We start from the raw sequence: 72089 nt of genomic DNA on the forward strand, positions 1-72089 counted from the left end.
CGACAAATACCATTTCTTACAGAGGCTTTTCCTGATTTAACAATCGTCTTCCCTGTTTCAAGAGAAACTAAAGACACAAATAGTTTATCCCACCCTTTTGGTACCTGCCATTCAGAAGAGCAGTATACACCAAAGATATATCAATAACAGAACAAAAAACTGCATAATGCAGCGAGTAACTGAGCTTGTCTTAATGTGAAATCAGAACCATATTAAACAATCAATCAACTTACAGGAGACAAGTCTACAGCACAATTCAGTAAAAATAATAAAACCAAATAAATAAAACCACCCAAAATCGTTCAGTTATTCACATTGAATTTACAAGGGTTTCTTGTTTATTGATAAGAAATTCAACAGTAATCTTATAAATTAACATAGAAGAAAAGCAAGATGTGAACAATTTATAGCACAAAGAAAACATTACAGTATAATAGAAGCAGACAATGTCCTTTTTACGACTATTTTTAGCATCATAGTCGACACTTGACTTCAAACTTTCCAACCTTGTCAAATGGCTCAAATCACATGAAAACACAAAAAAAGGAGCATATCATGGGTGTTATATCATGCTTAGGAGCCCTCAGATCATGAATTGACACATTGGAAAAGTTCCAATAAATTGTGCAAGACTCTCCTTATTCAGAAGTACCATAATACTTGCAACATTATCTTTTTATAAGAAATTATCATAATGCATGCACCCTTAATTTGCTTGTGGGCTATCTTTATTTCTCTCCTCATCAAATGTGACCCATATACTACTTGCAAACGATCTCAATCACGAGATACTTAATATTTGTAACCCTCCCCAAGGTTGAATGTGATCTTACTACAAAGCCCAAGGTGAAGTTTCATCCTAAAGTGAACTCCACAGGTATACCTAGCTTTGGTACCCGTTCAACAAATGGAGGACAAATAAGAGAGAACCCTCCAATACATCCTCTCCCACCACCCGTGATCCTCACATACAGAAGACGCCACAGAAAACAGCAGGAACAGAACACCAACAACAACAACCCATGGCAGCAACAAGGGAAAGCAGGGGACCGTTGAGCAGACAAGTTACTTTAAGCTATTTGTTTGTAATGTCCTAAAGTAGAAAATAGACAATAGTAGTACTTGTTGTAATTAAGGCTTTATTGCCATTTCGAGTATAGTAGTAGAAGTTCAAATTACAACCTTCCGACCGAATTACTTCTGTCATTCACGCTTAGTCCGATACAGTTACCAGACACTGACACCGGAGAGGGTGGCGAACCTCGAGAAAAGAGTGGAAGAAATTTTTGAGAACCTAGGCGACGGGGAGGGCTCCCTTGACCCTGTTGAAGAGCCAGGAAGTGGCAATCTACGATGCCAGGCAGGTTCTGGAGGGTCGGATTGACCGCTCTCGCAACGACCAAACTCAGCAGAATGCCTTAATGACTAGCAAACAAGACAAGTTTATGGAAGAAATTTGAAGCGCCATCAAAGCCTTGGGCAAACAGCCTATTCAGACCATTCTGGTGGACGACGAGGTAGAGCAGCCGCGGCCACAAGGTGGGTTCGACGGCCACTGGTGGAGGAGGGCACAATGAAACCCCTCGGAGGGCTTTAATGGTCTTCAACTCGGCACTTGGGAACCGGGGGTCGGTGGGCAGTACCGACACCATGGCGAGGGCAACGACAACCGAGGTAACTGGAAATATTGGAAGCTCGACATGCCCATTTTCGATGTATCTGACCCAGACGGATGGATACTCCGGAGCGAGCAGTATTTTCAATTTTACGAACTGATGGAAGTGGAGAAGATATAGGCCGCGGTGGTGGCTTTGAACGGTGACGCCCTGAGGTGGTACCAATGGGAAAGCCGGCGGCGATCACTCTGGGAGGATATGAAGGGACGAGTGCTAAACCAATTCTGACCGGTTAATTCAGGGACATTGCACGCGCAATGGTTGGCAGTGGTACAAACCACATCGGTGGTTGAAAATCGGAGGGTGTTTATCGAGAAGGCGTCGCCACTAATAGACATACCCGAAAGACTGATGAAGGGTCAATTTATCAACGGTTTAAAGGAAGAGATGAGGGCTGAGATCCGAATGTCAATCCAATGACCCTGGAAGATGCCATGAATCTGGCAATTCGGGTCGAAGAAAGAAACCGAGTTAGTAACCCGAGGAAGACGGGTGGGGTTTTTTCCCGACCCGGACCCTATTCATATTTCAACAAGAGCCCTGTTTCAACATTGCTAGTTACTGGCTAGCCCAAACCGTGAACACACACCCCCACTCAAATAGCCCAAACATAAACATATCCCACAAACCCAAACACGACCCCTTACAACCCAAATTGAACTTACTAACATTCGAACCCAGCCACACCAGCCCAATCCTCAGTAGCTTCAGCGAGCCAACCATCCCACAACTATCCTAACCGGAGCAGCTCGAGCACCACCAGGTTCCAAGGGGAGGTGCGGCGACTGACCTAAAGGGAGATTGCCGATAAGAAGGCAAGAGGCCTTTGCTTTAGGTGGGATAGCCGGTGGACCAGTCCTAACCATGTGTGCACCGCCAAGGGGCTAAGTGTTCAGTTAGTTGATGATGAAGAAAAGGAGGAGGCAGGGAATTCGTGGCAAAAGAGGCGCCGGAGGAAGAGGAGGTTCCGACCTCCGTATCAATAAACTCCATTGTTGGTCAAACCAACCCGAAGACGATGAAATTAACGGGAACGATCAATGGCACTCCGGTGGTCGTGATGATAGACCCGGGCGCTTCACACAATTTTATCTCAATAGAGACTGTAGAGAAGCTTGGCATTCCTGTCACTGGAACGAATTCATTTGGGGTGTCTCTAGGCAACGGGGCAGCGGTTAAGGGCCGAGGCTCATGTCAGGGAGTTCGAGTGAAACTGAAAAAGGATTTGGAAGTGGAAGAGGACTTCCTACCACTTCAATTGGGTAACTCAGATTTGATTTTGGGTGTTTAGTGGTTAGAGAAATTGGGAGAAATCATGACTAATTGGAAATTACAGAGAATGAGCTTTGTTATTGGAGGGGAAAATGTAACAATCCATGGGGACCCGAGCCTAGCTCGTACGGGAATTACCTTTAAGGCGATGATGAGAACATTGAGGAAGGAGCATGGAGGGGTGTTAGTTGGAATGAAAAGCATGGAGGATGAAGGAAATGGGCAGGAGGGTGAGGAAATTCAAGATTTTCTGAGAGGAGTGATTAAGGAACACAAAGAGGTATTTGCGGACCCCAAGGGGCTGCCACCAACCCGGGGGCACGAACACTCCATTGTCCTCGGGGAGGGAAGTAACCCCGTAAGTGTCCGGCCGTACCGATATCCCCAATGTCAAAAGGATGAGATTGAAAAGCTCGTCGGAGAGATGCTTGAAGCGGAAATCATTACACCCTCAACTAGTCCTTTCTCGAATCCCGTTCTTTTGGTCAAGAAGTAAGATGGCTCGTGGCGGTTTTGTGTTCATTATCGGGCCTTGAACAAGGAAACGGTGCCGGATAAATACCCGATACCGGTATTCGACGAGTTACTGGATGAGTTACATGGAGCCCAAGTGTTCTCTAAATTGGACCTCAAATTATCACCAAATCTTGGTTCGACCGGAGGACACTCATAAAACGACATTCCGCACTCAAGAGGGGCACTATGAGTTCTTTGTCATGCTTTTCAACATCACTAATGCACCGGCAACGTTCCAATCTCTCATAAACGAGGTATTTCGCCCTTACATGCGTAAATTTGTACTTGTTTTCTTTGATGACATACTTGTGTATAGTGCTAGTGAACAAGATCATGTGATGCATTTGAAATTAGTGCTTGCTACGTTGAAGAAACATGTGTTATTTGCAAATTATAAAAACTGCGAGTTTGGCAAAGCAAAAGTGGCCTACTTGGGCCATATTATCTCTGAGGGGGTAGCCGTTGACCAAGACAAAGTGGGCTCCATGCTCAAGTGGCCCACTCCCAAATCCTTGAGAAAGTTAAGAGGTTTTCTGGGATTCACAGGGTACTATCGAAAATTTATACACCACTACACCCACATTGCTCGGCCACTCACGAATCAGTTGAAGAAGGATAGCTTTGGGTGGTCGGAGGCGACGGCGGAAGCTTTCCGGGCATTGAAAAAGGCCATGGTCACGACCCTAGTTCTTATAATGCCGAATTTTTCCAAGGTATTCATAGTCGAGTCCGACGCATCGAGGTTCGGACTCGGTGCAATCTTGATGCAAGAAGGGAGGCCCGTGGCTTTCTTTAGCAAGGTTCTCGGCGGAGTAAATCAATCTATAAGAAAGAGCTCATGGTCGTGTGCTTAGCGGTGGAGAAGTGGAAGCATTATCTATTAGGGAGGAGATTTGTGATACGGAGTAACCAACAAAGTCTCAAATATATCACTCAAAAACGAGAAATTGGCATGGAGGTTCGCAAACTTATTGGGTTCAATTTTGAACTACAATACAAACCCGGGGTGGCCAATAGGCTCTGTCACGGAGGGGCAAAGATGAAGGGGAGGTGGAGTTTGGAGCGTTGGTCACCACTCAAGGAGTGGATCGAGAATTACTAAGGACTGAGATCGCAAAGGATCTGGAGATTCAACGGCTGAAAACAGAGGTGGAAAAGGGAAGCGGACCCCGAGGATACACTGTAGAGAACAACCGCTTACTGTACAAGGGTCGAGCAATGCTTCCGTGAAACTCCAAAAAGGGCGCTACTTCAAATTATCATGACTCACCTAAAGGTGGTCATACAGGGGAAACCAAGACTTATTTAAAGATGGGGTTGATTGCTTTTGGGTCGGCTTGAGACGCGAGGAGGCTGACAATGTGCGGGCCTGCTCGGTTTGCCAAAGAAATAAGCATTCCCAACAATCGCCGGCTGGTTTACTCTAACCTTTGTCGATTCCAGAGAGAATTTGGGAGGAGATAAGTATGGACTTCATCGAAGGGTTGCCAAGATCGAAGGGGGTTGACACAATATTAGCCGTGGTGGACAGATTGTCGAAGTATACCAACTTTATTGGGCTAAAACACCCATTCACGGCTTATGTGGTAGCGCAGAATTTTGTTAGGGAAGTGGTCAGGCTTCATACAGTGCCGGCAGGTATTGTCTCGGATAGGGATCGAATATTTTTTAGTATATTCTGGCGGGAGCTTTTTCGGATGCAAGGCACAAAGCTAAAGAGAAGTACCTCCTACCACCCTCAAACGAACGAACGGGCAGTCCGAGGTGGTTAACAAGCAATTAGAAACTTACCTTCGCTGTTTCGCGGGGGAGCAGCCAAAGACGCAGACCAAGTGGCTCCCATGGGCCGAATATTCCTACAATACGACCCCCCCAATCATCGACCCAAGTCACTCCATTTCTGGCAGTCTACGGAAGAGAACCACCTAAGTTAATTAGGGTGGAGGCAGGACTGACGGCAGTAAACACCGTGGATGAGCTATTATAGGAGAGGGATATGATGCTCGATGAGTTAAAGAGTAAGTTGTTTCGGGCGCAACAGATCATGAAACAGAATGCTGATTTGAAGCGCAAAGACGAAGAGTTTCAAGTGAGAGATTTTGTGTTCCTAAAACTTCGGCAGAGGTCCTTGGCAAAACGACCCTTCGAGAAATTGGCGGCTCGTTTCTATGGGCCTTTTGAAGTGGTGCAACGCGTGGGAAAGGTGGCATACAAACTTCAATTACCTGATCATTGTTGTATTCACCCTGTTTTTCATATTTCACAATTGAAGCACGCCATTAGAGATGTCCCTAGCTACCCTACTATACCACATCAACTCACACCGGAGCTCGAATTGGTGATTGAGCCAGAAAGCGGTTGTTGAGCTGCGGCAGAAAGCGGGGTCCCATGGTAGGCAGGAGGTGTTGATCAAATGGCTAGGGGTCCCTTATTTTGAGTCCACTTGGGAGGATGCCGAAACCATCAAAGGTCGATTCCCGGGCATCCACCTTGAGGACAAGGTGGCTCTTTTGGGGGGCGGTATTGCAATACATCCTCTCCACCACCCGTGATCCTCACATACAGAAGACGCCACAGAAAACAGCAAGAACAGAACACCAACAACAACAACCCATGGCAGCAACAAGGGGAAGCAGGGGACCGTTGAGAGACATAGCAAACAAGTTACTTTAAGCTATTTGTTTGTAATGTCCTTAAGAAGAAAATAGACAATAGTAGTACTTGTTGTAATTAAGGCTTTATTGCCATTTCGAGTTTAGTAGTAGAAGTATAAATAGTGACTGTCTAGGAGAGGGGAAGGTATCCAGAAATATTTTGTATTGAACCTTGGAGAGTCATGGCCTAAAGCCATGTTTACGTTCGTAAGCTTAAGATAATCAAATTACAACCTTCCGACCGAATTACTTCTGTCATCCACGCTTAGTCCGTTGCGAACCCACAAATAGAGTCCATAGTGAGTTTCTGTCCTAGAAAGACTCTATCTCCATGTCCGTTTCTCGCTGGGTCATGCTGGCACATGACTTCCTTCATTAGGATTATGATACATTAAAGATTTCAATATCAGGTTCTCATATCTAAAATATGAGATTTTATGACATGAAACTCCCTGATTACCAACCATTATATTCATAACCACCAGCTTTAATAGAATATACAACATTAAACCCTTGATATACATAGATTTTAAGTTTATATTATGATATTCAATTACACAATTGATTTGTTTTAGTTCAAACAATATATTTTGTAATGAACCAGCTACCTGTGGTCCTCATGTATGTCAGATGGAAGAAGAAAATGGGCACCAATACAGCAGCAGGCCGTGAGTATTGGGCAAGGGAATGAGTGAGAGCACATAGGGACAAAAGAGCAGAGCATGTGAAGATAAAATGCCATCATCAGCCACCAAATCAGTTTGGGAACTTGTATTAGAGCTATATCGGAGTGTTGTGGGCTAAACCCACTATTTGAGAGTTGTAGGCTAAAGCTACAATCGTTGAGAGTTGTCGGCTAAACCTACTAGTATTTGTTCTTCATTTTGCTGCCATTGTTGAATTTAATCACACTAGGAGCTTTCTCCTTCATTTGTTCTGTTTTTCTCTGTTTTGATAGTACAATAGTTTCTCTCTATGTGTGCGCGCGCACGCGAGCGCTAAAAGAATCAGTCTCAGTATTACTTGTTATCAACAAAAAAGCTTGATGAGCTAAGCCATTAAAATCTAAGAGCTAACTACAAGCCACTAACATGTCCTGATGTCCAGATTCTCCAGATCATCAGCAAACAGACCAATTAAAATCTAAGCGCTAACTACAAGCCACTAACATGTCCTGATGTCCAGATTCTCCAGATCGTCAGCAAACATACCAAAACTCTACAATTCTTCTTGTCAAGCTTTTTTGAGAGTACTGAAAGAAAGTACTCTTCTTCAACTAAGATATTTACACAGAACTATGTTGGCATGTTATACCCATCCCTTATCATAAAGGACTAAGACTCTTCAAGGACTTCAAAAATCTTTATGTTAGCTGCATACTCCTTTTGTTGCTCATCCACAACAGCATAAATGCCATAAACATACCCAGAAGGATGGCTATAATCCCCATTGCGCAGAAGTAACAGAACACAAACAGCTTTAGAGACCATCAAGATTTTCAGGAAATTGTCAAAATTTTCCTCTGAATAACTCCTACCATTGCCTTTTTATGCAAGATATAATAGACAGATTAGCATTCATGTTGGGTTCTAGGAAGCTCAAGATATGCATAGCTTTATCTATAACCAGTCTAACATGTTTTAGTTAGAAGAGAAAATATTCGCTATAAGGAAAGATAAATAATGCAACAGTATTGGACCCTCTTTACAATTTATAGAAGCTAATAGGAATAAAAAATAATAGTGTCAACTATGTTCAGCATCACTCAATGCCAAGCTGCAACAAAAACCTTGCAAAAAGGCACCAAAGAAATGCAAGAAAAAGGCCTATCTATTGAAATATATACAGAAAAACCCCATACTGAATGGCTCTCACACATTAAAAAAAAAAGGGACAGATATGATGAGGCCTCCTGAATTTAGAAGATCTGTAAAATCCGAGTATACAGATAACAAGTCGCAGCTAACAACCTTTAAATTTTGCATCACAGCTTACACTTTATTGTAGTCTCTGACCAAGCAAGCATCTTACAAAATGAGCTAAACACAGCAAGTAACAGATTGGGTTAAGTAAAGTACCCCGGGGAGATGGAGGAATATCAAGTTGTTCGAAAGTAATAAAAACTTTTTGAAAAAAATAAGCTTGTGGCTAACACAATATGTTCAAATTCATAAGTTTGTTACAGTGAAAGATGACTGAAACATGACCATTAGGCTAGCCATGCTCTCTATGGTTGAACAAAACAAATTTCTTTGACAGTCCAAAACTACCAGAAGGCCTTTAGTTACTATGAAGTATAATTTACTTTATAAATGAAATACAAGAATGTTAACAGCTTGATCCCCAATCAAAACCAATGAATCCATCTATGTATGAGATAGAAAATAAAGAAGCTGCATAGTGGAGAATGACAGCTAAAATAATTCAAAAGAGCGCCTAAGTGGATAGCTTTGTGACAGTTCGAGACAATAATCAATGATTAAAAACATATCAAAACCGAGTGGCATGAAAACTCTACTGTCAAGGTGCAGTCTAGCAAGCAGATATTAGCAAGCTCAAAGAGATTACGCTCATCATAATTCAAATTTACAAATACATCAAAACCAAGTAGCATGAGAATCAAATCTTCACGTTGCTAATGTCTCATATAATACTCTATAGTCTACACTATTTCGCAATTTTTCATTGTTCACTAGTTCAGAGATTCAAATCTAAAATATAGAGACTATATTTGTCACACTTCATACGATCCTGAGTCCAAGTATTATGTAAAATTTGATTTTCAGAGATATTGCATTAACATTTGTCACCAACATACATGTCTTAAAGCGACTAATTAGGTAATTAAGCTCTAATAATAATAATAATAATAATTGACTAAATTATGTAGCCAGTTGTTCCATAACCAATTTCTTCAACTACAGTGTTGCCTACTAATCACTACTGAATACACGAAATCCACCAATCACATACCCAGTTCAAACAAAATCCCAAGAAATTTCAAAATTTTGACCAATTTACATCAGTTAAGCAAAAGGAAAAAAAATATATAAATATAAATAAAAAAATCAAGAACATTAACCACATTTGACAACCTTAATTTTTTAAAAAAAAAAATTAGAAATTAAGAGTCCAGAATACTAATACGGTAATACCCATCAATTTTCAATGAATGCTGATAATATAAAAATTAATAAAATAATGTTCAAACAAAATTCCAAGAAATTTCAAAATTTTGACAAATTTACACGAGTTAAACAAAAGAAAAAAAAATTAAGAGTCCAGAATTAATATGCTAGCAAAATACAAATACCCATCAATTCTTAGTGAATGCATAATAAAAAATTAAAAAAATAAAATAAAAAAATTCGATCGAAGTCATATTAGATATTAGCAATGAAATTTGGGCGAGAAAACAACGAAATTAGACAAACCTTGATTGCCTGAAAATCGGTAAACTGAAAATCAAATTTCTCTCCACCTTTACCGGTCTTATGCTTATGCAATTTGAACATTTTCTATCGCATTTGAGATAAATTATGAAAGATGGTACAATGTGAAGGAGGAGAGAGAAAATGTGAAGGAAGAGTGAGCGTTGTTGGCTGGTGTTGAAGACTTGAAGTAGCTGAGATGGGTTTTCAGAGAATACTGAATTTGTTGGTTTTGGACAAAGACTGATTGATTCCTCTCATCTTACACTGATGAATGTCGCAAATGTTTGTTTTTTTTCATTTTGTCTTACACTCACTAATCAAGGGCTCAAGGCCATGGACATGGACCCCACTGTTTGATCGGAAATAATTGTTAAGTGTAAATGGTGAATGATGAGATTACAAAATGAGATGCGGCCGATTGTCAGCATAACTCGTGAGATAGTAGGGAAAGAGTTGACATTTTTTTTTCCCACGAAATCTTATATGTGGCTCGTGACACTCATAGAGCTGTCAATTCAAGTAAACGGGTCGGGTTTGGGTCAGGTAAGAGTGGGTCGAGTTAATTCGGGTTAATGTCGCAACTTATGCGGGTCGGGTTTGGGTTGGGTCATGCTTGAGTCGGGTCACGTCGTGTCATACATCTTATCGGGTTTGGGTCGGGTGAACAATAGGTCGGGTTTAATTCGGGTTTTCACGGGTTAAAAAGGTTTAGGGTAATTATCGGGTTCGAGTCGAATCATTTCAAGTCAACAATTTGTGAGTTAGAATCAGGTCGGGTCATTCTCGGGTTTGAGTATGATTCGGTTTAAGTCAATAATTTGCGGGTTATAATCAGGTCGGGTCATATTCAAGTCGGGTCATTCTCGGATACAAGTCGGGTTCTGTTCAAGTCAATAATTTGTGGGTTATAATCAGGTTGGGTCATATTCGGGTTCAACTAACTATAAATAGATTATTAACTATAAATAGATAATTATCATTTTTATCAAGCTAATTATTTCCTTTTATTATAATATATATGGAAACATACTAGGGAACTATAGTTTATAATTTAGGAGGATAATTATCTCCTTTGACCATACAACATATATATTCTATATTTAACTCTTAAATTTGGGGATGATACTCCTTTCTTTTGCTGACCTGGACTAACTTGGTCTCCCGAGACAAAATACTTTGATCAACAATAATAAGGTGATCTAAATTGAATTTAAGGTGACTTGAAATCAGGCCAGGAACACTTTGGGTTGAATTTAGGTCGGGTCAATAACAAATCGTGTTGATTTCGAGTCGAGTTAGATACAGATCGGGTTAAATTTTTGGGTCGGGTTAGTAATAGGTCATGTAAAATTCGGGTCTAGTCAATAACAAGTCGGGTTGAATTTAGGTAGGGTCAATAACAAGTCAAGTTGATTTCGGGTCGATTTTGTAATAGGTCGGGTTAAATTCGGGTCGGGTTGAATTCAGGTCGGGTTAGTAACAAGTCGGGTTAGTAACAAGTCGGGTTATAATCGGGTTTTTGACGGGTCAAAACGGGTTTGGGTCCATTTCGGTTCAAGTCGAGTTCGATTCAGGTCAATAATTAACGGGTTACATTCGAATCGAGTCATCTCCAAGTCGGTTTATGTTCGGGTTCGGGTCTCACATACTCGGGTCAACTCGGGTCTAGGGTTGGTTTCAAGTCGGGTTTGGGTCGACATTTTTTCGGGTTCAGATGAGTAGGTTAATAATCGGGTTCGGGTTGGTATTTCGGGTCGGGTCAACTTTTGACAGCTCTAACTATAAGGAAGGGGTATTGTAATAGGAGTTACTTGGTCAGTGTTAATGGGGCTAATTTTTTAGTGCAATAGAGTTAATCGGTTAGTGTTGTAGGGCTTATTCAATTAGTATTATAGGGGTTGTTTGGTCAGTTTTATATGGGTTACTTTGTTCTTGTATAAGTTGTTGCATGATGTGGTTGGCCACACAAAACGAGCTGTTTTTTTTTTTTTTTTTTTGTGAAATAAAATGGAGGAATTCTGAGCCTTTAATAATTTACAAGCATTGGTATTAAGCTTTGTTCACCTCACCATAAAATAATATTCGATCAAACAAATTTTATTTCAGTAAAAATAATTTCAATTCAGAAAAAATAAGTTCAAATAAGTAAAAATAATTTCAGTTCAGTAAAAATCAGTAATATTAAAGTTTAAAAATAAAAAAAAATTAGTTTTTTCTATATAATAACAGAAAATTCGGGAAAAAAAAATTTTAGTTCTGCAAAAATAATTTCAAGTTTAGTAAAATAAAGTTCAGCTCAGTTGAAATAATTTAAATTCAGCAAAAATAAATTCAGTTCAGCAAAAATAAGGTAAAGTGAACAGAGCCTAACATTGTTTTTAGATGGTATCATCTAAATAAATACCAACAAAGAATTATATCGATATTAACAAAAAAAATTTGTATTCGTTGGTATCATTGAATAAGTATTTTGTTATCACGATAATACCATCTAAAGTATAACTTGACACCAGCACGTGTTATTAGAATTAGTCATTATTCAAGTTCCTATTTTTAGGGCTCTGACAAAATTTTTGAATTTTCTATCGAGAATTCTAACCATTTTCGGGGGTGTTCGATAAATGGGAATTGAGGGTGGGAATGAGACTTTTAATCCCAAATTTAAAAAAAAATCTCTTGCTTGTTAAATGGGATTGGGAATAAAGAAGGGAATGAGGTTGAGAATAAATGGGGTGAATTCACACCAATTTATTACCTAAGGATGGTAGGTAATAAATGAGTGAGAATGGGAATAAGTAGAAAATGACAATTTTGCCATTAATAAAAAGAATAGAGAAGAAAGATTAGTAAGGGTAGTTTTGTATTTTTGTTATTTATTCCCATTCATTATTCGAACAAAGTATTGTCATATTTTTATGTACTAGGAGGCTAGAGCGCGCTACGCGTGCTTTTTGTTTGCAAATCGTATTTGGTTGACATATGTAGAAATGGGGCAATGTTGTGGGTTTTTCAAATTAAACATTTAAGTATGTTATGAGTTTGAATTGAAATGCAAAGTGTGTAAGTTGTGTATTGTTATGTAAGAAATTAAATGTTGTTAGAGGAATTTAGCTAATATTGATATTGAATAAGGGTAGAGGTATTGTTGGGAGTATTTTAGCATTCTAATGTGATCAAATCAATATTATAATTTTTAATGGCTTTTGCATTTGATCATTGAAGAATATATAATAGTACGCGGTATGTAATAAGCATGCATAACAATAAATCATAGTTTCCTATAACCTAATATATAAATCTATAATTTAATGTTTATGGTGGGAGTATTAAGGAAGGAGATAAGAAACTGATGAACATAAAGTCTATAAATAAGTATTTTAATGTGTTGTTGATTGGAGATAAGAATGCTAAGTATTCAATTAGTTTGGATATTTATTGTTGACTTAGCCATAATTTTATTTATGGTTGATGTTAGAGTTTGTACATGTATTGAAAAAGATTAATTAGTGAAGGAAGTTATGGGTGAGCGAGTAATGAGTAATTTTAATGATATTAATTGTAGTTTTGACTTGAGTTTGAATTTTGTGTTGTTGGTGTTCATTTGTGTATCTATATTCGTAAAGCAAATATGGTTTTGGCATGAACAAGTGAATAACTTATGTGGGATGGCGAGTAAAGGTGGTAGGCGTGGACGCAAGCCTTTTGTGCAAGGGTCTAGGGAAAGAGTAGCCGAAACACATGCTTGGTTGAATGATATGGCAGCAGATTGGGAAGGGATGTACTTTAAATGTGTGTTTTCTAAAGCATATCATTCTGAAGGAATTATTGTATGTTTTTTGTTATACTTTGTTTATATAGTGATTGTTTATTATGGAAACTTTTTTTGTTATGGTGTTAATTGATGCTTGAATTGATGCAGAATGTTCCGTTGGACTTCGCTAAAGCATGGTATAGTTCATTTCCAAAATAAACGGATGCTGTTGTACAACTTTATGATACTCGGTTTGATGCCCAGTTGAAAATTAAGAGACGTGATGAAAAGCTTATTCAATGTTTTATCAAAAATGAAGTTGTTGGCTCGATTGACTACTATGATATACAAATTGATGAAGGGGCGATTGTTAGTTATGAGCATGGAAATCCTATAGTGTTTGATGTTACATTAGAATTGAGTGCTGATTTTTAATGTATTTGTGGCTTTGCAAGATTAAGAATTGATAGTGTGAATAAGAGTGCTATTATTAGCTTAATGTGTTATGAAATAACAATTGAAATAAGCTTAATGTTATGGAAAATAACACATGTATAGAATTTAAAACTATTAGATGTTTAATATATTTTGTACTTTAATAATTCAAAATAATAAATCGATTCAAAATGATGTTACGATTTCAAAAATTAATAAAATACATTTTTTTTTTTGTTATTAAAAATGAAGTTGCTTTTAGTCGTAAAATGAAATTAATCAATTTTTTCTAAAAAATTATTACGTGACTTTAGTATCGGTAGTTAGGTTTCATGTGTAACCAAAAAAATGAATTGTTTCCTTGTACTCGTGCATTGTCCGAAACAGTACAATTCTTCTCCTTCTTGCATGTTATGATAGCCATATGAAAAGTTATGAAAGAGAAAGGGACGATTTGATTGCAATAAAAGGCAAGATTTGATGTTCATTACACATCCCCCCAAAAGTTCTCTGCATTTTCTTGGAAAGTTGAAGAGCTTTTCTCTTTGGTTTTCATTTTCTGTATACACATTCTAATCTGATAACCTTAGGATCACCATGGCTGGAAACGGTGACGATACTATATTCACAGAGTGGTACCGAAAATTCTTGGAAAAGCGCAAAGATAATCTCAGGGGTCAGATTCTGGTAGCAAATGAAGTTCGAACGGAGGCGAGAAGAAGCTTGGGGGGCTGATGGAGCAAATGAAAGATGTTGATGCGCAATTAACAAAGTGCTCTGAGGTTGCGAAGGGGAAGAGCAAGGGTAAGAAACCTGAACCCGGAAGCAATTTTCATAATCCCATAGAAGTTGATAGCGACAGTGACGAAGAGCCAGTGAGAAAGAGGAGATTTCTAGGTTTTCAAGGTGAGTCATCGAAAAGCAGGGGAGAATGTAGTGATGCGAAGGTGGTTTTTAGTACTGGGGTAGAAGGAGGGGAGTGATATATCTAATTTATATAGTGTTTTACCCCCGTCGCGCGGTCATAATTAGTAGTGTTTTTGGCTCCTTAGAGCCACTTTTATTACTAATTTGTGTTTTCTAGTGTTTTCATAGTTTTATTTGTATTTTACAGGAAATTGCACTTTTGGAGCATTTTCCCGGGTTTTATGGATCAACTACGGAAGCTAGAAGGACATGGCCAATCTTGAAGCCTAGGATCGGTGAGAGCCGATGATTAAGGGCTCGGTATGAGATACCGGGGCTATTGGATCGATTAATCAAGACCCGATGAGGAAACTTAGATTGGGCCGAGGAATTTAGCCCAATCGAAATCCAAGCCTCGAAGAAGAAGACCGGGCCCGATCAGGCAAGCATACGCCCGATCGGGCGGCTGCGCGCATAAGGATCCTCAAGGAAGAGGCGCGCCCGATCGGGTGAGCGTAAGCTCGATCGGGCGCGACACACCAGCAGCGGGCAAGGCAAAAAAGGCGGGCCCGATCGGGCGGCCCTTCGCCCGATCGGGCGCGTGTTTTTCTCAGAGCTGATTAGATTAGTTTTAATTTTTGTTTTGAGGAATGTTTAAGTACGAATTATGTACGTAATTTTGGATTACCTTCTTCTTTAGATTTTTTCTCTCTACTTAGGATTTTTCTCTCTCTTAAATTCTCTCTCAACTTTTGTTCTTAATTACTTTCATTAATCCATATTTCTTTTGGTAACAATTCCTTCTCTTTTAATTTCAGCTATTTTATTTATTTCTTTGATTATGTTTAGCATTATTAATTTATTTAATTAGTTTAGTTATGATGATGCTTGAGTAGTTTTATTTCTAGGGTTTATTATGGGGATCTAATAAATGATATGAAGGGATAATTTTGTGATTGTTAATTATCAATGCTTGGTTAATTTCCTATTGATTGATTTAATGCTATGCAATTAGGTTTGGCCAGATTTAATTGTATGAGTTTAGCAATATTAATTCGAGATTCGACAGATGAGAATTGATGTTTAGGATTAGTTTCAATAGGCGGATTAATTTATAAATGGTTAAGTCGAGATTCGACAGATGAGATTTAATACCGGTAAATTAACTCTGTGATTATAATACGTAGCGAAAGCCCTTTATTATCTGATTAATCAATGCTTGATGATTGCTTATTATGAATTGCCCTGTAATATTGTTTACTAGTGAACCTATGCCCTAGGTCTTTTAATATTTGATTTTCTCCTACTTTATTTCTTTCGACCTTATTCTTCGTAGTATAGAATTTATTCCAAAAAAATATTGGTTACTTAGATAATTTAGATTATAATAATTAATTAGGAGTAGAAAGACTTGTTTCCCTGTGGAGTTCGACCCTACTTCCCTATCTACTTTAGTTAGAGGACTTAGGTATTTACTTTTAATTAGGGGATACGACTTAACCCTGTCAAAATTTGGCGTCGTTGCCGGGGAAACGATTTTATTTTTATTTCTGATTATTTTTTTTGTAGTCTAGATTATCCTCTTTTGTCTCAGAGAACGTTAGTTCTTTGAGGCAATTCTCATATTTGTCTTTTAGTTCCTTGTTTATGCCCAGGTGTTCTAGATCAGGTTACATCCCATTCGATCCTGAGATCGAGCGCTCTTTTCATAGGCAAAGGAAAATCTATAGACAAATTCTGGCGGGTTCCGAGGAGGACAACAGTCGAAGAGATCATCCCTCTGATTCTAGTGACACTGATATTCCTTCAGATTCAGAATCAGAGATGACGGCCCAGAAGAAACTCAGTGACTACTCGCAGTCGAAGCTCACAGATTTCCCGCACCTTACTCCCATTCCGGCACTAGATGGAGTTCAATTCAAAATCAAGCCCCAATTCATCACTATGATAAAGAGGAAACAATTCAGTGGAGCTAAGGGTGAAGATCCTAATCTTCACATAGCAGATTTATGCCAATATTGTAACACCATTAGACAAGCCGAGGTCATGCAAGACCAAATCAGGGAGATTCTTTTTCCTTTTTCATTATGTGGCAAAGCTAAATTATGGTTTAATGGTTTGAATAGAACTGCACTTGGTATTACTTACTGGGAAACTCTTGCTTTGAATTTTTATAATAAATACTATCCTGCAGAGAGAATAGCGGTACTAAGGAGTGCTATTCAGAACTTCGCTCAAGAGGCTGACGAAACGCTATATGAGGCTTGGGAGAGGTTCAAGGATCTACAGAGAGAGTGCCCCCACCACAATCTAGCACAATGGCAATTGATCCAAGCATTCTACAATGGACTTGGAAATTCTTCTAGATCAGTGCTAGACTCTGCAGCCAGTGGGAGGTTCATGAATTTAAATGTGGACGATGCAGGACAGGTTATCGAAGACATGGAAATACATAATTCCCAATATGGGAATCCGAGAGGGTTTGCAAATAAAGGAAAACATAATGTCGATTTCGTATCCTTTTTGCAAGCTCAATTAACGTCCATTTGTCAAAAATTAGATAATCTTACTGTTGCTCCCAACTCTGTAGCTAGTTTCTGTTGTTGCTAACAATGAAGCTTTTTGTGAAAATTGAGGAATTGTAGGGCATTGGGAGCAAGATTGTAGGAGCTCTATGGAACAAGTTAATGCCTTTCAAACCTATAGGAAGAATAACCCATATTCCAATTCCTACAATGTTGATTATAAGAACCATCCATATCTTTCATACCGGAGCACCAATGTACAAAACCCTCCACCTCCACAACAACCACAACAGAAAACCCCACCACAGCAAAAATATTATCATCCTAATTCCGGCCAGAAAAGCCAAGCATCACCCTCATCATCTTCCGACCCTGCCATAACATAAATTAGAGCAATGCTTGCCAATATGCAAAAGCATATGGAGTGTAGGGATGCACAAATTGATTCTATCCTAGCCAATAATAAAATCATGGACAATCAAATTGCACAACTTTCATCTACCCTACAATCCCGTCAGCAGGGAGCTCTACCATCACAACCTATCCATCCTATAGATCATGCCAATGCAATCACTCTAAGGAGTGGTTCACATTATGATGGACCTCCTATGCCAAAGGAAGATAGACCAGTTCCTGATCTAGATTCCTCTATACCAAACGCTAATCCTGCTAGCCCTGCAGGGCTACAAATAGATACTAACTCTACTAATGTTTCTATGCAGGGTAAATCGCAGGATAAGGGAGGAGATGTGCATAGCCCGGTTATCAAACTTCCATTCCCTAATAGACAACTGAAGAGTAAGTTTGATAAACAATTCGGTAAGTTTTTAGAGGTTGTGAAAAACCTGCAGGTAACAGTTCCTTTTACTGACATAATCACTCAAGTTCCTGCTTATGCTAAATTTATGAAAGACATTCTGACTAGGAAAAGGGCCTTTAATGAAGTAGAAATTGTAGCTTTCACAAAGGAGTGTAGCGCTTTATTGCAAAACAAATCCCCTCCTAAATTAAAGGATCCCGGTAGTTTTTCTATCCCTTGTCATATAGGGAATGTTTTTATTGATAAAGCTTTGTGTGATTTGGGTGCTAGTGTCAGTGTCATGCCATTGTCTGTCTGTGCTAAACTTAATATGGGAGAATTAAAAGTTACTAATATAACTTTGCAAATGGCATATCGTTCGGTAAAATACCCCTTAGGTATTTTAGAGGACGTCCCTGTCAGAGTTGGTAAATTTTTTATTCCTGTTGATTTTGTTGTGTTAGACATGGCAGAGGATACGCAAATACCCATTATATTAGGTAGGCCTTTTCTCCATCCTGCAGGAGCAATTATTGATGTTAAAAATGGTAAACTAACCCTTTCTGTAGGTGACAACAATGTTACTTTTAATTTAGGGAAGGTTATGAAAGGGCCTATGCTAGAGGAGAATTGTTGCTATATTGATGTAATTGATATAATGGACGATATTTGTGATGACAGCTTGCCACAGTTTCTTGCGAGGGATCCCCTAGAGGAAGTTCTCTGTGGGAATTTATCTAAAGACAACGCAAGCGTTTGGGGTAATGAGGTACAAGATATTGAAAAGGATCTTTCCTTAAAAGAGTTAAGCCCCAAGGAAACAATGAAGGTAGTAAAATTAGTTCAGGAATCAAAACCTGCAGAGGTCAAGAAACCTGAGCTAAAACCTCTCCCTTCTCATTTAAAATATATTTTTCTTGATGAACGTGAACTATACCCCATGATCATCAGTACTGCACTCACTGACCTACAAACTTCCCAACTTCTAGGGGTTCTCAAAACCCATAAGAAAGCTATTGGGTACAATATTGATGATCTCAAGGGTATTAGCCCTGACTTTTGTATGCACAGGATACATCTAGAAGACAACTATAAGCCCTGCATTCAACCCCAACGAAGATTAAATCCCAACATGCAGGAAGTAGTCAAGAAGGAGGTTATGAAATTACTTGATGCAGGTATTATCTATCCTATTTCTGACTCCAAATGGGTAAGTCCTCTGCAGGTAGTGCCAAAAAAGGGTGGGATGACTGTGATAACCAATGAAAAAATGAATTAATTCCCACTAGAACTGTAACAGGGTGGCGTATGTGTATTGATTATCGTAGATTAAATATCGCCACTAAAAAGGACCACTTCCCTCTTCCCTTTATAGATCAAATGCTTGAGAGGTTAGCTAATCATAAATTATTTTGCTATTTGGATGGGTATTTGGGATTTTTACAAATTCTGATTCACCCTGAAGATCAGGAAAAGACTACTTTTACATGTCCTTATGGCACTTTTGCATATCGTAGAATGCCTTTGGTTTATGTAATGCACCCGCTACCTTTCAACGTTGTATGATGAGCATTTTTTCTGATTTCATAGAGTCTATTATGGAAGTCTTTATGGATGATTTTAGCGTGTACGGTTCCTCATTTGATTCATGCTTAATTAATCTCGCTAAAATTTTGAAAAGATGTGAAGAGTGCAATTTAGTTCTAAATTGGGAAAAATGTCACTTTATGGTGACAAAGGGAGTAGTTCTAGGTCATATTGTATCTGATAAGGGCATACAAGTAGACAAAGCTAAGATATCAGTGATTGAGAAATTACCTCCCCTAGTTAAGTTTAAGGGAGTTAAAAGTTTCTTGGGTCATGCGGGGTTTTATCGCCGTTTTATCAAAGATTTTTCTAAAATTGCTAAACCACTGACTCAGCTTTTTCTCAAGGATGCTCCTTTTATTTTTACTGACGAGCGTCTTGAGGCTTTCAACAGGATTAAGCAGGCTTTGATATCGGCACCCATCATATGTGCTCCCGATTGGAATCTTCCTTTCGAGATCATGTGTGATGCAAGTGACTTTGCGCTAGGAGCCATGCTTGGACAGAGAAAGGACAAGGTTTTGCATTCTATTTATTATGAAAGTAAAACTTTGGATGAAGCCTAAGTCAACTATGCCACTATGGAAAAGGAGTTTCTTGTTGTTATTTATGCTTTAGAAAAATTTAGATCATATCTTGTTGGTTCTAAAGTCATTGTTTTTACTGACCATGCAGCATTAAAGTACTTGATAGCTAAGGCGGAATCAAAGCCAAGGCTACTCCGATGGGTTCTCTTTCTCCAAGACTTCAACATAGAAATAAAAGATAAAAAGGGAGCAGAGAACGTAGTGGCAGACCACTTGTCACGTATCAGGTATGATGAGGGTAAGGATTCTCTACCTATAGATGATTCTTTCCCTGATGACAACCTTTATGCAGTTGTAGAGCAACACCCATGGTATGCGGATTTTGCTAATTATTTAGTGGGTGGTACTCTACCTCCTGACCTGTCCTACCAACAAAAAAAGAAATTCCTTTATGATGTTAAACATTATTTTTGGGATGATCCTTTTTTGTTTCGTGAGTGTGCAGATGGATTGTTTCGCAGGTGTATTCCCGAATGGGAAGTCCACGGTGTTCTTACTAGTTGCTACACCTCACCATATGGAGGACATCATGGCCCCACTAAAACAGTGGCTAAGATTAATGAGTCGGGATTCTATTGGCCTACGATGTTTAAGGATGCTAACATTTTTGTGCAGGCTTGTGACTCTTGCCAAAGGACTGGCAACATCTTGCGGAGGCATGAGATGCCCCAAACCAGAATTCTAGAAGTTAAAATTTTTGATGTTTGGGGTGTTGATTACATGGGACCGTTCCCTTCTTCAAAAGGGAACCGTTATATTCTTGTCGCCGTCGACTATGTATCCAAGTGGGTTGAGGCCATCGCCACTCCTACCAATGATGCCAAGGTGGTCCACAAACTTTTCAAGAAGACCATCTTTCCAAGATTTGGTGAACCTAGAGCAATAATAAGTGACGGAGGATCTCACTTTCATGAACGGAAGTTAGACACCCTCCTTAAAAAATATGGTGTCTACCATAGGACAGGTTTAGCCTACCACCCCCAAACTAGTGGCCAAGTTGAGGTTTCTAACCGTGAGATCAAGGCCATTCTAGAGAAGGTGGTGGCAAAGTCAAGGAAAGATTAGAGCGACAAGTTGGACGACACTCTTTGGGCGTACAAAACTGCATTCAAGACCCCTATAGGTACTACTCCGTATAGACTCGTGTACGGAAAAGCATGTCATCTCCCGGTCGAATTGGAATATAAGGCATATTGGGATATTAAGGAGCTCAATTTAGATGCCAAACTAGCGGGAGAAAAGAGGCTACTTCAACTTAATCAACTCGATGAGTTTAGGTTGACGGCCTATGATAGTGCTCGAGTATACAAAGAGAAGACGAAGAAGTGGCACGACAAGATGATCCTTCCGAGAGAATTCAAGGAGGGTGATAAAGTGTTACTATTCAACTCTCGACTTAAACTTTTCCGAGGAAAGTTAAGGTCAAGGTGGTTGGGTCCTTTTATTGTAAAAAGGGCCAATAAATTTGGTTCTGTGGAGGTTTTCGACGAACATGGTAACGAGTTTAAGGTTAATGGCCAAAGACTCAAGCTATATCACGAGGGGGCTACAATTGGTGCAGTTGAATTACTTCACCTAAGCTGTTCCGATTCACTCTGAGTTTCACTGTGGTAAGAGGGTCGTGCGGGACCTAGATAAACTAGCGCTTTGCGGGAGGCAACCCGTATTTCTTGCTTTCTAGACTAATTCTTTATTTTATTTTTTCTTCGAGAGGTGAGGAGAGTGAATTTTACCTTTTATGAGTGTTTTGCACAGGTTATATATTACAAAGTACGGAGGTTTCAAGAGAAAAAAAATATATAGGCGAAGAAAAAGAAGCTACAGGCCTGGATACGGGCCCGATGGGGCGAGCTTCGCCCGATCGGGCGAGCACCTAAGGTTAGAATTGCAGAAAACTTCGCCCGATCGGGCGCGCCTTTTTAATCCGGGGTTTTAAACCCCCTTCTCCCTTTCTCATTTCTTTTTCTTCCTTACTTCTTCTTTCTCCTTCACACTTTCTCTCTCTAAAACCTCCATTTTCAAACCTTCAACTCCACCTTCAATCCAAGATCTCCTCAAATTCACCCATCAAAACCTCAAATTTCTTACATATTCTTAATCCTCACACCTTCCTCTACATTTTCCACCCAATTTCTCCCACTTTCTCTCATACTTCCTTCAAACCCTTATAGAGAGAAAGCTCCAAATACTCAATTTTCCACATACAATGGCTTCAAAGCGTTCAAGGACACAAAGGGGTGAAAGTTCGAGGACACAACAACCAACGGTCAACTCGTAGCTTCAAATACAGGGATGGGAGGAGGTTGTCATCACCTCGGAGGAGCAATAGGCTAGGATGCTAAACCTCATTGATCGACAGGTAATCTCAGCCCGTTTTGTTCATCATCCCACACTAGCTAGATTAGGTCTAGATAAATATGTGAAAAAATTATTCAAAGGTATAGGCATGAGTGGTTTCTTTCAAATGTGCCATGATACGTATGACTATTTAACATTAGAATTTATTTCAAGTTTTAATGTTATTAAAATGAATGCATTAATCACTCATGTACAATTCCGATTATTGAACAACGATGTGAGACTAACTCTTAAAGAATTTGGAAAGTTGTTTGATTTGAAATTGGATAAACCCATTGAACCCTCTCAAGACCACACTGCCGTGGTCTACAAGAGGCTAACTGGGGAGGATTTGGTTAACCTCTAACATGCCAAAGGGACGTGGATTCAACATCCTGTCCCAAAATTTTGGCAAAGATTTGCCGGCCTCACTATTTTTGGGAGGCATGAACCGGCAAATGTGAGGAGAGATGAATTGGAACTATTGACATCCTATGTAATTCCTAACGGTGAAAAATTAAACATACCCCATAGGATAGCCAATCATTTCCAAAGGGCGGCCAATGCGGCCGAAGCGAGTAGGTCTAGGGCACCTATTTATTTTGGGGGGTTAGTGACCCAAATCGCCAAAAAACACCTAGGTTGGGACCCGGATGGGCATAGGAAAGTTGTAGGCTCAAACCTCATGGACCTAGCCTATCTAGGGAGTCTAAACTGGGTGCAACCCGTGGGGGGTGACATTTGGTGGATAGTCCACCGACAATCAGGTAGGAGGGACCAAGCCTTCACCTTACCCAACCCCGCCTTGACCAAATTTGAGAAAGGGAAGTCTTCTTATACTTTCGAGATTAACGGTCAAGGTGAGGTTCAACCACCTCACCCTTCACCACAACCCCACCAATCTCCCCAAGACCACTCCCCCCAACACCATTCACCACACTACCCACCACCTCCACCCTTCACCTATGGCGTACCCACTTCCTCGATCGACTATAACGTCGACCCCAATGTCCCTTATGACTTTTCGGCTTTTAGAAACCAATTAGACCGTATCGAGATGGGGCAAGGGAGAGTTGAGGGTATGATGCAAAACTTAGATTCTAGGTTAAGAATCTTGGATGGGCGGGTAGGACACATAGAGAGGAACCTCGGGAGGGGTCTATACCCCATGTACGATGATTATGCACGCCGAGGGGCTATTCCTCCCGAGGCATTAGTTCCCGATTGGTTCCAATACCCCTAAGGAGGGTATTCTCACCCCGGTGCGTATAGTACTTATGTGGACTACTCTTCAGTCCATGGATATGGGGGTGACGCTCCTTTTGGGGGTATGGGGGGGGGGGAATGTGAACCTTAACTACTTTGCAGGTATACTACTTTAGTTAGAGGACTTAGGTATTTCCTTTATTATCTGATTAATCAATGCTTGATGATTGCTTATTATGATTTGCCTTGGGATATTCTTTATTAGTGAACCTATGCCCTAGGTCTTTTAATATTTGATTTTCCCCTACTTTATTTCTTTCGACCTTATTCTTCGTAGTATAGAATTTATTCCCAAAAATATTGGTTACTTAGATAATTTAGATTATAATAATTAATTAGGAGTAGAAAGACTTGTTTCCCTGTGGAGTTCGACCCTACTTCCCTATCTACTTTAGTTAGAGGACTTAGGTATTTACTTTTGATTAGGGGATACGAATTTATCCTGTCAGGGAGGCTGACATGGATATCAGTGACGATGAGGGCATTGTGAAGCATGTAATTGATGCAACGCTGGCTTTCCAGGCTGAAGCAGCACATGAGCAACCTGTTGTAGGGGTTGAGGATGTTGGTGTAGCACATCATGAGCAGCAACAGCCGCAAGTGAATTAGGAAATGGAGTATGAGGAAGAGCAAGAAGATGAAGAAGATGAGGGTCAGGAGCAGGAGGATTCCTGGTATAATAACTCAGAGGAGGATATTGGTGTTCCATACCATTATCATTCTCCTGAGGTGTCCCATAGCGATGATGGAGCGTGTGGTTTTGATTCTGACTAAGTATTAGAAGCTTTTTTTTGTTGTTTGGCTAAGTACATATGACTTAAGGGATTTGGTAGTTGGTTAAAGACAATCTTTTGTATTTTGGATTACAATTATGTATTGGAAGTATGGTATTTCTATTATGTATGGTTTATGATTAATCTATATCATAAGTATTTTGCTATAATATTTATCAGTGATGGAATATAAGTATTTGGTGATAATTGCGATTTCATTTATATTTACTTGTACCTTATTTGCTTGTATAATGCATTTTTGTATACTAAAGCTACCATTGCTAAGCAAATACATGAGAATGGTTGTGGGTGGTTGCTAGAATGATGTGGTGTTAAGTAACAGAATCATAGATTGATAGGTACCAGCAGAGGTGCCTGATTGGAATGATGTGTTTACAGACTTTTCACTGTCTCTGATGGTCACTATTGGTTGTGATATTGAATGCATTTCTTCTAAATATATATTTTAATGCCTTTCAGTGTTTTAATAGTGGTTGAATGAGATATCTTAGATCATTTTCAAGGCAGAAACTCACAATGTACTTGAGCATAGAACCAAAGAAATAAAGTATGAGATTGCTGATTGATCAAATGTAACAATTTGCGGGTTAATAGGTCAAGATAATTTAGAGTAGCAAGGCTATTGAAATTGGTCTGCTATTTCCATATTTCTAAATTTTTTTGTTTCCAACCAAGAGGTGTGCTAGGTTAGATGGTATGGTTTTAGTAATGGCTATAGTGATGTTTTTTTGGGTGATCATACTAACATGGGTGATAATGGGTGATGGTTTGTGAAAGAATAGTGTTGCATAGAAAGTGCAGGAATTTAAGTGTTAAGGGGTGTTTGTGAAGTTTTATGCCTGAGTTAGGTCCTAAAGTAAAGTGTGCTTGTGTATAAGGTAAGCTTGTAAATTGGTTATATAAGGCATTGAAAGGCATAAACTTTAATTTTAAGAATGCATTTAAATGAATTCATGATTTAGGGTTATGTATAGGTGTGGTTATGCAAACAATGATATGCATGAATAGGTATAATCTCAAGCAAAAAAGAATGACAACAGTAACTTTAACATATGCTGTTAATTAGGATATTCAAAAATGAAACCTGAAATGCATAGCTGAATACATGCATTGATTGTAAAACATAAGAGCATATAATTGAAGGATTTGCTGGGTTCATGCATTTGTCAAGCATACAAAAGAGAAATTGTTTGTAAGTCTAAATAAAAGTGCATGCAAGGCATACACACTAAGCTGTTCATATCAGCTGCAGCAACAAAAGTAAGTCTAAAATGCTAATCAGAAGAACAAATGTTTTGTAAACTATTAGAGGAAACCAACATGTTAATACTAATCAATAAGGTCTCAAACAAGAACACAACTCAAAATGATAAGCAAAGCTTATCGGGAACGAAGTGTTCAGAGGCGAGCCCTTAGATCAACAGATTAGGTATTCAGGAGCGGGAAACTGACTAGACCACCCACCTCAGCACCCCTTCCCTGCCCAGTGACTGTGCTGGATGCAGTATGATGTGCATTGGTGTGTTTTTCAGAGCTGCAGCAAGGTGATCAAAGTCACCCCAATCACCCTGAGAGAAACAGAAGATGGTATTATGACTAGGATGTAAATAAGTAGGTGATTTTACTGAATAAGCTATCATTGTGATTGAATAAGTACCTTAATTTTCCTCTCAAAAATCTCTAGTGTAGTCAAGTTGAGGATTTGTTCACAAATAGGACCAAAGGCAGTAAGACGAAATGTGCCGGTATCATCCGCCGCATCAAAGGTGAAGTTGACTCTGCATTGTATTGGTGTTAGTGTATTTTAATTAAGGGGAGTATTTGGTTGCACAATTAAGAATGCTGAAATATAAAATGTACCTTTCAGTGGAAGTGCTTTTTTTGTCCGGGCAATGTGGGCAGAAAAATGGAACATTTGCAGCAACACCACAACGCTTACCACAACAATCACAACCAATATAAGCAATGATGTTGCTCAACTGTGCATATGGAATTGTGACTGTCAGTGTGTAAACTTCTTCTTGGACAGTGTTGTTGACCGGAAAAAAGTAGTGTGAGTTAACAAGTTCAGTTTTGGTAGGAAAGGGCCATGGAATAGTTGATAGAAGAGCTCACAGTTTTGCTGATGATTTGATCAAGTGTTGTAGGAATTGGTTCAGCACCAACATTCATGAATTCAAGTTGCCTTGCCATGTAGTCAGCAATGACATCTGGATGTGCATGGGCCCTATTGACATGAAAAAAGACAGGAAGAAGTGCATTGAATTAAGGGAGGTTAAATATCATTTTACATAATTACAATGTAATTTGAATAATGATCATGAATACTAAGGCTGTTTATTTACCAAGAGTAGGGGCTGGGTCTATTGTTGTAGACATGCTTGACTGAAGTGAGAAGCCTGTTAAGAACGCATTAGTATACTTGATTTGGCAGCACATTTAAAGTAATAGATTGTTGGAAATTTGTGTAACCTCTATGAGTTGCAGGCTTCAGAGAAGTTAAGCTTAAAACCAAGGGGTTGGATGCCCAATCTTTGATAGCTTCACAGTCTGAGGTTGCAAGCTGACCCCATGCAGAGATGATCATCGGTCTAGTACCGGTGCTGCAAAGGCAAGAAACAGTGAATCATTACCCAAATGTAGTTATATTGCTGTGAGTGATGTTGGTATGTTAACAAAGTGGTTACCTTTCATCAACTATGCTGATATCGCGCACATCAGCAACTCTGCCTGACTTATATATTACTTGCCTCACATCTTCCATGTGGACCACGACACCAAGCAAATCTAGCAAATAACAAGCAATGGAGCTCATTATGCTTGAGAAATGATATGTTTTGAGGTAGGAATATGTAAGAAGACAATAGAAGTAGCTCACCAAATCGGTCTTCTGGACTACTGGTTTTAGGAACATCAGCAATAGGAATGTATTCAGGTAAAACAGGTCCCTCAGTTCGATCGACAGCTTGGATCTTTGTCATGCCTCCAATGGTTAGCTCACATTCTCCTGGAAATGAACTGAATTTTGGGTTCACTATTCTGATTGGAGCATTTGCAATTTCATATTTTTTTCTTGTGTTCAAAGACTTTTTTGAAGTGATCACATTCATCTCCGAATAGAGTAGCTTTCATGTTGTTACCCTGTAATGTAAGGGGAAAATAATCATGTTAAGTAACATTTAGCAAAAAATATGGATAATGGAATTGTACATTTTTGGATAATACCTCATCGTCTTCAAAGACCAATTTTTGGAACTTTTTCTTGTTAGGGGGAGATCGGATTGGGGACTTTTCTTTCACAGTAACTCGAACTTTGTGTGCTTTGCTTACAGGTGAAAGCTTATGCAAAGGTGTGTATTCAGGCTTCATCTGTGGAACATGAATTTTTAATAGAAGTGCTACATGTACTCTAATTATATATATTTTTTCGGTTACACTTTATGAATAAATATTTAAAACAAGTACAAACAACTTAGATGATGTGGGTTGTATATCATAACTTTCTGTCATCAGTATTCACTGCTAAGGCACATGAGAGAATCTAGCTATGAATAAAGAAGTATTTTAGGGCTTGCTTTTAACTTGCAGGTAATAAGGAGCCACTCAGTCATATATAAAAGGAAGGTAGGTGTTCACAAATTCACAAGTTCTTTTCTTTATTTTCTCATTCACTATTGTATCCTAGCATTTTAAAAACAACATAGTAAGCAACAATGGGCAACAAAGGCAATGGTAAGATGAAAAGTATCAAGCAGCCAAACCCAGGATCTGTGGAGGAAAGGCTTGCTGTTCTTGAGAAAAAGGTGGAGGACCTATAGGCAGTGGTGGAGGCACTTTGCTTTGAGCCAGAAGACAAACAACCCAGCCCAAAGATAGAGGCACCAAAAGGAGCAACCAGCAGACTTCCTCCTAATTATGGTTTTGATGACATCCATCACCATTCAAGCCCTTCATATTCACCTGAGAGTGATGCTTCTTATGGTGGTTGTTTCTAAGAGGACTACCAATTCAGATCTACAATTGTTTCAGGTTTTTGAGGTTACTGTTGTTGATCTATAAGTAATAGGAGCCTATTATTGCTAGCTATTATGTATTATTAGTTATCAGTTGTGTTTTCAAAGTAGTAGTACTCATCTGTTGCTATGTAGTAATGTTGTATTATGTCTTATGTGTTTAGTATTGTATTAGTGTTATGTGGATCTAATTATTGCCTTTTCTTTTGGGAAGAATTACATATGCAAAACTAAGTTGTCATTGTATTTACATAAATTGTGTTGTTATGGTGGGATAAAAAAAAGTAGCCTTTCATGTGGACTTGAAAATAAAGAGAACTCTAACCATTATAAGCTAGTGTTGTGTAACTGAAATAAGTTCACACCTTTAATAGTAGTGACTGATACATAGCACTAATTAAGCAGTCCATGAAAATGTCATGAATTATTAGAATTCTACCAAGCAAGTTTTGTGTGAAAAGGAAACTGTAGCCTTAGCAAAACAAAGATCTAAACCTATGACTACAAAAAATGAACATCTTTCACAAGGCCTATAGATTTTAGATTAAAGATGTCAAAGTACTAACAGAAGTTAGGGTAAAGGGGTTTGATTGGTTTTCAATATAATGCATGATAGAAGGCCCTAAAAATTGACATTCAAACACTAAAACCATGTACTGCACATTACACAAATTCAGTATTTAATTGACCAAAAAGAACAATAAATTGCTTAAATAATCAGACTTACTTAGCATATAAGTGAAAATATGTTATTTTGCTAACATGGAATCTTAGTAGTCAAGCAAGTAAGCAGGAGATAATTTATTTAGTCAAATTTTGCTCACTAAACATAAAAGACAATATGCCACTGCTAAGGTAAAAGGAAATTAAGAAAAAAGAAAATCAGAGCTAGATTGTATAGGAGAAGCATTTATGAACGTACCTTATTGGAATGGATTTGTGAGCAATTATTGCTATCACACAGCAACAAAGAACCAAAGTGACAGAGAGTAAATTTCAGGAGTAAATGTTCTTTGTGAAATGTTAGGATCTTTAATAGTAGAGGAGTATTTTTTGACTTACCATCAGTTTCCTTGTAATATCCAATAGATTTTACTATGTGTTGAAGCATTTAGTTATCCATCAGATAAAAAGGGTATTAAGTTTAAAAATGGCTAGATTCTGCTGTCCAGTAATCATATTAGCTAAATGTCAAGTGATATAATAATTGTTAAAGCAATCTCAATTTATAGTATATTATCTAAAATAGCTAAGCTAAATTATTTTCATATTAAATCTTTTGTATAACTTTTAAAATAAGATGTAACATGGTATGGACCAGCAGTTAATTAGGTATATGTACTTAAAGTGATTGAGGGCATTTGTCTTCTGGGTAATAAAATGCAAGATTTTCTGCTGCAATGCAGCTGCAAAAGTGAAGGTTCAATCAACAAAAGCAAAAGTAGGATTTACTTCTTTATAAAATCAGAGTGAGATTTTTTTGCAATAAGGTTAGAAAATGTAGGATAGTACTATTTTTGTGTTACCAATTTCAAGCTATATAAAATAGCAGTTTAAATTGAATTGTGCATAAAATAAGTGCATGCAAAAGGTACATCATAGTATAAACATAGTAAATGGTAGAAAATAATCAGATTGTCAACAAAATTATAATTTCCACTTAATTCAAAAACTGTAACAAGGATTGTAAACAATTAACCTGGGTTTTTTCAAGTACAATGATATATAAAAGGGAAAGCATATGCATTTATAACATGTTTAAGACAATATTAGTTAAGATAGTAACAATTATTTATTGAAAAATGAGCTGGCAGATTTAGTAGATAGGAAGTAATACCTCCAAACAGATGCATCATATTATGCCAGATAATTGCAAAACATCATATGCTACTACGTTTTTCAGCACTTCTGATGTGTGGTGATCAGCAGGTTGTGGAGTGATTACAGTGACCTTAGTTGACTGCTTGGCCCTTGACAACGTAACATACAACTGCCCATGAGAAAAGCATGGCTGTGGTAGGTAAACTATCACTCGGCTTAATGTTTGCCCTTGAGATTTGTTAATGGTCATTGCAAAACTAAGCTTCAAAAGAAACTGTATCTGTTCAAACTGAATAGGATATTTTGCTGATGATGGAGGCCGGAGATTAACACGATGAACGAACATAAGTTCTCCTTGGCGATGACCAGTAGCTATAGAACAAACAATCACATTCCTTCTGAAAGACTTGCATATAAGACGTGTCCTATTGCACAGGCTATTTGCTGGATCAATGTTCCTGAGCAATATTACATGGCTGTTTATTTTTAGAACAAGTTCATGTGGAGTCATACCACCAGGGGCAAGCTGGTTTAGGAACTCTGTTGGGTAAATTGCACAGTTATCATCTAGCATGCTGTCAAAACTCTTGTAAGCAACAGAGTTCCCAAGGAATTTATTAATAAGAAATGTGTTTATGGAGTCAACTACATCATTTAATGGTGTGAGTATGGCTCTCTCTATGAAGATATCTTGTGATAAGGTTGCATGTTCTAACTCTGGGAATGTAGTAGTAGCAAGGTAATTGATAGGATCATCACCTTCTTGATAATAACTCACAATGTGAGCAGGAACTTGAACAAAATCATTTCCAGTACACTGCAGCTGGCCATTTCCCAAACGCAGTAGAAATGATGCATATGGGGGATCTTCTCAAGCTCTGATGTTTTCAGTCAAGTGTAATTTTTCTAGCCAAGGCCAAATATATAAGTTAACCAGGCTTGTTGCAATAGCCTCTCTTTGAGTTTTACGAGGAACAACCGACAACACCTGCCTAAAATCTCCTCCAAATACTACAACCTTCCCACCAAATCATTGTTCTGCGTCACAAAGATCACGAAGCAAAAGCTCAACTGATTTAATGTTTTCTTTTTTGGCCATTGAAGCTTCATCCCAAATAATCAGAGCTGTTTGTTTGATTAAAGCAGCTAAGCTGCCTTGTTTAGGAACGTCACAAGCAAAAGATGTTTCTGAATTCAGAGGAATCTTAAACCTTGAGTGCACTGTCCTACCAGAAGGTATGTTTGCTACAGCAATGCCCGATGTTGCTGTTGGAAGAACAATCTCCCCTGCCATGCGCACTTATGCATATAGAGCGTTGTATAAAAACGTTTTCCCAGTTCCGCCAGGACCATCCACAAAAAAGCAACCAGGCTTGCTTGATTGAACCTGAGCAATAATTCTGTCAAATGCAATTTGCTGAGCTGAGTTAAGTTTGTCTTAACAATCGATACACTCTTGAGGAATAGTTGCATCTAAAGCATCAACGATGTCTTTAGTTCCGTTGAGCTCTTCTGGCACCTCTTCATGTAAGTGGTCAAGCTGGAAATGAGCCAATGATTTCCCCATAGACTCTAAATGGCGTTCAACTGACTGTATGGTTAGCAACCTAACACGGGCTTCATTTTCAGGATAGACATGTCTATAATCATCAGATAGATCACCATAGAATTGTTGCCAAAGTCTATTGGGGTCGCTCGGGGTGCAGAAAACATAAACATCTGCAAATAGGCGGCGTAAGGCAACAGACAACTGAATTTCTGCTGCTTCAGCTAAACATGCGTGTACTACGTTGTCTTCCTCACATAAACCTCTTTTGATAGCTGCTTCTTGAAAAGTGGCACAAAGTACTCCATTAACAGTTCGAAGATCATCAAACGATTTAGGACTACGCACATTAATTAGCAGTAGTCTTAAGAAGAATCGCTCTCTTTCTGGTGGTGTAACACTTGCAAGCCGACCAACCACAAGTTTCTTATTTTGCCTTTGAAACCATGCTTTCTTACTGGCATCCCACCTGTTATACTCCATAAATTCACTGTAAAGGTATCTTGTACCTTGAGGAGTGGCTGCATTTGCCTTGAAAAATTCTGTCAGCTGAGTTCTAGATCTACGGTCATTTAGCACAGCAGAATCTAGCTGTTCATTAGCCCGTAACTGAACTGTTTGCATGTTTTCCAAATGCACTACCATTTGTTGCCAGGCGGGTGCATCTCTAATAGATCAAAAGAAAAATTCTCCAAGCTGCCTCATATGGGCGACACCCATCGACCTGAATGAAATCTTTCAATTTCATCTTCAGAATTTTTGTATCCTCCAACAACGTTGAAAGAAACTCTATCATGGCCTTTGTAAACATGCTTGTATAGATACTTCACGGATTTAATAGATGAGCATACTTCTACATTCAAATGGCAATCAAATAACATAGAAAGGTATGGATTGTATGGAATGACCCAGCGGTTATCAAGACTTGCACCACGAATTCGGACACTATCTCCTGCATCCCTTCTTTTGTACATGGGATATCCATCATCATGGCTTGTTGTTTCATGTATAAAATTCTTCGGATATCCATATTTACAAGACAGAGAACTATTGTGCTTTGTAGTCATACATGCACAATCAAGATTTGCTTCTCCACATGGCCCATGCATCATATGCCGGACCACAATTTTTCAAAGTTTTGGGGAGCTGTGGGGTGGTAATTCTGCAGAGACAAAACGATCAAAATCTGAAGGTGTTTTAATTTTGTAACTTGGTTGTAGGATGAGAAGGAAATGTGCATGAGGCAGACCCCTTTTTTGGAATTCAACTACATATATCATAGTTGCTACTTTTCCAAACATATGCTTCTTCATTATTTGCTGCTTCAAGCAAATCAGTTTAGATCGGAAAATACGAGCAACAAGCTCCGGTCGGTTTTGAGCTTGTTCACCAGGAGCTAGTTCTACTTTGATCTCTGGCCAGTTTGCATTGCAAGTCATTGTGACAAACAAATCAGGCTTGCCAAAGTGTTGTACTAAAGACATTGCGTTTAAATAGCGACGCTTCATGTCTCGTGGACCACCAATAAAAGTTGGTGGTAATATCACTCGGCGGCCTTTATTTATGGGATTTGTTTCACCATGCTCTATTGAGTCTAAAATTTCCTGATACAAATTAGCTCTGATTGCCTATTGATTGTGTCGGAATTAGTCTAGTCGAGTATTTTCAATTTTCACATACATATCAACTATGTACTGCTGAAAACACCGGCCTGCCTGAAGCAGCATGTTGTTTGGTTGTGACTACAAGCTTGTAAGCATAATATTCACGAGGTGAAATATGCCTAGCTGAAATACCACTTGCATCTGCTAAGATTGAAATCAGTGCGGTTGCAATGTATGTCAGTCAAAATATTCAACAAAGGTGAAAAGGTTATGATCAAAAGAAGCAAATCTGCCATTCAGTTTTGAAGCTTACGGTTTGCTTCCAGTTCAAGCTTATCTTCCTCTATGTGTATTGCAGAGGACACAGTAGGGTTTGCTTGTTCCTAAGATGCACAATATTTTTTTGACAAACCTTGACTCCAACCACAATCACCATAAGGAAATAAAAGAGGGTATTGCAGAGGATCATAACATCCGTATCTATGATATATACAATGAAAGTCCTGTGACCTTCCTTTTACAACAATGTATGGGCTGCTGGACTCGCTTGATGATGTATTGTCAGGCCAGATTACATCGACTTCATATGTTGTTGGAGCATTATAAACTTGTTGATCTTCAACACTGTTTTTGTTGATAAAAATTTGTGTGTCTTCATGGATGTCAAGGTCTTTCAAAGATCTGAAAAAGCGAGCGTAAGGATTATGCTCAGTTACTTCCATAAGTATGTCGATAATATGCTGTCTAATTTGTTTAAAGCAGTCTGTCCTAGCAGCTGCTTCAAACTGTCCATCATAAAAATAGAGTTGCAAATATTTAGGGCCTTCATCACCAGGGATTAAATCAGGCAAGTTATGGTAAATCTGACCATGCAATTTAAAGACATAAATTCCTTTTTTTGTGTCTGAATCATATTTGTCACCCAATGAGCTAAATGCAAATAAGTTATTATATAAACGGATATATTGTTTAAAGTGTAGTGCATCATCTTCATCAGATGTTAAAAGTCTATATAATGCAGGTTGATATTCATTAGTGACTAATTCAATAGATCCATTTCCACAACAGAAATGAAGTGATTCGTGCATGAATGTTTTTGCATTACAGTGCTCACAATGCTGAGGTGCTTTTAACTTCAAAGGGGTGGCAGGTAATTTTAGGCCAACCACAACAGCAGGGGGTTCTGCTATCCATCCATTGAACGCCGCAACATTTTATTAGTATGCTTCAATGCAAAAGAAAAGTCTAAGCAACTATGGCCAACAAAGCTTACTTGTCTTCTTAGCAGTAGGTTGTTTCATCACTCGCTTTTGAGAACCAACAGTAGTTGTTTCTGTGATATGAAAATTTCATAATTAAGCTTAAAAAAAATAGTTATAAATAACTAAGTAAACAGTATATCATTACACACAAATGGTGATTCATATGATAAGCTTCTTAGAGATAAGAAAATTATGTACTAAGCCAAGTTTCCTTTTTATGCTTCTATAAAGTGTATTTTGTAAGCTGGCATTAATTAGCACTCAATGTTTATATATAGTATTTATGTAGCAATCTTTTGTCTCATGGACAATGAGCATTGAATTGTTTTGTGTGTCACAGTAAGGTTTGTTTATTAAAATATTATATTGAGATAATTCATTGCAATGTCATTGTATGTTAAATTTTGCCTAGCCTTCTTCTTTTTTCCCCCTTCTAGCAAGATAGTTTACCTTTTAAAAAACAAGAAGCCTAAACAATATCAGAGTGAAAAGGGCATTGTGAACTGTAAATTTTTTTAAAAAATTTCATGGCCAACTACTGTTGTACATTAGCTTTACTTACTTTCACTAAGCTAGCTGTGTTGTAGCCTCACAATATCTAACCCTTTTTTTCTCCTTTTTTAACAGTTTTTACTCTCCTGTAGTTTTGTATTGAATATGGCAGGAAATGGGGATGAACTTTCAGCAGCTAGACTTCGAATTCTAGAGCTCAGGGAAGCTACTTTAAAGGGAAAATTATCTGCTACAATGGCCATTCATTCAGATGTAGGAAAGAGGATTACCAAGTTAAGGAGGAAATTAGATGACTTATCAAATGAGATTCTAGAAGTTAGGAACTCTGGTAAAGGGAATAGAGCTCGAAAAAATGTTGTAAGCCATGTTGATGAGTTTGTACCCGTGGTGCAGTTAGGGAAGGCCCAGATTTTGAATACAGAACTTGGGAATGATGTTGTGGTTGCTGTTAATGATGAAGGTGATGGGATAGCTAAGAAAAATATGGAAACTGACATTGTTGGCGACAAGGAAGTGGAGAGTGATGTAGTAATTGGCTACTGGTGGTGGGGATAATATATAGAAGAAGAGACTGATGGAATGATCATGTTAATGATTTGATTACGAAATTTGGTTGTAATGATCCTAATACTGCTAGGAAATAGTGTGGGTTGAATTTTACATTGTGGTTGTTAATTTGAAAACTATTGGAGATGTTGCTACTTTATAATCATATGAATATGTTTGAATTTTAGATCAAAGTGATCTCGTTATCATTCAGTAAAAATGATATGTAATTCTTATTTTAAACATGCATGCTTACTAATTTTCTTAGCTCGTGGTTTCTTCAATTTTTGGTTTCTTGTTCTGCCCTTCTCACTTGTTTCACCTATTTCCCTATATGTGCAACGGAAAAAAAATATAAGTAACAATTGTTTGTAACCATTAAATAGAGATTAATATGTATTTTCAAAACAGAAGGAAGCAGAAAAACCTTATACAAACAGGTTGTTCACACATAGAAGCAATTGCTCGCTTGCGCTTGCTAGTTCGTGTATGGTTAGTAGTCATCAAATACAACATGCACCGGTCTAAAAGTGACTTTCCAATAGCTTGATCATCAGCTTGTATATTGGTAACTTCAACTGCATAAATAAGAAAAATATGTGTTACTGTAACCAAAATACCATGCTGCTTAAATGTAGCACTAAAAATAGGCAGGATTCAAGACAACAAACAACAGGCAGGATTGTAAATTTATAGTTTTTCTAGTTTATTTTTTATACAAGATACATAAATCATGCTTACTAATATTTTTGCCAACTGATTCGCTGAGCAGTTGATTGTGTGCATTCCCTTTACTGATAAGACCTGGCTGAATGTTTATATGATCCTGTTGCGAATCTCTAGCTGAATCTGTGTCATTAGGCTCGCTGTGTGATAAAAATGAGTAGCCAAATGGAAAAAGCATTAACAAAATAATTGAATAAATAACCACTATGCATCTGTAATCACAACAACAAATAAGCCCTTATTGAAACAATTGTCTGAGACAAATTTTGTAAACCTTGTAAACGCCTGCTCGTTCTAGTTCTTGGAGGACCTTTCTTAGCAGTTAAACATCGATCTGAAATACAATGTAAAGATTGTCTACTTTAAGAAATAAACTTTGTTCTTTGTGGTGTTGCTTAATTGCTAAGGTGCTGTAAGTATATAGCTTATAAATAGAAACAGAAATAGATAGTGAATTTACTCATGGTAGCAATATAAATTCAGTGAACTCCAACAAATGAGATCTGTTGTTTGACTGGCAAGTAAGCTGAAACTAATGACAACGATGAACCTAATTACACCTGTGATTGGGAAAAAAACACACCGATCAAAGTAGCCATTTATTTGGACTGAAACCAGTAGCTGCGTAAAGCAGTTCAGGTAAGCATAAAATTTATTGGCAAAGAAGCATTAAATTAAAACATTGTGGTTATCCCAAAAACAAACATTCTGCTAATATAAAACACGACAAGAGAAGTTTATTTCATTAATCAAGTACCAAAAGATGGAATACATCATAGTTCAATAAAGCAGTACATCACATCTTGCCAATTACATGTACACATAGAGCAGTTTCAGCTAACTTGGAACATAAGTACAGATAAGTGGCAATACACCATAAATCTAAAGCCTCAAACAAACAACGTAAACAAAACACTTAAACTGCGAAGCTAGGGCTCTATGTAAAATGCAGATGCACACTATTCAAACTTCCTACGTTTGAAAAAGCTGTCTAGCTCAGCTGGGACTGGTGAGGGCTGTCCACTATAGCGAGCACTAAAAGATAGTCTAGCTCTTGGCTTGTGAGGTGGAGGTTGAGGAGGAGTAGGTGTTGGGATCCTATGGACAGCAGACTTAGGCGTAACACAACCTTCCTCAACTAAAAAAGGAGCTAAGTGAAGAGCACCCTGAATCTCGAGCACACGCTCCTTAGCAGCTAAGTAGCTCTCTCTAGCCAAAGAACACTTGATACCAGCATAAATCCCATTCCCATAGTTCAGATCAACTATGTCAAGATTGTATGAAGTTCGTAGGAAATCAACAGCCTACTTAGCTGCATCTTGTTTAGTTGCTTTAAAGTTAGCACGCACAGTACTTAAAAAGCACTCCACTCTAGTAGCAATCGAAGATCCGTAAATTGTCACCCATGATACAAATTTTCCAGGCCCAACATTAAAGGTATCAACTTGTGAAATACGCACTTTGGTCTCCGAATATAGAGTGTGCAAAACATCCATGTAATCAATGCAGACATATTTCTTGCGACGTTTGTGATCAGGCACAGTTGGCCGCTTAACTGGGACTTGCTTTGCTCCTCTTTCCTTTTCTTCAAGCTCAATACGATTCATCTAATACAGAAACTCAGAGCGCTTAAGTCTTTTGATTTTCTTAGAAGTGAAGTCTTCAACTTGAATATTGAATTCCATTCGAAGAGAACGAACAGCGTTCTCAGCAGCCTTTTCACGAGATTTCGTAACTGTTGCAGCTGGACCACCCTCATACACAGAAGGACCCAAGTCTAGATCAGTTTCCATGACAACCTTCACACTATTTTTTCTCACATCAACCAAATAGTCAGTTGGCACAGGAAGTTTCAGGTATTCAACAACCTGCTGGAGGAGACGGGAAAAAGAAATAGAAACTTTCCGAGTTTCATGCCCACCCACCTGTGTGCACATCCATGACATGAGATGCAGTCAATTTTGAACCTAGACATCTAACAACCTTAGCCATTTGTATGAAAAATCCTAACATATTTCACAAAGAGGGAATACTTCTAAACACAAACCATAATCACATAAACAAATAAGCGTTTCATAAAGGCATCCAAGAACATAATATTATTTTAATACAGTAGCAAGTATTTCATTTTAATAACAAAATCAGCTATCTTATATATATTAACCTAATAATAATCTATTAATGACACACAACATAATCCAGCAAGAAGAACAACAAACAACATTGGCAGAACATAGAACGACTCTACCTAGCTAGCTACACATGTGACATGCAATTATAAATGATGACAGATATAACAAGAAACTACTGCAATAACCAAATCCACACAAGAACTTTAGCTAGCTTATTTAAACAGGGAAAACTATGTGCAATGAACATAGCAAATAGCAAGAAAAATTAACTAAACCAACACATGAGCCAAACCAAATGGAAATAGCTAGCCTTCAGATATACTTACACCTGGAACTTCATCTGCATCCATTTCAAGCTCATAGCTCTGCACAAAAAAAAAAGTGAAACACCCCCCCCCCCAAAAAAAAGAAAACATCAGCAGTTGACCAAACAAACAAGCACTCCATTACTTTGACACTGCTATGCTCTAAGAACCTAAAACAAGTACACATAAGCACAACCAATGTAACCAAACATATCATTAACAATATTGCTTAACAAATCCATGTTAGTTTATCAAAGGTCAGATATAAAATTTTAGTCCACAGACTTATTATTAGTAAAGCAAAGCAATATGATCATTACAGAAGCTGTACATTTGTAAGTCAGAAATTGCAAGTCCAGTTATTGTAACCACAAAGCTAGGGCATCATAGAAAGTCAATGAACTATTCTTCAGTGTACATAATTTAGGACCAGTATTCCCAAGCAAGTTTTTAAATGTTCTGGTTTTCATAGTGAGAAGTTTCATATTGTTATGTTATTGACTAATACCAGTGAAATCTACATTACAATCTGCAATACCTCTAATGTAACCTCCATGGATTTTGGTTTGTATGTTGCATATGAAAAAACCCAAATAAACACCCCTGTATTTATTAGGCTAAAAAGCAAAAAAAGACAAAACCAGCAAAAGTAAGGTAAACTAAAACACAACAGGCAATTGAGTACACCAAGTAAATCTTACAATACAGTAAGCATGCGCCGGATATAATGACAACCTTACAGAGTACATAATCACTAAACAGACAACCAAACACACTTCCCAAAAACACACAATATTTAAAAATAGAGTAATCGTCTTACCCATTAGAAACGAAAATAGACCGATGTGTAATGCATTGTCTCAGCATCAAAACCCATGTCAGCTGCCCACCCAAGATCCATAGGTCCAAAGAATGATCTGTTGAAAAAAGACTAAAAATTAATCAAAGCTATTCATACCAAGTAATTAACAGAACAACTACATAATGTTATAACAAAAAGCACAACTTTCCAAGATAAAAAATAAGTAACCATCACTTGGAATCTCTACCCTTTTAAAACTATTCATCTTGCTAAACAACAAACAATCATATAATTACTTGCTACTTTACTAATTGACACATGCAACGCAACACCTACTAACAGTATTAATAAATGCTATGGTAATTAGGCAGTAATTAAGTTCAAAATTGATGATTAATAAAAACTAAACAAAAGTAACAATTAATTTAAATTGAAAATGAACGGCTAAGAAGCTGCTCAAGTACCAATTAGCCCAGACTCCATGTATCTACGACTGCTAGAATCGAACTCACAATAAGCTTCCAATTATACTCAGCAAGTCAACTGCAAATTAATCTAGGAATAAGTTCACAATCAGTTCAACAATTTCTGAACAAACATCAACCGGCAATACGCAGATCTACGCCGTGTATCTGGAAAGAACATAGTTGCGATCACAAGGAAGCTCCAAATTAAATTTAGGTATTTCGCAAAATAATTACTCTTATATTGATTCCAACTCATCTCAGCAATCACGCCCAAATTAAAATCAAGCTTCAGCTCTATTGCCAAACTTAGCAAGAAGAGAAGTGACTCCAACACGTGGTGAATCAAAGCTACGTGGAAAATACCGAGGGACCACATAAGCCCCCACATGCACAATTGTATTAGGGTATTTCGGGAACCACACTATTGTGCTTAAAAAAAGATAGATAAAATCCAAGGACAATTTGGGCAGTGCAATAAAAAACCACATGGCATTGCATATGCACATTTTTTGAGAGCAATTCAGGAACTACACTATTCATAAGAAAATGCAAGTTCAAATATAGGGGCAATATGGTCAGCACAATGTTCATAAGGAGGGTATAGAAAAATGATACTTGGTGCTTTTATGGGTTTAGGGATATTCTCAACAATGAATTCCCAATATCATTCCCACATTTAATCCCCAAACTCCCATTCCCACATTCCAAACGCCCCGTTTTTGTTAAGTTTTGATTGCTTCTCTCTTGATTTAAATGCTTGTAATCCATTTCGAAAAAGCTTGATAACAAGATACTTGTAATTGTTTAAAATTTCTTCATGCATTCCCGAGGTGCTTAAGATTCTCAATGTTCTCTTTTCTTCATGTGGTCTTCTTTGCTTCATTGTGGATTTGCTGATAAACCGACCTGTAGCTCTTTAAGAGGTATCTTATTATCCACTAGCAAACCCTTTTTTTTTTTAATTGGCTTGATGATATTTCAATAGACAGTGTCACACATCTACTCATTAATCCTGATGATGCTGCTGTGCATTCGACTTTTAATTACAAGATATTTCCCTAATGCAATTCCAATCTTGCCTCTAACTAGGCTACTGTAGTAACTGTTGTTAGGTGTTCTCTGTTGAACTTGGCTTCTCCAATTGGCAGAATTTGCTGCCTGGAGGAGCTCGACTTTAAACTTTTTAACAGAATATTATCAGATAGCTCTTTGCGCTTTTGTCTATCCTCTCTACTCTTAGCATAATATGTAATTCGGGAGTAAGAGCCACTATGAGCGGCCTACAAATTTTTAATTTGCAAGCTTTGAGTAGCTCAACTATCATCTTGCTTGATGGGCTTGTAAAATTCTGCAATTTGCAGTCAGGCCCGTTTCTGAGATTTTTGTGGCCTAGGGCGGACATATTAATTGAGGCCCTATGTAAGTATTAAAAATATTTGAGTTGGGTATGCAAAATGTATGATTTCACCCAATTTTAACTCCAAATTCTCATATCAAATTTTGAAAAATAAAAAATGTATTACGGACTTTACGGTACTGATAACTCTGTCACTCTGATAAAGTGATAAGTTGTTAATTTATCAAAATTCTCCTACCAATTTATCTTATTTTGTTTTTATAAATGAAAATTTCAGATATAAAAATTCAAAAATGAAAGAAATAATAAAGATTGAACACAAACCTTACAAAATTAAACAATGTCACATCAATTCGGTGAAAGATAATCAAAGATGTGATACTTTTATCAAAAATTCAGATTGTTATGGTAGCACTCAAATATACAGAAATTAAGTAAATATTGTAAGAAGAAAAAAAAATAAATAAACAAATTATATAGGTGAATTATGGACTTCAAATGATGCATAGATATAAATATAACTAGTAATATGCCCCAGCGTAAAATATTATTGTTTATTGATTTTATTAGGGATTTTTGTATAGAAAAAAAATTAAATTTTTTGTATTGGAAAAGTCTCAGTGGGATGTAATTGATGTCTTAGAGCATATTTAGGAAAAAACTAAATATTGGGAACGAAAATCAAGGGAATTGAAGATTTGAAGTTTTTTTTTTTTTTTTTTTTTTTTTTTTTTTTATCATTATGGAAGTTGTTAATCTAATCATATGGAGATCAAAGGTTCATTTTTTTTGTAGGCCCTTTAATAACAAAAACAGAGCATTACAATATTAGGCCCAGGGCGGTTGCCCCACCTGCCCTGGTCCAGCGACGACCCTGTTTGCAGTCTCTAAGGTGGTCTGCTACTGTAGATCTATGGAGATGATACTCCTCAGATTAGACGCATTTGAATGTACTAGGTTAGCAGTGGACCACTATGGGTCACTTTACCTTTATCCACTCATTGTGCTTAACGCAGCTACTGAATTTTCCTATTAGTTTGCCACAAAAGGAACAATTAGACTTCCCGTGATGAAGCCAAATTTTTTCTTGGTAGAATTTGATGCGTAGACGAATTTGGCTTCAAACTGGTTGTCTTGACCCCCTTGTTTGAATAGCACTAGTGCCCCAGTTGAAGTATAATTGGCCACGCTTTTGTGCTTTTATTTTCTCCAGGTAGTATTGTATACTGCAAGAGGATAATAATCTGATCGCAATCAAGAGCCACAATGAGTACCTCAAGCTATGTCTCCGATCTGATTTTCAAGCTACTTCTTTGAAGAGGTTGAATAGTGGCATTTTTGTTAGAATATATGTTAATATATTCTCGTATATATCTCTTTGTTATATTAGATAAGTGTATATTTAGGATTTATCCTTTCCTAGTTTGTTACTTTAATTATAGCCTTAGATTGCTAATTGTATTTTGTATATAAACTATACACTGCTAATGACAATGATTAACGATCATAATCTTTCATGGTATCAGTTTAGGGTTTCAATCCTTGGCTTTCCTTCTCCCTATCAAATGACCCTACCTTCTCTTCTTTTCTCTACTTCCGCTGCACATTCACCATAGCTGAAACCACAAAATACCATCCTGCCTTGACTATCACTTACGTGAAGTCCCTTATCCCGATCACCTTGGATGCCAACCATGGTATGTACCACTCTTGGGCCGCACTCTTTAAAGTTCTATGTAAGGTTCATGACCTTATTTATCACATCATTCCTCCTACGGATGAGAAAGACATTGCCGCATATGAAGCCTCCAAATCTGCAGACGTTGCATTATAGAAGCGTTTAGATGCCGCAGTCCTAAATTGGATTTACGGTTTAAAGAGTAAATTAGTTTGATGCAAGGGGTTTTTTGATTAGAGAATAGAGAAGAAAAGAGAGAGAGAGAGCAGAAAGAAGATGGTCTGATATTAGGTTAAGCAAAATATCTGTTCCACTTGATCTTTACAATAGAGAGAGCATGACAATATATAGTCACTACAAGACAAAGATAAAATAGACCACTAGCCCTATCATTGCATAGAAAACATTGTTCCAACGGTATGAAAACATTCCACCACCTGCATTGTACAATTACAGGTCATAGAGAATCAGCAGTACTAGATTAGGACAAAAGTAGAGGAACCTTATTTAATACCCCCCTCAAGCTGAGTGTGAGGTGCAGACTGAACGCCCAGCTTGAGTAAAAGTTCATTATGTTGCTTGACGCTGAGGATCTTGGTTAAGATATCTGCGAGTTGATCTTTGGATGGAACATGCTCAGTGACTAAGGTGACATTGTTGACCATATCCCGGACGTAGTGGCAATCAATTCCTACATGTTTGGTGCGCTCATGTAGAACTGGGTTTGCTGCAATAGCTATAGTTGGTTGGTTATCACACTTTAGAAGAGTTGGAGTTAAGTGTGATATACCAAGATCTTTGAGCATGTATTTTAGCCATATAACCTCACAGGCAGTCAGAGACATTGCTCTGATTTTAGCCTCTGCTGTTGATTTTGCCACTACAGTCTGTTTCTTTGCTTTCTAAGAGACAGGAGATTGACCAAGCAGAATACAGTAGCCTGGTAGTGGATCTTCTGGTGATTGGAAAGCTGGTCCAATCACTGTCTGAGTAGGCTGTTAACTGAGTAGCAAAAGAAGAAGCTAACAAAATTCCTTGATTTGCAGTACCAGCCAAGTATCTAAGTAGTCGTTTTGCAGCTTGCATGTGAGTGGTTGTGGGAGAGTGCATGAATTGACTGAGGACTTGTACTAAGAAAGCAATTTCTGGTCTTGTAACTGTTAGATAGATGAGCTAGCCTAGTAAGTGCTGATAAGGCACTGGATTGTTAAGGAGAGTGCTTATATCAGCTCTGAGCTTTAGATGAGAATCCATGGGTAGCTTTAAGGGCTTGACATTCAGCATGCCTTGATCCTTCAGCAGATCAAGAGTATATTTTTTTTGGGAAATAAATATTCCTTCATCAGAGTGATCAATTTCCAAACTAAGAAAATATCTTAGTTTTCCCAAATCTTTCATGTGAAAATGAGAAAACAAGAGAGATTTCAAGGTTAGGATTTCTTCTGTTTCATTGCCAGTAATAAGCAAGTCATCTACATAGACTAGAACTGCTGTGATTGAGCTGTTGTTATCCTTGACAAACAAACTGTAATCAGCTCTGGATTGTTTGTACCCAAAAGAGATCAGAGTAGATGACAGTTAGGAAAACCACTGTCTGGGTGCCTGTTTCAAACCGTACAGTGATTTGACCAATTTACACACCAAATTATCACCCTTAGGTCTTGAGCCATCAGCATTTACAGTTACCCTACTCCCATAACCAGTGTAACCTTTAGGCAAAGCCATGTATACATCTTCCTTCAAGTCACCATGAAGGAAGGCATTTGTTACATCCATTTGGACCGTTGTCCAGTTTTTCATTGAAGCAACAGCTAAAAGAGTTCTCACAATTGTCATTTTGGCAACTGGAGCAAATGTCTCTTTATAATCCAATCCATATTCATGTTTACATCCAAGCATTACTATTCTTGCTTTGTGTCTTTCAATTTCTCCATTGGATTTATATTTTGTTTTGTAAATCCATTTACTTCCTATAACTCTTTTTCCTGGTGGTAAAGTAGTCACAAGCCATGTACCATTCTTCTCACATTGTTCTAGTTCTAGATTCATTGCAGCTACCCAGTGTTCTTGTGAAACAACATGCTTGAAATGCTCAGGATCATCGTGTTCTGTAAGAGTAGACAGAAAGCAGTGAAACTCAGCATTTACACACTGATCAGCAAAATTGGCAATTTGCTGATCTTTTCTTGGTTTAGGTGGGACATAATCTTTCCACCAAGTAGGAGGTTTTGAGATCATGGTGCTGTGTTTGAGATTAGTTTCGGGTTCAAAGTCAGGTTGTGTTTGTGTGTTTTGGGTATGGGCTTTGGCAGGTTTAACATGGTTATTGTTTGTGTGTGTTTGGTTAGGTGATAAGGGTGGAATTGGATCATCTGTGTTTGTCTCATTCTGATGATCCTCAAGATTCACAAGGATTCAGAGTGGACAAGGATACTTGCAGACTTGGGTTCAGGACAGCTGGGTATAGATTCATGTACTTATCAAGAGATTAAAGTTGAAAGGGAAATATGGTTTCATGAAATGTAACATCCCTTGATACAAAGATTTTCTTTGTTTTCAGATTAAGAAATATGTATCCCTTTTGGGTTGTTGGGTATCCCATGAAGACACAGGGAACACCTCTTGGTTCAAACTTATCTTTGACCAATGAGGGATTTGCTGCAAAAGCTAGACAGCCAAAAACTTTCATGTGATCATAGTTGGGTGAGGTTTTAAATAGCATCTCATATGGTGTTTTGTTTTTCAAAACAGAAGATGGCAATCTGTAGATGATGTGTACAACAGTCATGACACATTCACCCCAGTATGTCAATGCAAGTCCTGCCTGGAATCTGAGAGCTCTAGAAATCTCCAACACATGCCTATGTTTTCTTTCAACTTTGGCATTTTGCTGAGGTCTGTCAACACAGGAAGTCTGGTGCACAATTCCCAACTCAGCGAAAAATTCTTGACAAGGCCTATCATCAAAATCCAAAGCATTATCAGATCTCAAAAACTTTATTTTGGAGTTAAAGTAAGTTTGAGCATAGTTGGAGAAAATTTTCAGTTGACTTAGGGCATCAGATTTATGTTGCAGTAAATACAGCCATGTATTTCTTGAATAGTCATCAACTATTGTGAGAAAATACCTTTACTTCTCCCTAGTACACACCTTATATGGACCCCTGATGTCCATATGTATAAGCTCAAATGGCTTATCAGCATGTGACTCACTTAGCTGGTATGGCAAATTTGTAAATTTTGCCATTGGACAAGTGATACATATTTGGTTGTTCTTCTTAATGGTGTTTTTAACACAAGGTATGTGCTGCAATTTGCCCAGGGAAGCATGTCCCAATCTGTGATGCCAAATAGCAAAAGGAACAGCTGCATTGTGATTAGCAGCAAGACAAGTGACAACATCTTTATCTCCAATCAAGGGTTTATCAACTAGGTAGTAGAGACCATTCCTAGCTTTACCAACACCTCTAATCTTCTTAGAGACATCATCCCTGATCACACAGTGAGTTCCAAAGAAGTTTACCTCATATCGTGAGTCTTTGATCAATTTTGGTACAGACTGAAGATTGTACCTAACTTTAGGCACACAGAGCACGTTTTGTAGAGTCAAAGAGTTACATAGATTTACATTCCCAGTATGAGAAATGGAAGTTGAGTCACCAGTATGCAAAGTTATTCTGGGAAGATCAGCAGCTACTTTGGGATCTATAAACTTGCTCAGATCACAAGTCATGTGATCTGAGTCATCAGAATCAATTATCCACCCATGTATGAGAGAAGATGCAAGGTGACAAGACACCATGCTTGGCAGCATTAGGAGAAGGAAAATGCTTCAGAAATTGCTCAAACTGTTGTTGAGTGAAGGTTACATTACCAGATCCACCCTAAGAAGACTGTGCAGTTGCTGCAAGTCTGGGTGAAGGTTTTGAATTCCAGGCTTGGTCAGATATCTTGCCTTTCCCTGCATTATAGAATGGGTTAAGTCTGGGTTTGAATGGTTTCTTTGGAATCCATGCAAGTACCAACACTTGCTTTGAAGATGGCCTTTTCCACCACAATGAGAACATGTGATGCTAGTTCTCTCAGGATTCTGTCTGCTATACATAGCAGAAACATCAGGGTCAGCTCGAGGAAGCAAAACTTCTCTCTGACTCTCTTCTTGCTCCAACATAGAGCAAGCAGATTCTACTGTAGGCAATGGTGTTAGCATGAGCATCGGACTTCTCATAGCACCAAAATGATCATCTAAGCCATTCATGAACTGAAACAACCTACTTTCTTCCTGATTTCTAGCTACAACATTCAACAAATTTCTAACATCTGCAGATGGTTCAGAGATTACAAGAAGAGCACTCATTGAGTCTAGTTCCTCCCATAAACTAGACATAGCAGTGTCATATTGATTAACAGAGTTGTTATTTTGTTTAAGTTGATATAGATCTTTGTTCAACTTATATTTCCTAGATCCATTTCCCATTGAGAACCTCTTTTCAAGTTGAACCCATGTTTCTCTAGCAGAGTTACCATATAACACAAATTTTTTTGATAGTATCAGAAAGACAAGCATGAATCTAAGAAATTACCATAGAGTTGCAGGTGTCCCATTGGTCTGCCTTGACAGGATCTTGAGCATAGGTTGATATGAGAACAGTGCCCAGAACAAAGCCTATCTTCTTCTTTGAGGCGAGTGCAATTTCCATATATCTTCTCCATGATCTGTAGTCTGCAGCACCAGTCAGTTTATCAACAGAGATGAAATAGGAACCATCATTGGGGTGCAAGTATACCACGCTGTTAGTATCAATTGCCATGATAAAAAGCTTTGATTTTTAGGGATAAAAGCAGGAGAAAGATTTGGTTTTTTTTAGAGCAGCAGAAAGAATGAGAATGAATGAACTTCAATATTATACCCGATTTTGCATCAGTGGCTCTGATACCATAAAGACTAAATTAGTTTGATGCAAGGGGGTTTTTTTATTAGAGAATAGAGAAGAAAAGAGAGAGAGTAGAAGGAAGATGGTCTGATATTAGGTTAAGCAAAATATTTGTTCCACCTGATCTTTACAATAGAGAGAGCATGACAATATATAGTCACTACAAGACAAAGATAAAATAGACCACTAGTCCTATCATTGCACAAAAAACATTGTTGCAACGGTATGAAAACATTCCACCACCTGCATTGTACAATTACAGTTCACACAGAATCAGCAGTACAAGATCAGGACAAAAGTAGAGGAACCTTCCTTGATACGGTTCAATTTCTACCGATCTCGTCAATACCATCCTTCTCAAGGATGACACCGCTTAGGGCGCTTCGGCTCGTCTCGAGTCCATGTTCCAAGACAACAAAGCATCCCGAGCCTCCCATCTCGAACAAGAAAACGCTGACCTTGACTTCGAGCAACTTTCATCTATTAACGGCTATTGTAATTGTATAGGATAGCTCCCGCTGAACTATCGCCCAGCCCCCAGGGTGCACACTCACCGCCGAATAAGCAACTAAAGGAGGGCTCATCAGCCCGACAGAGTCAGCCCGCAGGGCTGACCAGGCTAAACTATCCACGAAGGAGATAGTACGCCTATAAATAGAGGGTAAAGTATAGCGGAAAAGAGGTTAGACACTCAAGTTATTGTACTTTCTACATCTCTCTAAGTACACTTTCTCTCTCTAAACACTCTCTAACTTAAGCTTCGGAGGGGGGTTCCTCGAGCCACCCCCGAGGGCAATTTACGTGTGCTTCCTTGTGTAGGTTGTTGACGGGACCCAGCTCACCCAGCAGAACCCTTGGATCCACACCTGGAACAATTGGCACTAGAAGGAGGGGATAGGATCATCTAACCTGAGGTTCACTAACTGAGCTAGGGACTAGTTAACTAACCACCATGGCCGGAGAAGAAACCGTAGAAAAACCCACGTCCAAAACTAATGAGACCAGCCAAACACCACAAAAAACACCCCCAGTAACCAGCGATCCAAAAGGATCCACCGGAAACCCCAAATCGACCATCTCACAGAAATCCAACCCCATTGGATCGACATCAGCTACTGCTAAAGCAGCGGCGAAACCAGTAGATCTGGTAGGATCCAGCTCTATTTTCAAGTACGAAATGCCGTTAATAGGCGCAAACAATGAGCTTATTGTTTCAGCACCTGTAACCCAGAAACCGCAGCCCGTAAATATGCCAGCCATTCTGCAGAACCTCTCTAAGTGCAGCAAGGAACAACTGGCTGCAATGACAACGATCCTTACCAATATGGGTAAGGGGGCAAGCCCATCACCGACAACGGCAGTTGCGGAGCCCGCAGCGAAAAAGCCGGAAGTCTCAACTCTCACCCCCAAGCAGAAAGAGCTCATTCAACTGAGGAAAAAGGTATTGGAGCTAGAAGCTTGCAACTTGAATCGAGAATGGAGCGTGGAGGAAATAACCCCCGCTCGAATCAGCCCGGAGAAGCGGGTCCCTCACATTAGGTCACCGGCCGCAGAGCGAGGACCGAGCCCAGAGAGAGACAAACGAGCGCGATTCAAGGTTGTTCTAGATGATTCGCCATTTTATCGGGAGATTCTGGAAGAACCCATGGAGAAGGTGAAGATGCCGAGCTGCAAGTACAATGGAACCACAACACCCAAAAGCCACATATCAGCTTTCGAGAATCATATGGTACTCTACACCATGACAGACTCAGTCTGATGTAAGGCTTTCCCACCAACTCTGGAGGGGCTGGCAGCGGAATTGTACGGCGCCATCCCCAAATGTTTTGTATACTCGTACAACCAGCTGAAGAGAATGTTCATGGAGCATTTCATAACCTTGGTGGATAGAACCAAGATGACAACCGAGCTGATGTCCCTGGTTCAGGGAAAGGATGAGCCCCTGAGGGAGTTCATCACCAGATTCAACAAGGAGGCAACAACTATTCCAAATATGAGCCAGGAGGTAGCGATGTTAGCAATGCAGAGTGGCCTACTGCCAGGGTCACCATTCAGAGCATATATGGGGCATAAGAGCCTCAAAATGCTCGCTGAAGCGCTTGGTAAAGCGCATGAGTTCATTAAAGCAGACGAGACTGATAGAGCAATGCTGGGTAGGAAAGCAACATGTAACTGAGTTTAGTGGGCAGAGGTCACCCGGGCAGAGAACACACCCAGGGTGGACCAGCCAAGCTGGGCTGAGCAAAACCGCAAAGAAGCGGACAGGGCAGTGGGACTGAGAAGGTCCGATCCAAGGAGAGGGCCAAGGCCTGGGAAGTTTGATCAGTATACCCCACTAACCCATTCCAGATCTCACAAATTCAGCGTAAATAAGGCTGATGATAAGTGGCAGAGGCCTCCAAGGATGGTAAACAGGAGTTGTGATACTAGTAAGTGGTGTGACTTTCACAGGGACTATGGCCACACCACTGAAGAATGCACGCACTTGAAGGACAACATAGAGGACTTAGTCAGGAGAGGATACTTGAGTCAATTTAAGCAGCGTGATGACCCTCCTAGAAGATGGGAGGAGGATAAAGCGGGCCGAGCTGACCACAGAGGAGGTCATAGAGGCCCAGCTGGAGACAAGGATAGAGATGGAAAGCCAGAGGGCAGGGTGTACGTGATCAGCGGGGGTCCAGTACATGGGGGACAGTTAATAGAGCGCGGGCTGACCTGCGGGCAATGATACACCAAATAAACGACAATGATAAGCGTAGATGGCCACCTCTTCCCCCGCAGCCATGAGCCACGTTTGACGAGTATGACCAGAAGGGCATAATTTACCCTCATGATGACCCGCTGGTGGTGACAATGAGAATTGCAAACTGGGAGGTGGATAAAATACTAATAGACGGAGGCAGCTCAGCCAACATCGTATACATCAGTGCGTTCAATGAGCTGAAGTTGGACAGAAAAGACCTGAAGAGAGTAAACTACGAGGTTACAGGGTTCAATGGCTCGGGGCTTACCCTAGAAGGCATAATCGAACTCTCAGTCTGGGTAGGAGAGAGGTCAAGAAGGTGTGATGTCCAAGAAAATTTCTCGTGATAAACTCCCCCTCACCCTACAATGTAATCATGGGAAGACTGCTCATCCACAAGATAGGCGGGGTGGTATCCACTCACCACCTGGCCATGGCTTACACAACTAATGAGGGTCGGTCAGCAAAGCTCAGGGGAAGCCAGAAGACAGCCCAACAATGTTACATAACTGCCTTAAAGCAGCCTGCCAAAACCAGACAGCAGTCCGGTTCCGAGAGAAGGCTCCCTGAGCAACCTGAGAGGAAGTCGAGGAAAAGGAAGCGTGAAGAGTATCACAGGGAAAAAGATAAACAAAAGTTGGCAATGGAAAACTTCGAGCCTGCAAAAGAAGAAATGGCCAGACCACTTCCCAGCGGGGAGCATGTCACAGTCGAGCTCACAGAAGGTGATCCCTCGAGGACGGTGAAAATTGGGAAAGACATTGATCTAGGAGTAGGGGTGCACCTTATAGAGATGCTGAGAAAGAATAAAGACATTTTTGCATTTTCCACAGATGAAATGCCCGGAATTGACCCAACATTCATGGTGGATAGGCTGAATGTGAAGGAGGATATTAGGCCAGTCAGGCAGAAAAAGCGAAGCTTCTCCACGGAGAAAAACTAGGCAATCCAGGAAGAGGTGGAAAAACTCTTGGAAGCAGGATTTATTGAACCCTGTGACTATCCAGAATGGTTAGCCAACGTGGTCATGGTGAAGAAGGAAAATGGCCAATGGAGAATGTGTGTTGATTTCACGGATCTTAATAAGGCCTGCCCGAAGGACTGTTACCCACTGCCACAGATAGATCAACTAGTAGACTCAACCAGCGGGCACGCCCTGCTAAGCTTCATGGACGCCTTCTCAGGGTAACATCAGATCAGCCTGCACGAGCCAGACAGGCAGAAAACTGCATTCATTAATGAAGGGGGAGTGTATAATTACATAGCTATGCCCTTCGAGCTGAAGAACGCTGGAGCAACTTTTCAGAAGGCAATGGATAGAGTGTTCCTTCACCAGAAGGGAAGAAATGTGGAAGTATACGTTGGCGACTCAATTGTTAAGAGCGTCACGCAGGCTGGACATATCATGGATCTGGAGGAAACATTTTCTACCCTAAATAAGTATAAAATCAAGCTCAACCTGAAGAATGCGTCTTTGGAGTGAGCTCGGGAAAGTTCTTGGGTTTTCTGATCAGCGAGAGAGGTATAGATGCCAACCCAGAAAAGGTCGAAGCAGTCCTCAGTCTGCCCGAGACTAAGAGCATCAAAGATATCATGCGGTTGACAGGCAGAATGGTCGCAATGACCAGATTCATCAGCAAGTCAGCAGAAGCCTTGCCATTCTATCAGCTATTGAAAGGAAACAGAGAATTCAAGTACGAGACTAAGGAGAAAGAAGACTTTGAGGGTATTGAGGAGCATCTGAATAAGCTCCCAACAATGATCAGCCCGGAGCTGAGGGAAAAACTGCAGTTGTACATCTCAGCGTCAATATAGATAATCGCAGCCGTTCTGCTGGTAGAAAGACATAAGCAACAAAGGCTGATATATTTCGTAAGCCACGTGCTGACCAAGGCAGAGCAAAGATACCCCCTGGTAGAGAAGCTAGCCTTCGCAGTGGTCACAGCAGCAAGAAAGCTAAAACCATATTTTGACGCGCATATAATATAGGTCCTCACAAACCACCCGCTGGAGAAAGCGTTACAAAAGATGGATGCATCGGGTAGACTCTTAAAGTGGGCAATCGAGCTTTCTGAGTGTGAATTTGAGGTCAAGCCTAGAGCAGCAATCAAGGCACAAGCTTTAGCAGACTTTATAGTGGAAGCCTCCTATGCGGAGAAAGAGGATGACATTGGGGTCTAAAAGGTGGATGTGGATGGATCCTCAGCCCAAACGGGGAGTGGGGCAGGAGTCATAATGACGTCTCCAGAAGGAAACGTATTTGAGTATGCCATAAAGTTCAAGTTCAAAGCGTCTAATAATGAAGCAGCGTACGAGGCGACGCTGGCAGGCTTGTGTATGAGCCTCGCAGCCGGAGCCTGCAAAGTACACCTGCAGACTGATTCTCAGCTCGTTGCCAGCCAAATGCAGGGGGCGTATGAGATAAGGGAAGCCACTATGATGAAATATGTAACAAAAGTGAAAGAACTGGCAGCCCAGCTAGTCCATTTCCAGATAGACTTGGTCCCTAGAGCAGGAAACTCTCAGGCTGGCGCCTTATCTAAGTTAGCCATCTCCACCTTACAAAGCCTCACAAGAACAGTGATGGTCGAAGTGTTAAAGGAAAGCAGCATCGCTGAAAAGGAGCAGGTAAACTGCGTTGGGAGTCAGAGAGCCTGGTTCTCAGACATCTTGTCGTACAAACTTCATGGCTCGCTGCCCGATGATGAAGTACAGGCTAAAAAGGTGAAGAAAGACGGAAATTGGTATGTAGTGATGAATGGAGAGCTCAACAAGAAAGGCTTCTCAAAGCCACTGCTGAGGTGTATTCCAGAATGGGAGCAGGAGGGCATTATGGAAGAAGCCCACTCCGGAATATGTGCCAACCATATCGGCGGGAAAGCATTAGGAGTAGAGGTCCTTAGAAGAAGGGCATACTGGCCAACTCTCACGCAAGACACACTAGCATATGTTAAAAAATGCGACAAGTGTCAAAAATATTCACTAGTCATAAATCAGCCAGCAAATGATCTGACTCCAATCCTCAGCCCGATCCCGTTCGCTCAGTGGGGAATGGCTATATTGAGACCTTTCACCACTGGGTCAGGGGGCAGGAATTATCTCATTGTGGCAATAGATTACTTTACAAAGAGGATAGAAGCTGATCCCACCAAGTACATAAAGGCAACCCAGGTCAGAACATTTATATGGAAGAGCATCATCACTAGATTTGGGGTGCCACAGTGCATAGTGTTTGATCATGGGTGCCAATTTGACTGTGACACCATAAAGGACTACCTGGGGGATATGGGCACCAAGTATGCAAGTGCCTCAGTCTGCCACCCGTAGAGCAATGGCCAAGCAGAAGCAGAAACAAGCTGATCCTGACAGCCCTACAAAAGAAGCTGGAGGAGTGCAAGGGCCTGTGGACAGACTTAGTCCCAGAGGTCTTCTGGGCAAATAGACCACTGAGAAGGAGTCAACCGGTAAAAGCCCTTTCACCCTGGCCTACGGGGTTGATGCAGTTGTCCCTATGGAAGTGCAAATCCCTAGCCTGAGGATACAGTACTTTGAGCAGCAAGGAAATGAAAAGCGCATGCTGGAAGAGCTAGACTTCCTGCCAGTAGTAAGGCTAAAAGCAACCCTTAAGCTGGCAGCCCAAAAGAGCAGGATTCAAAAGATTTCAACAAAAGGGTCAAGCACAGGGAGCTCCTGCCAGGAGATTTAGTCCTTAGTAGGACAGCAGCAGTTCGAAGAGGAAATCAGCATGGAAAGCTGACAGCAAAACTGGGAAGGCCTTTTCATCATCCACGAGCAGGTTGGACCAGGCGCGTTCCCGCAGATCAAGAAGGTTAGGTCTTAAGAAATAGTTTCAATGCTGATGTGTTAAAGAAATATTTTGTTTAAATAGCCTGAAACATAGCTGTTTCAAGTCGATAAACCTTTATTCAGTCCATGTAATGTTAACTAAGGCATTTGAGCGATTTTTATTCAATGAAATACAAGCCTCTGCGTGAGGAGTATATTGCATAAATTTGTTTAATATAGTATTCCCAAGAATCATATACTAACATGCAGAAATCAAACAAGAATAATAATAAAGCGTTAGAGGCAAGAAGCACTCTAGTGCAAAATGACAAAGTGAAAGCATCCCTCCTTAAAACCTCACTTCACCTGCAAAAAGCAAAACAGGGCACCACCTTGAGGACGCTTGAGGGGAGCCTGACATGTTCAGCTTGAGCAGGGGAGGAGAGAGGAAAAGAAGAAGATGAGCTACATGGGCAACACTAAGGTTCTCTTAGTCCCATTCAGCCCATCTTTTCGAGGGGGAGAGGAAAGGAGAAGACAGTCAAGCAGTAAGCCCTTACAAAAAGAAATAAGAAGGTAGTAAACAAGCTGAATGACATAAATAAGTCGCAGCATAAACAAGCTGAATGACATAAATAAGTCGTAGCATAAACAAGCTGAATGACATAAATAAGTCGCAGCATAAACAAGCCGAACGACATAAACAAGTCGTAGCATAAATAAGCTGAACGACACAAATAAGTCACAGCAAAGCAAGCTGATGACACAGACGAAATAAGCAAAAAGCTGATCGACACAAACAAGTCTCAGCAAGGATTAGTCAAATAACGCTCAATCAAATATGTCAACCAGCACGTAGACGAAGCCTTTGGTCAAAGCCAAGTGAAGTACACAACGCGCAAACACTTGAAGCAAATAAAGAAGGAAGGACAAAATGTAACAAAGTCCCTGCTGAACCATTGCAGAGCGCAAAAGAAACAGAAAAGCGCTAGGCAGCTAAATTAAAAAGACAGGAAGGCCCTGTTGGGGTTTGGTGAGTCCGACTCACCGCGGAAACAAACCCAAAAACAAGACCGCACTCGCAATAAATAAAATCATTAACATAATTAAATTAATCACAAGATTAAGATAAGCTAATTACCTTTGACGCGTGCTTCGCTCCAAAATGAGCTCTTACTTGAAAGCTTCAAGGCCCGCTCACACGGAGACCTCCAACGAAGTCCACCCGCACCAACAAAACCGACTAGGTCTAATGTCTTGGGGTTAGCAAGACCCGACCAATAAAACCCGAGCAATTATATTGAGTTCAAAGGTTTTCACTAATTGTGATGCCTTTTTAAACTCTTACTCAAGCATCATTCCCAATGCCCATACTTGGGTATTTATAGGAAATGATGGGAGTATCATTTACTCTCCCATCAATGTGGGATAGTATGATTTTTTCATTTTATTTTAAAGCTAAAATAAAATTAATAATCAAGCTAGTAATAAATCAACAAGTGGCAAGCTCATGTGAGTGGTTAGGTGAGGACCACTTGGAGAAGGGGGGGGGGGACAAAACTTGCTCCCCACTCCCTCTCCATAACCGGCCACCTCACTCCACACACACTCAAGGACCACTAGCCACATGGCACCCACCCTTGGGCACCAAGGCAGCCAAGGTGGGCTGCCATGTGCTGCTGTCCGTGGCAGCCACGCCCAGCAGGCCCCGCACTCGCATGCGGGCTGCCAGGCGCTGCTGGCCAGCAAGCCCAGCATGCTTGTGCTGGCTGCTGTTTTCCTTGTGCCTTTGCCAACGCTGCTAGGCAGCAAGCAATGGCCTAGCCATGCTGCTGTTAGCTGTGGCGAGCTGGCGCGCCTAGCGTGCTAGCTGCTGCAGCTTGTTGTGGCATGTCTTGCTAGTCATTGCGCGCTCAAGGCTGCGCCTAGCATGCTAGCACGCACTAGGCAGCGCCTAGCCTTGCGATGCTAGCATGGGTGCGCTAGCACGCACCAGCCATCCTAGGCTCGGCTTGGTGCGCATGCTAGCCACCATGCAAGGCCATACACCCTTAGCACTCGGTTTGCTTGGGCATTCCGATGCTAGGGGTATTTTGGTCTGTTGTTGATTTATTACTATTTCTCGTCTCGTCTTTCACTATTTTTTGACTCGATTTCCGACGCTCGGTTTCGACGCTCTAAGCTCGAATTTCCGACGTCTAAATAAATATTACTCGGTCGACTCATTAATTCCTTGCGAATTAATTCGTCGGTTCGGTTTGTTGAATGCTTGGGTGTGACCCGAAGGGTTCAGTCAAGATTAAGCTATAATATTAATTATTCATTAATATTACTGATCGGAAGCGGCCTCCACCTAGGCATTCCGATCACTTGACCTCACTGAATATATTAGCTTTATAATAATTCTGAACCCACTAACGGAATAGTACACTTATTCGAAGGACACCATTCCTTTCAATCTCCCACTTATCCTTCCGGACAAGTGCGCATTTTGTGTACAACCTTTTTCCTATGTCGCTTAATGTCTCTTCATGAACTATAAGGTAAGATTTATTTTGTCATCCTTATTACGTCCAGAAGTGTTTCCCGATTCTGAGTCCGACTGTCAATAAACAGATGATTTCTAAAATCCACCCGAGCACGGCCATGCATTTTACAGTCTCGCTCTACGAGAGGCCTTGTATACAACAAAGACATCTTCCCTATTTTAGTAGGGGGACATTCCCAATCTTGTAATGTAGCTCCTCTTACTGAGAGGACCTAGTCGCCCGAGTGTTGCCGTTATAATCCCCTATTACGGCAGACGTTTGACAACATCAAAGTGAATTAGTACTCAAACAAGAGAAATCACAATACGCATGGTCGAGGAAATAGGTTCCGATAGCCATAATGAGAAGTATACTTATGACAATTTTTTTTAATTTCTTAAAGTATTCTCATAGGTCGATCCAGTATGGTTCTAAACCAATACCTGTGCAAATGATTTATGACAATCATATCCTTGTAGCACATGAAACGGTGCTATAAATCAAACTACACACTAATCTCAATCGGTCATTAATCGTCCATCGTTTAAATGACCTTGATTAGGGATAATTTTCGATTATAATATTCAATGTTCACTTAATAGGTGTTTCCTTACCAAGACTGGTCTTGATACCCTTTTTTGAATATTCTGAGAATTGAATGGACTCATTATTTAATCCTAAACCACAATTAAATAGCATAACGGAGTAATAAAATATTGCATGAAATTTTATATTACTCCAAAACTTGAATGGTTTTCCTTAGCGTCTTACATTAATTTTTCTCAAAATTAACTAAAACACTAAACAAAGAAATCAAAGCCAGTCTCCTACATGCTTGATTCCCATTGCCTCAACGTGCTTGTTGTGCTTCACTTGAGGAAAAGGTTTAGTAAGTGGATCGGCTACATTGTCATCCGTTCCAACTTTGCAAATTCTGATTTCAACCTCTGATTTCCATTCTCGAATCATGTGAAATCGCCGCTTGACATGTTTGACCTTCTGATGTTCCCTAGGCTCTCTGGCCTGAGCAATAGCTCCATTGTTGTCACAATAGAGGGCTATTGGACCCTTTATAGAGGGTACAACATTAAGTTCACCAACGAACTTACGAATCCAAGGAGCCTCCTTAGCTGCTTTAGCAGCTGCTAAGTATTCGGCTTCAGTTGTAGAATTTGCAGTTGTACTCTGCTTTGCGCTCTTCCAACTAAACGCCCCTCCATTTAGACAGAACACATATCTAGATTGCGATTTGAAATCGTCTTTGTCTGTCTGGAAGCTTGTGTCGGTATAACCTTCCACAACTAAATCCTCTGCACCACCATACACCAGGAATTTATCCTTGTTACTTTTCAAATACTTTAGGATATTTTTGGCCGCAGTCCAATGCGCCTCTCCTGGGTCTGATTGGTAATGGCTCGTAGCACTCAAGGCATACGATACATCTAGCCTAGTACATATCATGGCATACATGATCGATCCAATAAGCGAAGCATATGGAATCTGATTCATTCTTACCCGCTCATCAAGTGTCTGTGGACACTGCTTCTTGCTTAGGGTTATGCCATGTGACATTGGCAGGTGACCTCTCTTGGCCTCCTCCATGCCAAATCGAGCAAGTACCTTATCAATATAAGTACTCTGACTCAATCCAATCATCCTTTTCGATCTATCCCTATAGATCTTGATGCCTAGTATGTATTGGGCCTCTCCCAAGTCTTTCATTAAGAAGCACTTTCCAAGCCAGGCCTTTACAGACTCTAACAACGGAATGCTGTTTCCAATGAGCAATATGTCATCGATATATAAGACTAGTAAGGCGATTTCACTCCCACTAACCTTCTTGTAAACACAAGATTCATCTGGATTCTTGATAAAACCAAACTTACTGATGGCTTCATCGAATCGCAGATTTCAACTTTTGCTTGCTTGCTTTAGTCCATAAATGGATTTCTTAAGCTTACAAACTTTCCTAGCATTTTTTTGGTCGACAAAACCTTCAGACTGTGTCATATACACAGTTTCTTCCAAATAACCATTAAGGAAGGCGGTTTTGACGTCCATCTGCCATATTTCATAATTGTAATATGCAGCAATCGCTAGGAGGATCCGAACGGATTTAAGCATTGCGACTGGTGAAAAGGTTTCATCGTAATCAATACCATGAACTTGTGTGTAACCTTTTGCCACCAATCTAGCTTTGTAAATGAATACATTTCCATCTTTATCAGTTTTCAACTTGAAAAGCCACTTACATCCGATAGGTGTATAACCTTCGGGTAAGTCAACCAAGTCCCAGACTTGATTTTCAAACATGGAATCCATTTCAGATCTCATGGCCTCTTTCCATTTAGTAGAGTCGGTGCTTTCCATTGCTTGCTTGTAGGTTCCCGGTTCATCTCCATCCATAATCAGGATGTCCTGATTCTCGGTTAATACTAAACCAAGATATCTATAAGGTTGAGATCTCGGCCTCTGAGACCTACGTAGGGTAATGGATTGAGCATATGCATTGTCGGTTCGAATTTGCACATTTTTATCATTTTGACCTGCGTCAACGGATGATGTTTGAGCACTTTGACTGTCATTATGATTTTGTTGCTCATCCTCACAAACTTCGTCGAGTTCGATTTTCCTCCCACTTGTCATTTTGGAAAGGTGCTCCTTCTCCAAAAACACACCATCGCGAGCAACAAACACTTTGTTCTCCGATTTGTTGTAGAAGTAATACCCTTTGGTTTCTTTTGGGTAGACCACAAAGTAAACCTTGTCAGATTTGGGATGAAGTTTGTCATAAATCAATTTCTTGACATATGCTTCGCATCCCCATATCTTTAGAAAAGATAACCTAGGAGGTTTCTTCGTCCATAATTCATATGGAGTCTTTTCTACAGCTTTTGATGGAGCACGTTCAGTGTTAGTGCCGCAGTTAGAAGTCCGTGTCCCCAGAAAGATATAGGAAGATCACTAAGACCCATTGTTGATCGTACCATGTCTAACAAGGTTTGATTCCTCCTTTCGGATACTCCGTTCCATTGTGGAGTTCCTGGTGGTGTCAATTCTGAAAGTATACCCTTTTCTTTCAGATGGTCACCGAATTCTTGGCTCAAGTATTCACCACCTCGATCCGATCGAAGGGCTTTGATTTTCTTGCCAAGCTAATTTTCAACTTCACTCTGAAATTCTTTGAACTTTTCAAATGATTCTGATTTATGCGACATGAGGTAGACATAACCATATCTACTATAGTCGTCTGTGAAAGTGATGAAATATCGATGTCCATTTCTTGTGGTTGAGCTCATTGGTCCACATACATCGGTATGTATAAGACCCAATAAGTCACTTGCCCTTTCTCCCAACTTGGAGAATGGCTGTTTAATCATCTTGCCTAATAGACATCCCTCGCAATTCTCAAACGATTCTAAATCGAAAGAGTCAAGAACACCTTCTTGTCGAAGTTTCTTGATGCGTTTGATGTTGATGTGGCCAAGACGACAATGCCACAAGTAAGTCTGATTTGACTCTATGGTCTTAGCTCTTTTGGTATCACTATTCACGTTATAAACGTGTTTGTCTAAAGAAAGCAAATAAAGGCCATTTTCAAAATGTGCAATACCATATAAAACATTATCGAGATAAAACGAACATTCTTTGTCCTTTACTCAAAATTCAAAACCTTTGGCGTCCAACGCCGAAATTGAAATAATGTTTTTGGTAATGTTAGGAACATAATAAACATTATCGAGTTCCAAAACTAGCCCGGTGGGCAAAGACAAACTGAGAGTTCCTACGGATACGACACCAATTCTGGTTCCATTGCCGACCCGGAGTTCAATCTCTCCCTTCTCTAGCTTTCTAGCGTTCCTTAGTGCCTGAGAATTAGAACAAAGGTGTGAGCCACATCCGGTATCTAATACCCATGATGTTAAGCTAGTGAAGTTAAAGTCTATAACGAATATACCTGATTCAGAAGCAACGGTTCCGTTCTTCTTATCTTCCTTGAACTTGAGTCAATCTCTCTTCCAATGTCCCTTCTTCTTACAGTAGAAACATTCGGAATCAGATTTAGAAGACGCTACCTTTTTATCCTTGGTAGCTTTAGACTTAGGCGGAAAAGTTTTCTTCTTACCTTTCCCCTTAAAGCCTTTCTTCTTCTTGCCCGAAAATTTGAACGACTTTCCCTTTTTAATCATGAGCATATCATGCTTTCCCTCATCCTCGAGCGTTTGCTCAGCTTGCTTCAACATACCATGAAGCTCTGTGAGGGTTTTCTCCATTCTGTGCATATTATAGTTCATCTTGAACTAATCATAGCCTTTGTGCAGCGAGTGGAGAATGATGTCAATTGCCGTCTCAGTTGAATACCCCGCATCAAGCCTTCCCATGTTTTCAAACAATCCAATCATTTTGAGTACATGTGGGCTGACTGGCTCTCCTTTCTTGAGCTTGCTCTCAAGGATCTGCTTGTGGGTTTCAAACCTTTCAGTTCGGGCCTGCTCTTGGAACATATTTTGCAATTCAGAAATGATCTCAAAAGCCGTCTCTTTTTCAAAGAAAGTGTTTTGAAGCTCAGGAGACATTGTGGCCAACATGATGCATTTGACATCTCGATTGGTACTTTGCCATCGATTTAGGGCAGCTTGAGTCACCTCCTCAATGGGAGCCTCGGACATTTCCTCATCAAGGACATATTCCTTTTGCTCTTGCATGAGAAAAATTCGCAAGTTCCTTTGCCAATCAAGAAAATTTGGCACACTCAGCTTCTCCTTGTCGAGAATTGAGCGTAACGAGAATTGGTTGTTTGAGTTATTTGAAGACATGATTCTACAATTGAAAGAATTTTGAAATAAAAAACCATTCATTATACTTAAATAAGATTGAATTCATGCATTTTAATCAAAATTATTTAAAACGTCTTATTCACACATTAAAGATTGTCCCCATTTTAGGTGAGAATAAGTCGATTCCAAGATCCAAAGAAACAAAGAGTGGTTAAGCATGCTTTGGCTTGTCTTAACACTCAATCTCCTAAGGTAAGCAACGCTTTGCTAATGGCTCCAAGCCACTCTTGGTTGAATAAATCGTCGCATCCAATGCTCTCTAAACAATTTATTCACTTTGCCACGACATGTTAGGACTCCATCACTCATATCGTTGAGTATAATCAAAACCACCTTGCATACCCGGTATGCCTTACGTTCCTTGGAGAAGTAGTGATGCCTCGCTTTGGCGTAGCCCACCACTACCCTCGTTCGGTTGGTAAGTGTGTTTTGGAATGCCAAGTTTTACTCAATATTTTAGGGACCTAGGGTTTCTATGTTGGTTGATTTAAGTGAACTTAATTAATCATCTCAACATTCGAAATCCTAAACATGCATCTAACATATAATTCATATATATATAAACATAAATATATATCGAAAACATAAATAGAGATGCATTTGGCAACTAGCATGACCCCTTGAGATCTTCAAGTCTTCAAAAGGTCTTCATTTGCAACTTCATTGCTTTGTCTTCTAAGAACCCCGTCTTCAAGACTTGACAAAAATATTACAATTTCTAGTATCTACGATTAGGACTAATCTAAATATTAAGGTACAAAAATACTCAACGGTTCGCAAATCGTATTTAGATTTACAAAAATACATCACGGATCACAGTCCGTATTTTCTATCCTAATCGGGCCCCACTAGTTTCCATTTCATAAAACCTGTGAGAGAATTTACATTCCATTCATCCATTCACTATATGTGAATGGCCCATGCATTTTACAACGATCAAAAGTAACAATGCATAAAACGCGCGAGAACTAGTAACTAATCTAGGTGGTTAATCCAATTAACACGCCTAATTAAACTAGTCAAAGTTGTTTTAACCGGTTATGGTAATAACTTAGAGACGCTCCCACTAAATTCCGCATCCAACTTAACTAATCCAATTAATTAAGTCGGTGAACCCAAATATTTGCCAAAATTAATTTCGCAAATGTCGCTCAAAACCCGAGGCCTAGCCTCCAAAATTTTTAATTAAATAAACAAAATAATTAAAATAATTAAAACGACAATTTATGCAAAATTACGAATTCCAAAATGTCTAAGTGCCTAGCACTAAGACTTGGAGTCCAAAAAAAAATACCCTTATTTACATATTAAGCAACGCTAAAATTAAATTTAAAATAGCATCGCCTTAATAACCCGGGGTTATTGTGCCAATTATGGGATTGTACGTACCGTACAACAAGCACGTAGTATGCCCATGCGCACCCCCGCAACACCAAGCATGAATGTGGGCTGCTTGTGCTCGCATGCACTACGCCCAGCCCAGCCAAGCGTAGCAGCACGCACAGCGCGCACATCATTATGCTGCTGCTTGCTGCTGGCTGGCGCGCTATGCTGCTGGCAGCGAGCAGCAGCCCACACCCTTCCTCGCACACACACACGCACAACACCAAGCACCTAAGAACGAAGTGCCCAGCAGCCTCGGCAGCCACATATGGGTTGCGTGAGCAGCCCAGCTGGCCGAGAACTAGCTCGGGGCTCTTAGGCCTCGTGTTGCGTGCTAATGCTTTGAAAATTATCGATTTTGTGTGTGACATTATAAATCAATTCTAAGTTAATTTTTAGAATCAATTTTGAGGAAAAATGAAAAATAACAAGTCCAACTTAAATAATTCATCCAAATGCAATTAACCAAATTTATTTCCAAGAACCATTCTTTAATAAAATTGGTTTAACTTGGTGTAATAAAATAAATTAGGGCAATTCTCACTATTAATTTAACACTTTAAATTAATCTTGAGATTTTGACAAAATAAAAGGGAGTTGGAAAAATGAACATAAGTTCAATAAAGACTCCAACTTTAATACTTGTGACTCCATGAAAAAATTATATCTTCCAATATGAAGATAAACCAATTTCAAACACAAGTTTTAAACTTTATGATTCCAATCAACTAAAAAATGATTAAATCAACAAAGTTTAACCAAAATTCATGGAATTTAGTAACTCAAAGTTTCAATCACTTATCATAAATAACGATTGAATCTTTAGTACTTGGAAGCAACAAAGAACAACAATTTCACACTTAATGCAATTAATTTGCAATTATGCGAAAAAATAAAACCAAACTTTCAAGCACCAATTACTACCAAGTAATCATGCTTAAAGTGGTCTAAAATTGCATATAAATAAAGGAAAGAACCAAATACATAACCACCATAAATATGAAATGAATTTTCAAGGTTAGAAAGACTTAAAATTTTTCGTCAAAACGAAAAATCCCTCGAAAAATGCATTTTTGGTCGTTTTTTGGCTAAAAACCGAGCCCTATTCCACCCAAAATTCACTATTTTTGGGTCGAAATCTGGGTTCGGGAGCTGAAGACAGCTCTAATACGAGGTAAAAATTGGAAAAACGAGTTACTAATCTAATTAGCAAGAAAAAACTAGAAAAATTAAGCCATAAAAATACCTTGAAAATATTATGATTTTAAAAATAAACGAGCGAGGCTCCGATACCGCTGTTGGGGTTTGGTGAGTCCGACTCACCGCGGAAATAAACCCATAAACAAGACCGCACTCGCAATAAATAAAACCATAAACATAATTAAATTAATCACAAGATTAAGATAAGCTAATTACCTTTGACGCGTGCTTCGCTCCAAAATGAGCTCTTACTTGAAAGCTTCAAGTCCTGTTCACACGGAGACCTCCAACGAAGTCCACCCGCACCAACAAAACCTACTTGGTCTAATGTCTTGGGGTTAGCAAGACCTGACCAATAAAACCCGAGTAATTATATTGAGTTCAAAGTTTTTCACTAATTGTGATGCCTTTTTCAACTCTTACTTAAGCATCATTCCCAATGCCCATACTTGGGTATTTATAGGAAATGATGGGAGTATCATTTACTCTCCCATCAATGTGGGATAGTATGATTTTTCCATTTTATTTTAAAGCTAAAATAAAATTAATAATCAAGCTAGTAATAAATCAACAAGTGGCAAGGTCATGTGAGTGGTTAGGTGAGGACCACTTGGTGAAGGGGGGGGGACCAAACTTGCTCCCCACTCCCTCTCCCATAACCGGCCACCTCACTCCACACACACTCAAGGACCACTAGCCACATGGCACCCACCTTTGGGCACCAAGGCAGCCAAGGTGGGCTGCCATGTGCTGCTGTCTGTGGCAGCCACGCCCAGCAGGCCCCGCACTCGCATGCGGGCTGCCAGGCGCTGCTGGCCAGCAAGCCCAACATGCTTGTGCTGGCTGCTGTTTGCCTTGTGCCTTTGCCAACGCTGCTAGGCAGCAAGCAATGGCCTAGCCATGCTGCTGTTAGCTGTGGCGAGCTGGCGCGCCTAGCGTGCTAGCTGCTGCAGCTTGTTGTGGCATGTCTTGCTAGTCATTGCGCGCTCAAGGCTGCGCCTAGCATGCTAGCACGCACTAGGCAGCGCCTAGCCTTGCGATGCTAGCATGGGTGCGCGCTAGCCTAGGCTCGGTTTGGTGCGCATGCTAGCCACCGTGCTAGGCCATACACCCTTAGCTCTCGGTTTGCTTGAGCATTCCGATGCTAGGGGTATTTTGGTCTTTTGTTGATTTATTACTATTTCTCATCTCGTCTTTCACTATATTTTGACTCGACTTTCGACGCTCAGTTTCGACGCTCTAAGCTTGAATTTTCGACGTCTAAATAAATATTACTCGGTCGACTCATTAATTCCTTCCGAATTAATTCGTCGGTTCGGTTTGTTGAATGCTTGGGTGTGACCCGAAGGGTTCAATCAAGATTAAGCTGTTATATTAATTATTCATTAATATTACTGATCGGAAGTGGCCTCCACCCAAGCATTCCGATCACTTGACCTCACTGAATATATTAGCTTTCTAATAATTCTGAACCCACTAACGGAATAGTACACTTGTTCGAAGGACTCCATTCCTTTTAGCTCCAACCTACGAGGCCCCACCAAACGTAATAAAGAGCAAGCATGAAAACAATGAAGTAAACAACAAGAAAAGCAGCAAGAGAAGATCATAAGGAATGTACATAATGAGGCTAAACCCCTGCCCACCAAGGCAGAGTAAACATTCAGCAGGTCAGTCACAGAACAAATAAAGCTGAGCCCTCATCCACTAGGACAAGGAAACACTCAGCGGGTAAAGTTAGAAGATCACAAATTCAAGTTAAGCTGGACAGACCCAGCAACGAAAGAAAAAGTATTCTGAAAATACACAGAGAAACATAATCTTTGGCAGCTATACACCCTAAAGATAGTAACAAAAACTACCTAGTTACAACAGATCTGGGTGAGGGAAACTCAGAGGAACCACTGGAGTAGGAGGGTGACATCCGCCAGAACCTTTATTGATCATCAGTCAGAGACTCCACTCCAATAGCTGCAACAACGTCAGGGCAGAGAGGCACCTCCAAGTTCAGCACGGCCTAGTTGGGGATCTTCCAGCCAGCAGCGCGAGGGTGATCAGCGGAAAGATCGAACAAACCAGCCTCACCTGCAGCTTCAACCTTAGCCCAAAAGGCATTAAAGAGAGCCTACTACTCTTCACCCTCACTATACAAGCTGCTAACGCATCGAGCCGCAGCTTCCCATCCTCCATCATGGCGATCAGCCAGGAGCTTAGCAAAAACAGGAGAGAGCGCAAAGGACTTGAGAGCATCTCTCCTAGCAGCATCCAGCGCAACAGCATGCGCAGCCTGTAAATCTGCCACCTCCGCCTCTAACGTCTTCACCCTGGCGTGAGAAGTCCCCAACTGCTCCTCGCAGTCCTTCAGCTTGGTCTGAGTCACCTCATTGGCCTTCTCCCTCAGCGGAGTCACCTCATTGGCCATAACATCCCTCTCAGCTTGAGCCTGCTGAACCTCCAGAGTCTTTTGGGATACAGTTATACCCTGGTTCTGATATTCCTTCTCCACTGACAGCAAGGCATTGGACAAATCCCCCACAAACATAACAAGCTGCAAGAAAAGCAAAAAAGAAGAGTCAGCCAAAGTGGGAGTTAATAAAAGAAGTTAACAATAAAAAAAATAAAGTATAATAATAAGTAAAATAAGACAGCAGCAACAAAACAAGCAGAGAAAAGCTGAAACGAGAAAAAGAAAAGCCAAAAGCAGAGACTAACCTTCTGCAAATCATGGCAAGCAGTAGCTGCTGGACGGCTGACTGAGCTGCGCGTAGAATCCGCAGGGAGACGAACCCCCTCAGTCAGGCGGTATCCTAGAGTACCACCCTTCTGAGGGTTGTCTACAAATAAAGACTCATTAGCCCTCACATTCATCAAAGGCCGAAAGGGAGCGTTCTCAGCTCCAGAAGGACAGAGTATTAGGCAAAGATGAATGTCAATAGGGACCTCAGCAAACTCAATGGCCCCAGTAGGGCGAAAAGTCCCTCCAGCAGAGAGTGAGGACGCAGAAAGAGGATTCTCAAAGGCATCACCCAAGAACTGATGAATGGAGCGGTTAAGCTCACTGGAATTCTGAGTGTCTCCCCCACCAACGTTCCTACTTAGAAGTCCAGTATTGGCAAACGTGGAAGCAAGAGGGTCTGGGCCAGGAGAAGTGCGAGCCTTTTTCGCCTCTGGCTCATCCCTAGCAGGGGCAGAAGACATAGGATCGTCCTCCAGGTCAATCACTAGACGATCCTGCTAGAGAGAGCCCGCAGCTCGGGAGAGCCCACCCCGGGTAGCGCTTCGGAGCTGCCCCCTCAGCCCGTAGGGACGCGGCGAAATCCTTGGAAGCTCCATGACAGATTCATCAGGGAGCTGAAAATAAGTAGCTGCAACAGAAGGAACTACAGTGCCCTTCGCAGCAACAGTATCATATGTAGAAGTAGGAAAGAGCAGAACATGCTCAGCAGAGGAAACGGGTTTTTCACCCGTAGTAGTGGTCTCAATCCCCTCAGAGGGAAACTGGAGAACACTGTCAGCAAAATCATCGGTAGTAGCCTTTGGTTCTTCAGAAGCTTGTTCACGTTGCCTTTAGGCAGCAGAAGTCTGAGGTGCCACCCGACCGGAAGCCGCTACAGACTGCTTCTCAAGGGAAGCAGTAGGCTCCACTAACACCTCAGAAACTGAAGCCACCTTTCAAGGAGCAGGGCGAATATCTCACCTACTCCCAACAGTAGAAGACGAAGGCTGAGGCTCAGGCTTAGCGTGGCTGGACCTAGGACGCTCGCCAGTAGCCACGGTGCCAACAACAGCCCGCAGCTCAGCAGGAGCCAAACGCACCTCGCCCTTCAGGGAACCCGCAAACACCTCCAGCGTATCAAAGAGATGAGGAGGGTTCTCAGGAGTGGCAATCAAAGGGTCCTTCTAATTATCGGCCAGCCCGAGCATGCGTTTGTCCAACTTGTCATAGCCTAAAAACACAAAATGATAAAAAGTCAAATAAGGTAGGGAGGCAAGAGCAAAAAAAAAAAAGAAAAGAAAAAGAAGAAAAGACAGAAAACAGAAAAAAGGCAGAAGGCAGAAAGAGCTTACCAAAATCATGTGTACGGCACAAACGCATGGCAGAAAGCTGCTCATTACCCACGATGTAAATAGAGTTGGGCAGCCAGACCTTGGGAAACTTGGAGTCACCTGTCCCCGCTCCCTGCAGAGCCTCAAAAGCTTCTGTCTCACGAGCAGGTTCAGAGGGAGAAACGGTGACCCCAACCATGTTGGTGCGAATCTCTCTGAAGTTGCGCGGAGCAGCAAAATTGGAAGGCACCCTCACCAAGAAGAACTTGCCAGTCTAGTCCCTGAAACGCCCAAGTTTTGGGTAGGACAAGACTCTACACTCTTTGGGAGCGACATAGTACCACCCTGACTCAGTCCCAGAGGCTGATCTTTTCAGGCTCATGAGAGACTTGAACAAATGCAGTGACTCAGGGTACCTTCAAAACCTCAAAAACCACAGTAGACAAATTAGGGTATGAAGGGAGGCAGGGTGCACCAGAGATATGCAGATGTTAAAAGCACGTAGCAGCTTCTCTAAGGTAGGGTCCAAGGGGAACCTCAAGCCCAAGTCTAGCTGCGAGGCAAACACAACAATATGACATGCAGGAGGGGCTCATAAATTTGCACCATTAGTAGGCAGAACTAGCTTGTAGCCCTCCCCAAAACCATAAAACTTCTGCCCAACAGCAGCCAGGCCCAGTCTCTCAGCATCCTTACGCCAACTGGAATCTAGCGCATAGTTCATAGGCCCATAACACTTGTCATCAAGGAAGAATTCAGTCTTGCCCTCCTCTACAGGCGCAACAACATAAGTAGGCTGACAGTCGAAGTACGAGCGATCACCAGGAGACTCAGCCATTCTATTTGATTGAACTGCTGGGGAAGGAGAAGGTGATGGAGTCCTAGTATTCCCACCGCGCACTACATAATGATCAAACCGATGCATGTCAGCCATGTCATCAAGCCAAGAAAAACAGTTTAAAGGCTGAACATGGGGAATGGGGCTAACAAGAGACACATCAGGGGGATTGGCCTTAACAGCATCAGCCAACATTTTAAGGCGCATTGCGCGCAACCTCAGGCGAGTAAGATGGGATAAAGGAATCCCATCTAGCGTAAGCACTCGCTCAAAGTAAGGATCAAAGAGATCAGGACGGGGTCTACGCTGGAAAGGGCGAAATGCACTACCCTCAGCGGGACGACTACTACCTGACCCAGACGCAGCAGCAGGAGTCGCAGCAGTACCCATCCCGCTCGCAGCGGGGGGAAGGTCAGGTGGCATAACAGTTTGTAAAGGAGTAGGAGAAGTAGAAGAAGTGCGCGCAGGATGCTCACTTGAAAAAGAAGATCGAGAAGAGGAGGAATCCGGTCCTGTGGCCGTTTGAGGCTCACTCATATTTTGACTATCAGAGGCGTAAGACATTATGAAATCTACAAAGGAATACATGCCCGCAAAGGAAGGAAAAAGCAATGGGGCACGTGAAAATCAAAGAATCAGTTTAGAAATAATGAAGGAATAAGTAGAAAAAAGCCAAGAATGCAAATACAACAACAAAAGAGAAGAAGTGGGAATAGCGACAATTGGGAAGAATCAAAAGGCACAATCTTGCGAAGAAAAAGTAAAAAGAAGCAAAATTGGGAAAATAAAAACAGCAAAAGGTACAAAGTAAGTACCTTCAAGGAAAAAAGTTGCAGAAGCAACATAGTACAACAACAATGGCGGAGATAAAAGCCCAAGCAAGACAAAAGTCCGAATTTGCAATTAAAAAGAACAAAGAAGGAAAAAGTTTAAAAAAAACAAGAATTAAAGGAGAAAAAGCAAGTAAAGCGAAAGTGAGGACAAAAATAAAGACGAAGAAGCAAGAACTTACCACAACAATGGAGGATCGGAGACGCTTGACAGAGGAAGAGCAAAGAGCGAAAATTTCAAAATGCCAAAGTAACGAAGAGGGAAGATGAAAAAATTGGAGGCGTAAAAGAAATAAGTGAAAGTGGGGGATAGTGAAATTAATATGGAGTAAATGGGCAGTTAGACACAAGGCAAAGCCAAACCGCCATGTCACTTCAGTAAAATCAAACTGACAGCCCGGATTGCCAACACGTGTCCCACTCATGCAAATGCGATTCCCGCCTCTAAAAAAAAAATTTTGAGAAGAGAGCACTTCAGCGGGAGTGATCGAAAATCCTCTATGCAAGCTCGTCATTTCTCAGACTTCAGCGGGAGTGTTAAAAAATCCTCTCTACAAGCTCGTTATTTCTCAGATTTCAGCGGGAGTGATCGAAAATCCTCTCTGCAAGCTCGTCATTTCTCAGACTTCAGCGGGAGTGATCGAAAATCCTCTCTGCAAGCTCGTCACCTCTCAGACTTTAGCGGGAGTGATTGAAAATCCTCTCTACAAGATTGTCATTTCTCAGACTTCAGCGGGAGTGATTGAAAATCCTCTCTGCAAGCCTTTCATTTCTCAAACTTCAGCGGGAGTGATCAAAAATCCTCTCTACAAGCTCGTCATTTCTCAGACTTCAGCGGGAGTGATCGAAATTCCTCTCTGCGAGCTCGTCACTTCTTAAGTCTGGAACCAATGTCACCATACAAGCAATAGGGCAACGGACTCAGCAATAGCAATGCCTGACCTCCCAAGTCTCCAAGGCGCCTCAACACCTTAGAGACTTTAGGGGCTAGGAGTGTGCAGGTTATTTCAGTCAGACGACCTGTTGATTCAGGGCCGATAAGGCTACACGCTCAGAATAGCTGGCATGAAAGAACCTCACGCCATCTCTTGAGGGGCTAGTTGTAGGGGATAGCGCCTGCTGAGCTATTCCTTCCTGCTGGGCTTAGTTGAGAAGAATGTTCTTACAGGCAAAGAGTCGGCATGAGTGACCTCATACCACCTCTTAAGGGGCTAGTGGTATAGGATAGCTCCCGCTGAACTATCGCCCAGCCCCCAGGGTGCACACTCACCGCCGAATAAGCAACTAAAGGAGGGCTCATCAGCCCGGCAGAGTCAGCCCGCAAGGCTGACCAGGCTAAACTCTTCACGAAGGAGATAGTACGCCTATAAATAGAGGGTAAATTACATCGGAAAAGAGGTTAGACACTCAAGTTATTATACTTTCTACATCTCTCTAAGTACACTTTCTCTCTCTAAACACTCTCTAACTTAAGCTTCGGAGGGGGGTTCCTCGAGCCACCCCCGAGGGCAATTTACGTGTGCTGCCTTGTGTAGGTTGTTCACGGGACCTAGCTCACCCAGCAGAACCCTTGGATCCAAACGTAGAACAGTAATCATATCAAATCCCTTGCTGATCATCTTGCAGATGTTGATGCCCCAATTCCCGATAC

General features: G+C 40.2%; 4 protein-coding genes across 4 annotated transcripts in view; 1 reads left to right on the forward strand and 3 right to left on the reverse strand.

Annotated features, from left to right (window-relative positions):
- The window catches only part of LOC110700146 (ERC protein 2-like), a 21058-nt gene extending 10859 nt beyond the window's left edge, over positions 1-10199 (reverse strand). Inside the window, exons 1-2 of the mRNA XM_021877645.1 lie at positions 9553-10199; positions 1-104 (exon numbers count right to left, since the gene is read on the reverse strand). The exon at positions 1-104 is cut by the window's left edge and continues 97 nt beyond it. Coding sequence (XP_021733337.1) covers positions 1-104; positions 9553-9633 — 185 coding nt within the window. The 5' untranslated portion in view covers positions 9634-10199. The remainder of the gene's footprint in view (positions 105-9552) is intronic.
- A 20205-nt stretch (positions 10200-30404) lies between these two features.
- LOC110700942 (ATP-dependent DNA helicase pfh1-like) lies at positions 30405-31667 on the reverse strand. The gene is made up of 3 exons (XM_021878510.1): positions 31430-31667; positions 31308-31384; positions 30405-31196 (listed from the first exon to the last, which is right to left on the reverse strand). The coding sequence occupies exons 1-3, from the start codon at positions 31665-31667 to the stop codon at positions 30405-30407; spliced, it is 1107 nt and encodes a 368-aa protein (XP_021734202.1).
- Positions 31668-47176: 15509 nt separating this feature from the next.
- On the reverse strand, positions 47177-48122 carry LOC110700959. Its single transcript, XM_021878523.1, has 2 exons — positions 47895-48122; positions 47177-47797 (listed from the first exon to the last, which is right to left on the reverse strand). The coding sequence occupies exons 1-2, from the start codon at positions 48120-48122 to the stop codon at positions 47177-47179; spliced, it is 849 nt and encodes a 282-aa protein (XP_021734215.1).
- Positions 48123-53223: 5101 nt separating this feature from the next.
- On the forward strand, positions 53224-54315 carry LOC110700966. Its single transcript, XM_021878534.1, has one exon. The coding sequence runs from the start codon at positions 53224-53226 to the stop codon at positions 54313-54315; it is 1092 nt and encodes a 363-aa protein (XP_021734226.1).
- The last annotated feature ends 17774 nt before the right edge of the window (positions 54316-72089 follow it).

The sequence above is a fragment of the Chenopodium quinoa genome, unplaced genomic scaffold (assembly GCF_001683475.1).
Source record: "Chenopodium quinoa cultivar QQ74 unplaced genomic scaffold, ASM168347v1, whole genome shotgun sequence".
Lineage (NCBI taxonomy): Eukaryota > Viridiplantae > Streptophyta > Magnoliopsida > Caryophyllales > Amaranthaceae > Chenopodium > Chenopodium quinoa.

Bases quoted from the DNA above. Each gene is read 5' to 3' on its own strand.
- LOC110700942 (XM_021878510.1), bottom strand. From the start codon at position 31,667: ATGGCAGGGGAGATTGTTCTTCCAACAGCAACATCGGGCATTGCTGTA. The intron at 31,385-31,429 runs GTGATCTTTGTG...GGAAGGTTGTAG, and splicing joins ATCAGTTGAGCTTTTGCTTC to TATTTGGAGGAGATTTTAGG. The intron at 31,197-31,307 runs GTTAACTTATAT...GGAAATGGCCAG, and splicing joins AGGCTATTGCAACAAGCCTG to CTGCAGTGTACTGGAAATGA.
- LOC110700959 (XM_021878523.1), bottom strand. From the start codon at position 48,122: ATGGCAATTGATACTAACAGCGTGGTATACTTGCACCCCAATGATGGT. The intron at 47,798-47,894 runs GTAATTTCTTAG...CAACTTGAAAAG, and splicing joins GGGACACCTGCAACTCTATG to AGGTTCTCAATGGGAAATGG.
- LOC110700966 (XM_021878534.1), top strand. From the start codon at position 53,224: ATGACGTCTCCAGAAGGAAACGTATTTGAGTATGCCATAAAGTTCAAG.